The sequence below is a fragment of the Chenopodium album genome, chromosome 4, assembly GCF_948465745.1.
Source record: "Chenopodium album chromosome 4, dcCheAlbu1.1, whole genome shotgun sequence".
NCBI classification, from domain to species: Eukaryota; Viridiplantae; Streptophyta; class Magnoliopsida; order Caryophyllales; family Amaranthaceae; genus Chenopodium; species Chenopodium album.
This window is the reverse complement of record NC_137837.1, coordinates 74,030,340-74,102,428: the sequence shown is the minus strand read 5'-3', so window position 1 is coordinate 74,102,428 and position 72,089 is coordinate 74,030,340. Positions and strand designations below refer to the sequence as shown.

At 33.2% G+C, this 72,089-nt stretch overlaps 3 protein-coding genes and 1 pseudogene across 3 annotated transcripts; 3 read left to right on the top strand and 1 right to left on the bottom strand.

Moving 5' to 3' along the window:
* Positions 1 to 22,484: 22,484 nt before the first annotated feature.
* On the bottom strand, positions 22,485 to 23,246 carry LOC145628130 (DNA repair protein XRCC3 homolog). The gene has a single exon (XM_081680446.1). The coding sequence runs from the start codon at positions 23,244 to 23,246 to the stop codon at positions 22,485 to 22,487; it is 762 nt and encodes a 253-aa protein (XP_081536572.1).
* A 22,414-nt stretch (positions 23,247 to 45,660) lies between these two features.
* LOC145627270 ((-)-drimenol synthase-like) lies at positions 45,661 to 49,242 on the top strand. The gene is made up of 7 exons (XM_081679668.1): positions 45,661 to 45,991; positions 46,129 to 46,399; positions 46,589 to 46,961; positions 47,174 to 47,386; positions 47,911 to 48,052; positions 48,268 to 48,525; positions 48,678 to 49,242. The coding sequence occupies exons 1-7, from the start codon at positions 45,899 to 45,901 to the stop codon at positions 48,972 to 48,974; spliced, it is 1,647 nt and encodes a 548-aa protein (XP_081535794.1). The 5' UTR covers positions 45,661 to 45,898; the 3' UTR covers positions 48,975 to 49,242.
* A 2,779-nt stretch (positions 49,243 to 52,021) lies between these two features.
* LOC145627269 ((-)-drimenol synthase-like) lies at positions 52,022 to 55,361 on the top strand. Its single transcript, XM_081679667.1, has 7 exons — positions 52,022 to 52,275; positions 52,432 to 52,702; positions 52,892 to 53,264; positions 53,407 to 53,619; positions 53,757 to 53,898; positions 54,353 to 54,610; positions 54,860 to 55,361. Exons 1-7 carry the CDS (start codon positions 52,183 to 52,185, stop codon positions 55,154 to 55,156), a joined length of 1,647 nt encoding a protein of 548 aa, XP_081535793.1. The 5' UTR covers positions 52,022 to 52,182; the 3' UTR covers positions 55,157 to 55,361.
* Positions 55,362 to 60,244: 4,883 nt separating this feature from the next.
* Positions 60,245 to 60,936, top strand: LOC145627267 (calcium-binding protein KRP1 pseudogene; annotated as a pseudogene).
* Positions 60,937 to 72,089: the final 11,153 nt, after the last annotated feature.

Genomic DNA, 72,089 nt, shown 5'->3' with positions numbered 1-72,089 from the left:
TTTGCGGTTTAATTGACTTATTGGGTATGCTTGCAGAATATACCTATTTTCAATTGAAGTAGTGAAATGGGTCTTCTCTTCCTATCGATTTCAAATGGATTTGGATTTTTTGTTAAAATACTATAATTGTTAAAGGCACACAAGTAACCGAGGGAATATTAATTAATAAAGAATTAGGAGATTTGAAGGCCGACAACATCAATGGTTGAAAATGGTCTTAGGTCGTCGACAATGGCAGAAAACCCCCAAAATATTCGAACAATGTTATTAGAAATTTTTTTAGTGACTCAGGAAACTATATTTGGTACGCACAAATTTGAAAACGACACAACAATTCATATTATGATTTTTAGTAACATAGGAACGTATATTTGGTAAGCACATATCGATTCCAAGTTACGAGTTCTAAACTATGTTCTAAACCAACTTATTTAGTAATGCAAATAAAAAAAAAAAGTTATAAACACACGGGAGTATATAGCAATAAGTGATAAAAATTTGTGTGTAACCTTAGCTTTTGTGATTTCATGTTAACTCTCAATTATTTGATTAAAAACCTTTAAAAAATGAATAAAACCCTCCAGTGTATGAATTAATTCGTACAATTTGTAGCTAACACCTATTTAATTTTAGGAAAATTTGTCAGGAACTACACGCATAATAGGGGTATTTGGAAACAACTATTCACTAAAAAATTTTATAAAAAAAACTACCCCCTAAAATTTAAAAAGTTAGAGTAGCACTACCCATTTGCATTTTCCGGCGAAAATGTTCGGTGCGTGGGCCCACTTTTTCAATTTTTCTATGAAAAGACACGATGCAATGACAAATTGGACCTTAATTCGTAACCTTAGGATAACCAATTTGAATTAAAAGCAGCAAATTCAACCAATTTCAAATTATTCCTAATTTCTAAGAACCCTAATTTTTCTAATCATTACACCCTAACATCAAAATTCATAATTAATGGATTTAAAGAGAAGAATTACCTATGAATTACATACCCTACTTGTTTTGACTTATTCAATTAGGGATTTTAAGAAGAAAAATTGAAAAAGTAGGCCCCACACGCTGGACTTTCTCGTCGGAAAATGCAAATGGGTAGTGCTACTCTAACTTTTTAAATTTAGGGGGTAGTTTTTTTTTATAAAACTTTTTAGGGGGTAGTTGTTTCCAAATACCCCTATTAAGCGTGTAGTTTCTGACAATTTTTCCTTAATTTTATATAGTTCCTGATATGTAATATAATCTATACTTTTTTAGTATATATGATTGAAATTTTTGTAGTAACAATAATGACAAATTACTAACACTTGTTTTAAAAAATTAACAAACATATTAAGATTAAAATTGTCCAACTTCATAATTTTTTTGAAAATATATCGATATGGATGTCTATAAAAAAAATTTAAAAAAATAATTTCATTGGTTTTTTTATAATAATTTTTTGATTTGTAGTTTGTAAAATATCGTTAAATGAAGTATTATTCGATTCTTATAATAAATCTCTCTCTTCATTAATGACGTTGACTAGGATGTTATTTTCTAAGTAACAAAATTGTATATTTTAGTAACCTGGAGTATTTTTTTAGTAACAAAAAAGATTCTTTGACGCCAATGAAATTTGTCCCACCTTCTTATGGTAAATGACGTCAAAACCCAAAAAAATTTCCATCTCAATTTTCTTAGCTAATGATGAGTTGTCAATTTTTAATTGGTAATGTATGTGGGACCACATACATTCAATGTATGTATATCATTGTCCTAATTAAACCCAAAATTTAAACATGGGTTTATATATCAGTCACAAGTCTCACAACAGCATCTAGGCGCATATCACCTATATGTTTAGCATGCATATAGGAGGGCAATATGGGGTTTTTATTATATTTTTTCATTTGATATTTTTCTACAGTGGTACATTTTTGTGTATTATAATGTACCATTAAGGTATAAATTGTATTAATAGTACTTTTTCTGTACTATTATACATGTGGTGGTACTTTTTGTTATCTTATGTCGTTGATTATTTTCTCCTAAAATACCTACCACCTATCACTTATTAGGCTGTAGTGGTACATTTTGTCATCCTATATATTTCTAAAACATATAGGTGCTATGCGCCAATACTTAACCCCTTTAGTGCATCGCCTCGCTTGCCCCGAGAACATGCACAGAAATAAAAACGATGAGAAGAAATACAATGGACAATGATCAAAGGGAGAATACGTACTACTCCGTAAGAAGTTCAATGGACAATCATCAAAGGGATAGAATACTAGAAGATGTACGTGGCACCAAGTCATTATGTTATTTAACACATTTTTCTCACATTTTGCAATTTCCCAATTGCATGTCCCACTACTCCACTAGCTAAAGTCTAGTACTACGTACTTCATCTAAATTAAAAGTTGAAAGATTGTCAAAAATTATACTACTCCACTAGCTAAAGTCTAGTACTACGTACTTCATCTAAATTAAAAGTTAAAAGATTGTCAAAAATTATATACAAACTTTTACCCATCCGCTAAAAATAAGTTGAACTTTCGATTTTTTCTAAAACAAGTCGAAATTTTGTATCCTCAGGCAACATGGTTTCTTTGTGCCTTGTGGTAAGCATTTTACTAAGCTAGGTGCCTTGATGTTATCACGATATAACAATGCCTAGCTAGAAAATTACATATAATTAACAAACAATTTTAAAAGTAATATGGATGTTTATGTCATAGAAAGTAATTTTTTGAGTATATATTATTATTGGAAAGTTAATTTTATATTTAACAAAAGTGAGTAATTATTATAATTTTATCACAATGATACAGATGTATTTAACAAGTTTAAAGATGAAAATGTGATAGAGTATATAAATTCAATTGGAATAATTTACTTCACCCTTTAATGTATCTAAGAATAATCATTACTCCCTCCATTTTTAAATACTTGCTTCATTTATTTTGGACACGCATGTCGATGCTAATCTTTTATCACTAACATCTTTAAATATCAATAATTATAAATTCTAACAATTGAAAATTAATAATCTATTCATTAAAATTGTTCCAACAAGTACCCACAAGACTATATTTAAACTTAGGGTAATGCTATACATAGCCCTTAGGGCTATATATAAGCATTAAAAACACTCTTGAAAATTGTATAAAATTAGGAATTCATGACAAAAACACGCGTAGATCAGTGTAATTAGTGTGAATTTGTCTTGTTTTTCTAAATTTAAACAGTTTTCAAGAGTATTGTTAATGCTTATATGTAGCCCTAAGGGCTATGTATAGCATTTTCCTTAAACTTATGTATAAATCACAAACATTAGTCAAAGTAGGACAAATGTATAGTGCAAAAAATAGAAATGGAGCAAGTATTTAAAAACGGAGAGAATATTATTAAGAGGGTGAAGTAAATTAAAATTCAGGCCATGGAGCAAAAGTAGCATGGAAGAACTGCCGGAGCACGTAAAGTGGTCGTATTATGCCATGGTCGAAGCTTGTGAAGAAGCTGAGGAAGATCTTGCTAAAGAAGGAAGATCATCTTTTGTCAATTATAATACAAGAGATCTGGTCAGCCATGCATTCTTCAAAGATCAAATTATCCTTTAAGTTTATTTTTAGTTCACCTTATTTCAGTACGTACCAAAAGAATTTCATATCATACCTTATATCTTAGTTGCGACTTATTTATCACTATATATTTTTAATTTTGTGATTAAAAATGGGCATCCCCCAGTTTCTCTTATTGAGAAACATATTCTGTTTCTCTAGTGGCATTTGCGTAATATTCGTGCTGTGGGAATTGTGAACTATTATTATTTATTGCTGATTGTACTAAACACTCAAGATGTTGATGTGGTTCTTGGGTAGACTGAAGATGCTGATGTGGGGTCTTGGGTAGACGGAGTTTACTGGACCTAAAACTTCCGTTAAATTCAATTTTTTAACGTCCATCTGTATTTTAACGGTTGTACTGTAGTAAAAAATTGTATATCTCAGTAAAAAGTGTTATTCGTAGATTTGAGTTCGTAGAGCTAGAGCTGAAAAGAAAGTGACAGGTCCAGATTATCCAAAAGGAAAAAAAAAAAAAAAATTAATGAAATTTTCTGGAATTTGAGGACAGATCGATCTAAATTTGAGGGATGAATAACCAAACTTCGTACAGTATTTGAAGAAAGAGGGGAGCTGTAGGATCTTGGCGTCATGGAAGGTTAGGGTTTGCGATTTAATTTTTGATTTGATTATGTAATAATCAAATTATGCGTACTTTGTGTTCGAATAGGACTTTAAAAATGAAATTAGTTGTGTGTTGTTTTGGTTGTTTTTATGTGACCTGAAGTGGTCCTAATTAGCTGTGTGGGAGTCGTGTTTGTTGTTGCATTAATGTTTTATGTGCCCTGATGTGGTCCTAATTTCGAGCTGTGTGGGAGTTGTGTTTGATATTGCTTTTGTAATGTTATGGCTTGTGAAGAAATTTGATTATCTGATTCTTCTATCAGGCAATAAAAATTGAGTCTTTATATGTTTTATGGTTGTGAAGAATGCCTCCTCATCAAGCCAATTGGCGGCTGATGTGCAATTGCGCCTTTTTTTCCTGCCCTACAACATAAGATAATCAAATTAAGAAAAACAACCTTACATATATACTACTGGACTTAAGTAAAAAACAGAAACAGAGCAAGCTTGAGACAGCACAAGCAAAAAGACAAAAGAGTAGAAAAAAATTATTCTGATGTAATTTGCAAATAAGCAGGTTTAGTTGTGAAATTAGGAACAAATTTCTTCAGCTTTTATCATTTAGTTGTGCTTTTATCATTGCACTGTGAATTATTTTTGTGTTTTGATTGGATTTTTGTAATTGGATTTTTGTAATATGATAACTAAATTGATTATTTTGGACCTTATGATTTCAGACATTGTCATGGAAATTGACAATCTTTCAGAAGAAATAATGGAGGATAGCTTCGAAAATGTAGAAGGAGGTTGCATAGGTGGCCTAGATGAAATTGTGATTGAGGATCGCTTAGGAGGACAAAATGGTGATAATACTGGTGATGGTTTGGAGATTGAAAGTGAGGAAGATTTGAATGGTTTTGATGACATAGTCGAGACAGAAACTGAGGGTCCAGTGGGTAATCCATACTTAACTCCCATCAAGACAGTTGAGACCACACAAACTGTTGTTGCTAGCAACCAGGTCAATGTTGTTAAAGTTGTGGACCCTCCTAGAGAGGGTATGGTGTTCAAATCTTGGCAAGATGTGGAAACATATTACAAGGACTATGCTGAGCAACAGGGCTTTGGAGTGACAAGGGTGCAGGGAGTTAATTCCAAGATTGATAAGAAGAAGAGAATTGCCACAACTTGGAGGTGCGAGTGTTGGGGTAGACCCGACATGAGGGCAGCAAGGGAGGCGAAGAAGAGGTCAAAAGCTATGGAAATATCCGGACCAGCAGCATCTGTTGGTGGGGAAGTGTGTGATGATGAATCGCGTAAAGGGAAGAGGACTTCGAAGAAATGTCTATGCAAAGCCAAAGTATATGCTAGTTTGAATGGAGATGGTGATTGGGAATTGAAGACCGTGGAGTTAAAGCATTCTGGCCATGATCCTACTCCGCGCAAGTCAAAGCTTGTTAAGGAGTATCGTATGAAGGAATTGACTTCCAATGTGAAGAGGAAGTTGTTCAGTTTCTTTGAAGAAGGTGTTTCTATTTCTCATATTCATGGATGTATGGATGCGGAACGAAATGGGGAATTGAAGCTGACAGTGAAAGATTTAGAACATGAAGTTTACAAAGCCCGGCGCCTGAAAATGGTTGGTGGTGATGCGGTATCTATGATGGATTATTTTCAAAAGATGCAAGCTGGGAATTCTAATTTTTATTATGCTCAACGGTTGGATATATTAGGCCGGTTGAAGGATGTCTTATGGGTCGATGCCCGTAGTAGGGCTGCCTATGATGATTTTGGAGATGTAGTTTGCTTTGACGCGACTTATCTGACAAATGAATATGAACTCCCATTCGTGAATTTTGTGGGGGTAAACCATCATGGCCAGTCGTTGTTGCTTGGCTGTGCACTAGTCTCGCATGAAGACTGTGATACTTTTTCCTGGATTTTCAGGCAGTGGTTACATTGTATGAACAATCGCGCTCCCGAGGCCATTCTAACAGACCAAGCAGCTGCTATGCGGAGGCCTCTAGCTGAAATTATGCCACATACAAGGCATCGATGGTGCATATGGCACATTTTGAGCAAGATTCCCGATAAACTTGGCAAGCGAGCACGGTGAGAGTGCTGCTATCTTTTGTTTATTGTTTATTCAATGTACATTTATATTACTTTTTTGTTATTGTATTTGCTATTTCTATGTGCTTGTTATTGTATCTGTGTCTTGGCTGTTGTTCCATGCTTAATTATCAATTGGATTTCCCCTCGCTTTCATGATTTTGCTAAGTTCCTGTGCTGCTGTTTGATGCTTTAGATAACTTTCTGTGCTGCTGTTTGATGCTTTAGATAAGTTCCTGTTCTGCTGCTGTCCTATTTAGTTAGTGGATGTAATGAATTTTATCAAACTTAGATAATTTTCTGCTGTCAGATTTATGGTGAAATTTAATATTTATGAACAGATATTACCTCTTGTTATCAAATTGTGAAAGCTCTTTATTTTTAGGATGATAACTGCACATTATTTTACTAATGGGAACTTAGCAAAGGCATGAAAGCGAGGGGAAATCTAATTGTTAATAGAAACTTTATTTTGAGGATATTTTTAGGATGACAACTGCACATAATTTTACTAATGGGAACTTGCTGACAACCTAAGTTTACATATAATTATTTATAGAATTAATAATTAGAGCATGATTTGTATCATCATAATACATTATTCTGATAATAAACCTGGTATATTCTGCATAATTTGCACTTTAAAAATTAGATCAGCCTGTCCACTGCATAGCTACATAATCTGGTCAACTTCTACTAGTTCGCTCAAACTCTTGTAATCTTGCATATTTTTTATGAAATAGCCGAGTCTAACACCTAAAGATGTAATCTTGTTGGCCATTACTACTGGAATTTAATGATATTTATGAACAGAGATATGGCTTTTTGAACAACAAAATTTAATAGTGTATATGGTTATGGGGTATGTCAGATATGGTTTTTCATAATGCGCCACGCCTTTATATGTTCAAACATGGTGAAATTTAATACTTTTGACTGCTATGTGACACCCGGGTTGTTTTTATTTGTGTAATAACAAGCAGGTACCATGAATTCAAAAATGTTATTAAGAGGGTTGTGTACGAGAGTTTTACGCCGGCTGAGTTCCACTCTCGATGGGCTGAAATGCTATATGAGTACGAACTTGAAGATGATGAGTGGCTCCTAAGCTTACACAAGGAAAGTCACATGTGGGTTCCGGCCTACATGAAGGAATTCTTCTGGGCTGGAATGAAAACGACTCAAAGGGTTGAAAGCATCAACCGTTTTTTTGATGGGTTTGTAAACAGGCATACGAAGTTGCATGAGTTCCCTGTTAAGTACTCAAGGGCGATGAAGAAGCGGGTTCGTGATGAGGTGAATGCTGATGCGAGAGGTGCTAAGTATTTGAGAAGGTTGGTGAGTGGTTTCAGAGTTGAGAAGTTGTTCCAGAAGATATACACGGACAACAAATTTCAAGAAGTGCAGACTGAATGTGCACGGATGGGGTATTGTTATGTACTTGAGACCAAGAAAATTTCTGAGATGTTGATGGAATATGTTCTTGAGGATAGGGTTTGGATCGTACCTGAAGGAACAAGTAAAGAAGTAATCACAGATTACAGGAGACTATACTCTGTGAAGTTTTCTACTGATGTGAAGGAGGTCAGCTGTGATTGCCGAAAGTTTGAAACTCACGGCATTTTATGCAAGCACTGCATTCGCATATTAGATCAGAACAAGGTGTTTGAGATCCCTGAAAAATACATACTAACCCGGTGGCGCAAGGACATACCCCGCAAACACACACGAGTTAAGGTGCCTTATTATGACCCATGTGATGATGCGGCTGTGCAACGGTTTAACAAGATGATGAACACGTTTGAGCCTATATGTGATGCGGCTGCAATGATTAATGACGACACAGTTGATATGGTCATAAGCACCCTATCACAACTCAGCTCCGAAGTAAATGAGCGAAGCCGGAAGAAGCGGGCAGAACCGTTGCCCTTTTTTGACGGCCAAGTCATCGCTGCTGCAACTCCGTCATCAGTGAATATGCATTCTTCGGCACCACAAGGAGACACTCCTGACACTCCCGAGGATGGACAGAGACCACAACTAGAAGAAATGCCAACTGTTGGAGACATTCCAGTGTGCCATGACAGTGCAGAACCTGTGGCTATTAAGGATCCCCCCATTAGGAAGAAGGCTCGGGGCAGGCCGAAAGGTTCAAGGCACAAGACGTTGGCTGAAATGGGCTATAAACTGCCCAAATCAAAGAAGGTATGGAAACCATACACACATGTATACAATCTTGGTGCATTAGGTTTTAATAGATTTTGTGGTTTTTATAACAGGCTGCCTCTGTTCATCAACCTGATGAAGATGATCTATCTCTCGGAGCTGACCATGACCAAAGCAAGTCAAAGGGGGCAAAGGTATTACCTTATTATTGGCTCTTATTTTTTGCTATAGCTAAAGTAATTGGCTCTTATTTTGAAGGTTTCAAAGAAGAAGAACCCAGGGAGGAAGCCTAAGACTCCTAAGGCCAACCCCTCAAAGACAGCAAAGGCCCCCAAGAAGAAGGCAAATACCAGCACGAAAGTTAGTTCCTTCTCATACACTGCACTTAATCTTGTATTCAAACAACACTATGTTGATAATATTGTTATCGGTACAGGCTGCTTCCAAGTCAGAACAGGTGTTGACAAACAACACGACGTACTCAAACTACCCTCGTTCCACACGTGTATGTTTTTTGATCCCCATTTGGTTGTGTTTGTGCACATGATTTGTTTTAAACAAATGGCGCTATATTTATTGGTTGCATTGTTTTTCCTGTGCCAGGTTAAACGGAGGCGGGTAGCCATTGATGCTGAAGAGTCGTGCTCTGATGTCTCCTTTGAATTTTAGTGGTCCTGTCAACATAATTTTTTGCGATCTCATTGAACTTTGTCCCCAGATCGCCAGATCTGGTGATTTTGTAGCATAAACGAGGCTGTACTTGACTAAGGGCAATTTTTTGGGTGTATGAAGTATGGGAAAACCCAAGTTCCTCTTGGTGAGAAACCCATGAAGTATTTAGTAGCTACTCATTTTGTCTAATTAGGCTGAATACTTGACTTATGTTTCATAGTAGCTACTCATTTTGTCTGAATACTGGACTTATGTTTCATAGTAGCTACTCATTTTGTCTAATTAGGCTGAATACTTGACTTATGTTCCATATTAGCTACTGTTGTTAGTATTAATTTCCTTTTGGTTTGTGCATTCGACCAAACACTATGTGTTTATACAGAATACTCTTAGTACTTAGTAGTCAAAAGGGAGCCCATCTTATATCTATTTAGAAATGGCAGCCATTTGTATTCAGAAAGCGCAGCCATTTGTCCAAATTTGTTGGCCAATCTTTATACAGACCACTTCTAATCAGCCCATATATATACTCTTAGTTATCACAGTGAGCCTATCAGCCCATCAATGTTGGGGGTTTCTTCGAAAAGGAAAGCCTTAAAAAGGGTAAAATAAAATAATATACTGATTTCTTAATGTATTAGTAAAACGATCACTAATATAACATCCACCTGCAACGGGGTTCGACCCTTGGCAACCCACACCCCCCAATGTTTTTGTAAAATATATAATTCGTTGTCCTATTTCTAAAATACCTTTTTTTTTTAGATTCTGATATTTAATTTACATTTTTGAGCTGATATTTTTTTTTAACTGATTAAAAGTGTATACGCCCTATTACTTATTAGGATGTATTGATTTTAGTGATCGTTTTACTAATACATTAAGAAATTAGTTACTTATCGTTTTTAGAAATTAATAGTATTAGGGTCTATTGAGTTTACTTATCGCTTTTTTCACCATATACTAAATTAAGAACTTAATTTATTTAGGGTCTATTAATTTAACTCATCGGTTTTTTCCATAATAAACCTAGAAATAAATTTATTTAGGGTCTATTGAGTTGACTTATCGCCTTTTTTCCCCATAATAAACTTAGAACTTAATTTATTTATGGGTCTATCGAGTTTACTTACTTATCGCTTTTTTTTCCCATAATAAAATTAGAACTTAATTTGTTTATAGGTCTATCGAGTTTACTTACTTATCGCTTATTTTTTTCCCTAATAAACTTAGAACTACTTAGAACTTAATTTCTTTATGGGTCTATTGATTTTACTTATCGCTTTTTTTTCCCGTAATAAAATTAGAAATTAATTTATTTAGGGTCTATTGAGTTTACTTTTCCATAATAAACTTAGAACTTAATTTATTTAGGGTCTATTGATTTTACTTATCGCTTTTTTTTTCCGTAATAAAATTAGAAATTAATTTATTTAGGGTCTATTGAGTTTACTTGAAACAAGATACTACCAACACTCGATACCACAAATATAATTCAACACACCACAAAAATAATACATCAACAGTTGCCGTATACATGAACACCGGCATCTTACACACACAAGGTCCTCTAGGACATTCTTAAAGATGAAACAACTAACAGCAAAAGCCTTCACCAAAAGGGGCCATATAAACACCTAGGCCACCAACATTACAACTACTAACATATAAACAGCTAAATTGGAGAACATTACAAAAGACTCTTGTCACTGAATTTGAAACTTAAGCTAATTAACCACTTCTATAGTGGCATAACTATGACAAGAGGACAACAGTGCATAGACCCAATACTTTGTGTGATTAACGGTTGGTAAAACAAAACACCTCCTGATCATTCTTCAACCCAACACCACGGATAGTATGGTATGGAGACAAAAGCTTATCTTCATGGATCAGGACAATGTCCCTAGGATCCATGTCAACTTCCTCAGCCCATTTCTGAAACACATTCTTGAAAGACCCCTCAACACGGACTTTGAACATCATCTTCATGGGGCGTGTGCGGACTTGACGGACACATAATTGCTTCACCCTTGCATCCATGTTAAAGTCAGCATTCTGAAATTAGATTAACCAGAATGTTAGTTAAGTAAAAACTAAATACAAAAAAAGATAGTGAACCGTGTGTTAAGTAAAAACTTAAAAAAAATCATATTAGTAAAAATAAAGAACTCTATTTTACCTCGCCACGAACATATAGCATATCACCGTCCCTAACACCAGCACGGTTAGGGGTATCATTTTGACAAATAGGTCCATCAGCATTCATGATGGTAAAATCATCCGTCAGTCGATCCACCATCTCAGCATAGTTATAGTAGACCCTTTTGAAGGTTTGATTGATCCTCAGCCTGTACTCCACCCCAGGATCATTTACGGTTAGGCTTTTCACCGTAAATGTGATGGTAGGGACAGGAGCAACAGCCGGAAGACCCACAATAGCAACCACATCAGGGTCGTGGTTGCCATTGTCTTCACCCAAATCCATATTCGTCGGATTAGGGTAAATTGGATCAGGTGCTGCGTTTCCTCCTTCCTCAGTAGCTTGCCCTCCATGGCCTCCATGGATAACTACGACAGCATCGAGGATTTCATCAACCACCGTCTCAGCTACCTCCTCGGCAGGAGGTTCGACCTCTTTCTCAGCTGGAGGTTCGACCTCCTTCTGAGGTGAAGGTTCGACCTCTTTTTCAGTAGTAGGCTTGACTTGCCCTCCAAAGCCCTCGCCAACGTTGTTATCGTTGGCCGTAGGGTAGGAAGGTCCATCAATCACGCAGCCGTGAGTGATGTGGGAAAAGGTATTGCCAGCTATGGCCATTGCGAGAAGCTTATTTTGCACCTTATGGTGCTTGTTGCGGTGCCTTGGAATGGCTCCGTCTCGACGTCTACGGGGTGGGACTGGTGGGAAATTTGGATCATTGGGAGGTGGAACTTGGTTTGGAGGTGAACTCATGTTTGGGTAATTAGGCTAACTTGGATGTAAGGATAGTGCGGGAAACACAAGGGTGAGAGACCTTTCATTTATATAGTGAGCTGCGGTGGGTATAATTGGCAATGTGGGTTGTAATATATGTGTTGTGTGTGATATTTCTTTACTTTTAAGTAGTACTTACCATAATTTTTTTTAAAAATGGTGTCCTTTATTATACAAAATATCTATTTAAATGGTGATTTTTTATAATCCCCAAACAACATTGATATATGAAATTAGTAGTGATTAAATAATATTCAATGCCAGAGATTTATGTGTTAACATAATATATAGTATATGAGACGAACTATTTTGAAATTTTCAATAGGGGATTCGAATTATTACGGATTCATTTTGGTTGATTGAACCGTTCCTACGCTAATCGCAAATCCTATCCCACACCAATTGCAAAATTAACCAATTGACCAACCTTATACCATAAGTGTTTTTATTTTATAAAAGTGTTTTGAAAATACCACCTGATAGCTTAACGGTGCTTGAGTCTGTTGGGTGTAGGTAGGTTACTTAGGGTTATAAATTAAATTAGGATATAAGTGTCATTTTGAAAATAATTAATTAATAAGGTAAAGTTAATGAATAAGTGAGGATTTAGCCCAAACCCAATCCGATCCGAACTAACTTGAGGTTTTTAGTTTTCAAATCCAATCCAATCCGAATTACTCAAATCCGATCCGATCCAATCCGAATTATAATTCGATTATTTGGATCCAATCCGAAAATCCGAATTAAAAATTTTTTGGGTCTAATGCAATTACAAAAATAAAATTGCAATAATCAAATTCATTTCTTGTAAAATTATAATAATCACGAACATAGTGTAACATGATTAATATTAACAATATTTTTTTTTGTAAAATAACGCTTTCATAATTCGCTTATTTCGGTTTTTGGGATCCGAACAAGGTCAATCCGATCTGATCCGAAAATCCAAATTCTCAAAAAAATTCAATCCGATCCGATCCGATTTAAAGTTTGGATCCGATCCGAATTGTTAATTCGGTTTGGATTAGATTGGATTTCGGTTTTTATCCGAATAATGGACACCCCTAAGGATAATCTTTGAGCTTCAATGGATAACTACAGATCTAAGGATCATATTCACACACACATATATATATATATATATATATATATATATATATATATATATATATATATATATATATATATAAACTTTCTAGCAACATAAGTAACCTAGGTCATCCCCGGACGTTTTTTGGCTTTAACATCAACTCTAGCATCCAAAATAGCATCCAAAAAGACCTCTTATTATAATTGTGACAGGTGGTTATCAAAAAAAGACCTAGTTGGACAATTACAACAATTGTACTCGAATTTTTGTTATCCCGGAGGGAGCATTCATGATTTTCAATTTTCATATTAAAGACTTTTTTTACCTTATTGTGTAAAATTAGAATGTCCTTAAGATTCTTATTTTCGTACTCCCCCAACCAATAGGATATTAATGTTGGAATACTAATTGAATTTTCCATTCAGGTAGTTAAAAAAGAATGAATCGCTCATGTAATCGGTTAAGAACACGTGATTGGAAAACAAACTGGTGGATTTGGTGGATGTTGGAATATAACTTAGATATTCTAAAAAGTTGATTGTGACAAGTCACTGCCCCCTTTTTCAATCTGCACCTTTCATCATGAGATTTTTGTACACTGCATCACGCAACACTGACACACGCCACCTTCCACAAGATTTACGTCCTCTAATTTCATTTTTCGCAGCTTTGGAAAATGGAGTTACGGTGGTAACTGAAATTATCTTCGTACGAAATTACCACCGAATTAAATGCTATGCACTGTATACTTCACATGCTGCATACCTTGGTAAACGCAATACACAATATGAGCCGTTTATCACATACGTACTTTGATTTATGCAATACACATCCATCCTAATAGCATATAGCATATGTCGACATCTTTTACCCTATACACGCATATTTATGTACTACACTCTTCATGAAATAGCATTGTGTCGACATCTAGTTCAATCTACATGCCCGTTTATGCAATACACTCCTGATGAAATAGCATTATGTCGACATCTATCAGATGACCTAAGATCTGTTATAGGTCTTTAATTTTTATATAAATCCAAATCAGTAAACATCCATAAATTTAAAAGTATATCTACAATCATTATCATTATTTACATATATTAATCGCATGCATTATTAATTTACATATATTAATCGCATGCATTATCCTGCAATGAAACTAAAAAATAAAAAAAAATAAAAAAAAATGATTAATAAGATAAAAGGAATAACTATGTTTGGTGAGTTTGTGATTGACCTTAATAGCATAGTGTTTAAATTATCTAGTTTTATTTGTTCATTTTTATCTTATTTCTTTTCCAATATGGAGCTTATCCATTTTCAATTTATTCCCTTTAGAAGAAGTTAATATAATGTCAAGCAATACGTAATGTGATTCGCTCCTTCATACGATAATAATTTTTTTTTTTTTAATTTTTCCTTTCCTTTAGGACATACAAAGGTTTTGATATCAAATATTTTGAAATTCTTTTCCTGCTAACCAAACCAATACAGGAACTCACAAAAGGTTAATACAAACCCTCTATTACACTTACTAATAATGATATTTCTAGCTAGTAGTTTTAAACATACAAGACATTAAACATTGTAATGGCAGTAGGTCCAGAAATACTGCATTACCAAATAACCAAATTACAAAAGCCGATAATTTTAATAACTTGTGACGGCAACAAAACAACAATTGTGCACACGTACAATCTTCCTTTCAAAATAGCCTTCGTCTTAATGGTAGATGAACCTGAAAAATAACATGAAATTCAACCATTGTAGTACTAATTTAATATAATGTCATTTATATTATATTTGTATGTTGCTAAAATGTAAATATACCTGGATATTTAACTCCAAGCTACCAAGTGGAGCATACAGACGTACTACACCTATCACACCCCCAAGCCAAAGAACCAAAACACCCCCGCACAACCCCACACCCGGACAATGTATGAACTGATATTCACCTGGCAACCCAGATAGTATCTCAATAACATTGTCTGTAGTTTGTCTTGTTTCTGTTAAGACTAAAATCTCAGGGTGAAATCGTTGAAATATCTCGGTAAAATACAGACGAGCCGATTCCCGTGCCAGGTCTCGGACATTCCAAATTACGATTTTGCATTCGATAGGCACTGGGACAATAGTGCTTTGAGGAAGCAAGAACAACGAATCTAGGTCGACTGAGTGGTGGCCTGGTCTACTGGGGGTCTCATGAGCGTAGGAAACACTAAGATTAAGTGCGCTAGGGAATGAAGGGGATGAAATTAGCTGAAATGCATCAGCATATGAAGCCATATGAATGCGGACATGTAGCATATCAAGATAAAAGGGTTCTGATTCTAACATCAGCTCAGGCCTAGGGTCTACGACGGCCATTGCTGGTAATAGGCAATGTGGCTGTGCAGGGTTAGTAAAGGGATATGCACCAAAGCACCACCTTAAGAAATACTTGAATTCGATTCTGAAAGGATAAGTATCTGATATAATGGGGAAATGAGCAGGGACTAAGCCACCTTCACCACCAATTAACCGCATTTTCAAATTATGATTTTGCAAATTCAAGGTAGATGGGTCAACTATGATAGAGCCAATCATCTCGTAAGATAGTTTGGTCAGCTCTCCCTCATCCCTACTCTAAAAAAAGAACTCGTATGCCAAGATGTCCAACTCTGGGACATGGCCAGTGGGTTGGCCAACAAAAAACAATACTGGGCTCCCATCAACCCTCCTTGCACGTCTCGCCATTTTTTGAATCTTAGACTGAAAATAATAATATGTATCTTTTGTTTTTGGGAAGTAGGGTGTATTTGTTTTTGGATAGTAGGGTTTATTTGTTTATCCTATTTTGGGATGGCAAAGTAGGTATTCCTTTTTTTTCTTTTTTTTTTTTGTTGGTGCTTAAACTAAGAGCTTGTTTACTGGGAAATTGGGAATCCATAAGGGAATTTGCCACTTAAATACACATACGGATATCAGTAGGGTTCATAATAGACGTATAATACTACATATTGATATAATACTATACGACTCACCAGTACATACACTTTAATTTATTTTCACTATCATTTCCATTTATAAGTCCGCATTTAATAAGGAAGTAAATGAAGGTAATTCCATATGTAATGAAAATTAATTCAAGGCCCCCAGTTATTAATCATATATTGATAAAGTGTCTTACTCTAATAATCTTATTAGGTAATTCCATGTTGTAACTCAAGTATTGTTATTTATTTATCAAGTACTATATTAATCATATATTGGGTAATTACCTTTACTCCATTAGGGCCAAGACACCCGAGTTGTAGAACCACTCTGTGAAAGCGGCGTAAACTTCATCGTCGGAGTCAGAATCACCATGGCAATATCTTACAGCAGGAATAGCTCGAGATGAGAGTAACACGTCTTCCGATGACTGCTGCCAGTTTATAATAACCCAAAAAAAAAAACATAAAAAAAGTAAACAGAATACGAAACACCAGTATAAACATTTATTTACTAGACTTTATTACAAGATGTTTTTAATTTTTTTTTTATTATTAATTTTACTCAAAACACCATACCGTTTTTAAATTCAAATTAAAATAACTAAATCTATTCAACTTTTAATTCAATACAAATTTACATACTCCAACCAAAAATATAACATAATTTTGAAATCTAATTAATTAAAGAGAAAAACTAAACCTTTGATGACACCTTAACGAATTAGCAACACATGTAATACAATTCCTGATTAATTATTTTTTACACACAGCCACAATTATTATGTACAAATAAAAATACATTTAACCATAAAGAAATAAATTCAACCATAAATAAATCTTAAAGGTGTAATGTTACCTTTATATGCACCGATACTACATGGCCGTATAGTGTATCCTGTCGTCTAGTGAAATAGGGTACAACGCGCTTATCCCAAGCGATGAGGACACCGCCCAGGTCGGAGCTGGGTCCTACTGATTCAAGCCTGTACTCACCGACCATCTGACTCCTAACATGAGGAAGCATAGGCCTACTACACCTTGCTTCAGTCATCATCACAACCATGGGCTTGTATTTGTTGTGAATAAGCTCAAATTGCTCACGAAATGAAGGCCTATGGGCGTTCCGTGTATTCCAAACAACCACTATGTTCCCTCTTTTAAATTTTAACTTATCTGAAGATGATTCCGAACTAATACCCACACTATAATATCTGGTGCTACTAAACAAAGTGACAGATGCTTGCACGGTAAAAAAAAATAGACGACATTGAGTCCTTTACCTCCATAACATGTACTCCAACCTTGTTAGCACCTAACACAACTTCCCGGAAAGACAAAGGGAGGGCGAATGTTGGAATGTGGTCCAAATCGACAATGATCTTCAAGTCGAAGATTGATTCAATTTCGACGGGAATATATAATGGGATGTCAGGACATTCTCTAGTACAAAACCATTTTAAAAAAACTGGTAAAGACTTGTGGCCATACGCTTCCGCATCTGCAATTAGGGGCATATATGTCGGTCGCACAGTTGTATCATCTTGTGTGCGCATTACACGAAAAGGCATGCCGTAGCTCGAACCAAATTCAGGGGCTGAACACAACTCCTCATGAAGTTTTTCAACTGACAAGCGATTAAAGTCACTGAGGTCTTGGTCATTGTAATAATACTCGACATTATTGAATTTCATCTCCGGGCCTTCGGCGGTGGGAATCGCCTTGAAGTACATGGTTGGTAATTTAGGATGGAAATTTATACTTTTTTTGGAACCACTAATTTGTAGATTAGCAAGCTGAGATACGATCGATTTATGATTTTTTTTCATTGCTTCCCAAAGTAGATTAAAGGTTGTGGCGGTGGTGGAGAGAGGTGGCGTTTGGAGTTTGGATTTTATTTAGATGATTATGAAACAAGTGCTACATAAAAAAGATATGATATGGGTATGTAACATAATTAGTTAGACCAATTCAATTAATTTACATTAAAAGGGTCTTCCATTTCTAAAATTTAAATAATTTATTAACAAAAAGATAATCGCTTAAAAAGAACAAACTAAATAAAAAAATGTATATTAAAAACACACACTATATATATATATATATATATATATATATATATATATATATATATATATATATATATATATATATCTATATATATATATATATATATATATATATATATATATATATCTATATATATATATATATACATATATATATATATATACATATATACATACCGATAAATTATATAGATAATATAATAGTTAAAAAGAGTAGAATATGTGATAGTGATGACAATTACATATATTGAGTACGTAGTTACGATAGTACCAATATTGAAAAGTATTAAATATAAGCTTTTGTATTAGTTGCAACAATATAAGACTATTAATAGTTAATTGACAACTCCTAACATGTCCCTAAGGAAATCACAAACATATTAATTGAAGAACAAATATAAGGAGATAGTTACATTGAAGGTGTTATTTAAATGGACATAGGTATTGAGTTATAAACAGACAGTTGTTAATGGATACGTTAATAAGTCACAGAGCAATGATTATATGGAAATATTTATTAATACCAAATAGGTATAATAACGAATAGTAAGAAAAGAAATTGTATTACAAAAAAGTTGTGGTGTAACTATTGGGAGACTTTCAAATGGAAGAGGTAGAAATTAATAAAATAAGCAATAACGACAATAATTTGCTCTTAAGGCGCCAATAACTTGTGGTCCGGACACTTAGAGCATTAAAACACAAATGACTTACATCAATGAGCCCTAATATGGATTGGTGTGTTATTAGATTCCAATTCCCAACAATTCGCAAATAGATGCTCATGATCAAAACTTTTTGTGAAATTAAAACACAAATGACTATGATTGCATGTTAGGGAAGCTACTAGTTGATAGTTGATCGAAATTAACTATTTTTATTGTTTTAGGGACCATCTGTCCTGTGGAATATTTATTGATTGAATTGTGGGAAAGGGATTGTTCTATTACATTGATTGATATTAGTTAGCGGGGATACTTAATCTTAGATGTTTTAAATTCTTGATTAATTCCATAATATTACTATTCATTGCTTATTAGTCAATATTGCTCTAGTAGACATTCCTCATTTTTGTTTGGTTACTTGCTTAGTAGTTACTTGAGTCTAATTAATTAATTGAACTATAGTCTATTGGGATCCAACCCTTACTTGGCCGTCGACATAGTAACGGTCTTGTTAGGTTATTTTTGTTAGGTACGCGACACACCTATCAACAACTAGTAATTCTCAATGTTTACATATGAAGAAAGATATAGGTGTCTGGTAACAAGCTTATTGGGGTAAATCAGCTAATTTGGCTAAATTTAGCTGATAGTGAAACATTTATATTATCATTTAAATTAAAATCCTATGTGGACTGCCACAATTTTCTTACTGGTCACTTCACATACTCAATCAAAGACCTTTAATCTTTCAACTATTTATCAAACACGTTTATAAAAACAATTATTATAATAAGTAAGTTAAATCATTTAATATACTAAGGGTTTGTTCACATTCACGTTTAGAAAAACAATGAATTGAACCGCACTGGACTAATTGAGGTGAACTGAACTGAATGAAGCTGAAATAAATATTTTATGAGACAGAGAATTTAAGAGTTCAACTAACTCAACTTAACCGAACTGAACTGATTGGAGCTGCACGAGCCAAACTAAAATGAAATTAAATAAATGTAAAAAGGCCTTAAACTCGTAAAAATAAAATCAGCTTTTAGCATTACAGGAGATACGAGTTGGTTAAACATAATTGTTGTTGGGTTTTATGATTTAGGGTATATATTCACCCGTCCCAAAAAAAGATAAAATTTAGGGTTTTATAAATTAGGGTTTCTGCAACCACACGTTTGGAAGTGGTGGGTTTATATGACAATATACAAATATTATTTATTGTTATGTGTGGTCCCACCACACATCCTTAAATTTTTTTTTTTTCAGAAGACCCACCTAATACCTTTTATAAATATGGCCATTTCGTTCAAGGACAATCCACAACAATCCCTTTCACTCATATTCACTGTCACTCATATTCTGCAAGAAAAACAAAAAAAAAAAAAAAAAAAAAACCCAAAAAAAAAGCCATATGGCAGACCAAATTCCCTACCCACCAGGTTTTTACGGTGAAACACCAACAGGTGCCATCCATTGTTTTACCCACACCAAGAATTCCGTCCCTGAGATGGACTGTAACGATTACGTGTACTTTATCAGTGAAAATGGCCAGCTAAACAAAAAAGTGATTGACAGCGATATCCTCCGGGCTATTGTTGCAAAACCTGTTGAAAGGCAAGGCCTGCTGAACAAAATGATGATGATGAGCAAGGATGGGGTTGTTTCTCCAGCCCACTTGCCAAACATCGCTGATGTTGTTGCACTTGGTGAGGTGCAACAAGTAATTCGTGAATTAGGAAGCGAAGAACCCGAGTTTGAAGGGATTACCCCAATTATCCCAAAAAAGCTAGCCTCTTTGATTGATCCAAAGCCTATCCTTCCTCGCAGTGGACCAATTTACACAATTGGCAAGTACTTCCATTGTGAATTCGGCTCTTACAGTGATGATGTTGTGTACGCACAGGTAATGGTTTAAAATATTTTAATTCGTTTCGAAATTCCGGTTTTTTTTTTTTACTCTATAACTATTTAAGGTTAATCATCTCATTTATAATTGAGTTATTTGTTACTTTAATAGGTACGGTCGCCAGTTACAAATCTGTCTTTCACTGTTTTCCGGGACCAATTCATGGAGGAGGATCTGTCAAGCCGGTACTGTGGCATACGGATCCGTAGTGAAACGGAGGATGGAAAACCAAATCTGGCACTCGGGTCTAGTGTGGTCCTTTGGAATGGCCGGAGAATCAGCAGGCCATCTTTCGGTCCCCATTTCCGCGAAGTTGTCGCTACCCATAACCCGATTCTAATTATTGTGACCGAGGTTGGGTCACAAGCCACCAATCTGACAAGGACTCTTCAGTCCTTGGGTACTACCCTCACCTGGAAGTTTGATGAAGGGAAGGGCATCCATGGGGGGAGTGTTATCATGTGGGATGCAGCAAGGGTTGGTGCTAGGGTGTATGTGGCTGATTGCAGTTCTTCCCCCCTCCGTGTTGTGGGTTCTGTGCATGTTGGAGTTCAGGAGTGATGGTAAGTAATACAACATTATATTTTAATTTTTTCACTTTAATTTCAGTTTCCACTATATATATATTTTTTTTATTAATGATATGTACTTTTAACTTCGTTTTATTTTTTTAATCTAAACACTTTGAATGCTTTTTTTTTCCTTATTATTTTTAAATGTGTTTGGATGGGGATTATGGTAAAAAAAATCCGTTCAATTATTATTTATCGTAAAACACTTTCACCTTTAATTGATTGTTTTATTTATGTTTGGGGTATTTATTGTTTAAAAAATCGCTGTTTTTTTTAATTTTTATTTTCACTTTTAACTGAAAATTAACTTTTATTGATATTAATATTTATGTTTCAAAAATTAAGATTAAAACTAATTAATACTTTAACCTTACAAACATGAACAGGGGTCTTGCAAAGGTGCGGGTCAGGGTGGGCATGGAGGCTTAAGCTACTAAGATGATGGCGATGATGTTAGCAGTTTAATAATATTATCATGTTGTTTATCTACTACTGTAGTCGAACTTTTTAATTAAGTTGGTTTGTGCTGTATTTAAGTTTTAACTTGATGTAGTAATGTTTGTCATGTAGTGTTTATGTACATGCAGTGAACTGTCCTATCGGTTGATGATGTGTCTTGTCCTTGGCACTGTTTCTCTAATGTTTAAATAATATGTGTGTGGCGTGTTTAGTAAGTTTGTTTTTTTTTTTTTTTTAAATCAAATTTATTTAATTAATGTGGCTTTGCTGTCACGTTTAAATTTGATTTAATTATTTGAGTTTTATTGAACATAAAATTTAACATTCAAATAGAATTTTTATTGTTGCTTTTGCCAGTTTATTTCCTATTAATTTTAAAACAAACAATGAATAGATTAAACAAAGAGTTATTTCTTTCATTTGGGCCAGAAATCAATAGAGTCATTTTTGGCCCAAATGAAATAAATAACTCTTTGTAGTTGTTAACAACGCTAAATGGCCCAAACAACAAAATTTGAGGACAAAACTTATGAATGCAGACTAATTTAACAATGAAATTATTTTCATGGGAACAACTACAAAGTATGCTAATAATATGTTTATTTCTACAATAAAAAGTAATAAAATAGCTAATTAATTAACCAGTAACACCATTCCTGGTGATGCGGAATGCACATCGACGGCCTTCTAGGTTTGAGTTTGAGCTTTTCACAACCCTCCATTCACGATACCATGAATCATTAGATAAATTGTATTGATTAGAGATAAACATCCTATTAGGAATCATACTTTCCCACTTGGGTCCTAAAGATGCCATAACCTCACGACCAGATGTAAAGGTACCAGACACATTTGGATGGAAGACATCCGCGACTTCGTTGACCACTACAAATGCAATGTTGTACTTCTTTGCAATGCCTTTCATTTTATTGACTACAGACAGAAGCATACGATTACGATCGCTAAACCCTTTGGCCGTGTTGTTGTGTTCATGCCTAAATAAATAGGCTATTGAGTCGAGTACAACAACCCTTGTATGCCTACATCCTTCAAGAGAATGGAAGACCATCAACTCCACTTGGCTTAACACTAAAATTAATTGGTCAGCAGAATCTATTTTCTTTACATTGACCAAACTTAGCGGATTCTCACCGACAAGTTTATTATGTAATAAATTTGTACTTACTTGGTTTAGTCTCTCGGCAGGAAACACCGGACATGCTTGTATGTATATTGATGACCCGCACAACCCTCCATCTTGCGGCTCCAACAAGCATGTTAACAAAAGCTGCAAGCATATTTGGGTCTTACCTACCCCACTCTCTCCATAAATTTCAGTTATTTCTCCTATTTGTATGCCTCCCTCCAAAATTAAGTCGATTGGATTGCAAATGGTCATAATCTTTTGATGCATTACAAATATTACAAATATAAAACATATACTTTACTTCAAAATTGCCTTAACACTAACACACACATAAAACACACACACACTCAAACGTATTTTATATATATAATGGATAAGATAGGATTACAATCCCATATAAAACCAAGTATTGGCCCACGACTCACTCACGCATAGGGTTAGCAGCACTACCTATACCTATTTTGGCCTGACACGTGTACTATTTTGGCGGGAAATGAGGCATGTATTTTGGCGGGGGAGTTGAGTTAAATGGCGGGAACAACTACAATAAAAAAAATTCCAATACCTACCTTTTCCATATGTACACTTTTCCATATGTATACTTTCCACAAACCAACACAACCAATATTCAAAAAACAGCCCACCATCAATCATGGATTTAGACGAATTAGCCATCCCGGTAAGGAGTATTAAGAGTGTAGATTCAAAAACATCAATAACGAAAAACGCAAATAGCAAATTTTTTGTTTGTAACACAAACCAGCCAGTACCATTGATCATTAAACCAACTCAAACACTCGACATTCAACATAGGTTTCCCCAGCCAATTGGCGGAAACAGCTACAATGGAAGCGGTTTCTTGGGGGAGATCAAGTCACTACTAATCGGGGATGGTGACACAGTTCAAACACAGCTTGTAAGAGCTCGGGATGTGGCGCTTAAAATAGCCAGAGGTGGTCACTTCACGGGTGACCTCATTGTAATACGCAAGGGGGGCAAAGTTTCCCCTGCACATGTTCCCGATCTGTCAGACCTAGCTATGCTTCCAAAGCCTCTCAAGATCGCAATTCAGAGGATCCTGCTGGATGAAGGTGGTACTATAGGAGACGGATACGAGCATGTCATTCCGAAGTCAATTAAAAACATCTTAGACCCATGCTCAGTGTTGCCACGGATAAGGGAAAGTTGTGTCCTCATGGAAGGCGACCATCTTATGCATACGAACAGTGACTCCAACGACATCAAGATAATAAGTGTGGGTGGTGTTTACCTCTGGAAAAAGTTATCGCTTGTTTCGAATTGGACAAGTAAGAACCCGTTAGATGGCCGGAAAATTGCTACAAAATTTGAAGTGACTGTAGCTCCAACAGCAACTGCAGTTTGCCGTATAGTCACATGGAATTGCCGTGACATGGCAAGGAAATCATTTACGGACAACTTAGGCCATGTAATATCAGTCCACGTTCCCGACATTTTGATACTTATAGAGACCAGGGTTTCAATTAACATGGCCAGAGTTATTTGTCAGCCAGTACATGCTCGGATTATCAAGGGCAGATCTAGATGTGGAGTGATAGGTGGTTATGTTGTTATGATCTTCAGCAAAAATGTTGGTTTTCAACTTGATGAGCAAACTGAGCTGGGCTCAAAGTGGGCTATACAACAAAAATAGCTGCTAGGTCCAATACTACTACTCAGTTTGTGGACTACGAAATTAATACAAGTTTTTGGAGTTGTATGGGCCATTTACATTTTGTGCTAGTTTGTAATATGGGCCAGGGCCAAATATGTCTAGTCTCTCCTAACTTTATATTTTGTACTAGTTTGTTTGTAATATGGGCTAGGCCCAGAAATGTCTAAATTTATATTTTATGCTAGTTTGTAATATGGACAAGTCAAATGTATACACTGTTTAACTGTTAAATTAGCTTTTGATCTCGTACCTATACTTGTGGTGTTAATATAATTTCAATATAATACATGAACTGTGATAAAAATAACAGCCAGTAATAACATACAACTAATGTACTCAAATGTACTCAATACAGGAATAACTAATAAACTAATAACTACCATAATGTTACAACTACAACTGAAAGACATACAAAAACTTTGTAAAACAAGTCCTTTATTGCAAACATTACAGACACTAGGAAAATTGGATCAAACATATGACACCTGACTTATTAGATTAAATGGAAAATTGGATCGAACAAAGAATGTGAAAGATTTATTACTCACATCCAAATCCAGTTTGAGGAAGGACGCCTGCTAACACAAATGAGACTCTCACATTTCTGACTTCGACCGCTTACACTCAGATCTACTTGAGGTACGGCCCCTCCTTTTCTTGGAGTTGAATCCAACACCAGCTGCTGGCACATCCTGGATCAGCACCACCCACCAAAAAAATAAAAATTGGTTGAATTTGAGTAGGTAATAATTCACACACATTAACACATAAAAAGGGAAATAGATACTCACAATGACAATCTGATGGTCAGAAGGGACTTCTGTATCCCTTGCTTCCCTGGGGTGTCTTTCACCATAAGCAACATCCAACGACTACACACAATAAACATAAATAAACACCAAATATATTTCATAAACACAACAACTTGGCAGTGGGGGTTTCAGAACAATTACCCCTAGTTTCCCATAGTCCCCTGAAGATAACTTGTCGGACTTCGATGCTATGCCAATTTGCCGCATATTCCATACCTTAATCCTGGGAAATGCATCCCAGTCAACAGGATCTCTATCCAACCGGTCCAGATAAAATATCTGCCATGTCAAATAAGGCAAACTTCATACTTATGGTATGCAATCCAAACAAATTTTACGAAACAATAAACTTAAATACAGAAAGAATAGAAAGCTTAAACACCTACAACAGCAAAAATTGCACAACCACCACATCCTCCAGCATACCCATTTGCATAAAATCGTCTGGCAAAACTACTAACACTATCCATGAATTTGGACAGGACCAAACCACACCAGTCATATTCAACAGCCTGCATAGCACAGCTTAATGCAGGTAAAAGATCAGCAGCAAGACGCGGAGATTGTGTGGGACATAACACCATCTCCAAGGCCACAATCAAGAACAGAGTTTTAAACTCCTCTTCCTGTGAGTCATCAAAGTAACCTTCCAACCGATCCAACATTTCAGGTGTAACAGGTATACCTACAGACGTGTACACCGTACCACCACGGGGTTTGCTCGACTTGGACTCCCATGATTTCCCATAACGGAGAAGTATTTTTTGAACTTTCACTCTACCCTCTTCGGTCATCGATTTCGTAGAAGGGACAGCTCTAGCACCATTTGGGATACCTAAAACCCACCTAACTTGGTTCTTTGAAAACTTAAACTCTACACCGCTGGGAGTGACCATTTTTCCACTTAACGGATCAATCCGGGTCATTAACCAATATGCCAGTTGTCTGGGTAAATGCATTCCAGGGGACATGTGTAGGAGACCAAAAAAACCCATCTCGTTAACCCACCGTTTCCTTCTTTCATCAAATTTTTGACAAATTCGTTCAAAAGACTCTATTCGACAGTTCATGTTGGGAGGCTGCACATAAAGTGATGTACAAGAGATTAATTTCAGCAGATAACTCAAGGAAAGAACCATATCTGCCCTACAATTATTACTTACTCTGCTACATGTCTTTCTATGCAAAGCATTCACCTCTGATCTAGCTTTAACAGATCCACCAACACTTGAACTATTGTCCTTAAACAGATCAGGGTGTAAATTAATTGTCTTAGGCATCGACAGCTCTGCATCTTGCTCAATTTCCTGCTTATGCATTCAGGGGATATCCATTAATTATCAACACAGGACAACCAAAGATCAGATTGAACAAATTGCAAACATAAATTAAGGATTTATATGTGTAAAGTACCTTGTTCTTCACCAGACCATTTCCCTCACCATCACAAACCTACAACATATAGCACAAACCTAACAATGTCACTAATAAAAACTACACATATGTATTCATTCAACTCCAAAATAAAATAAACAAGAATAACTTTCACTTTCACTGACCTTACAATCAACAGACACATTACCATTACACATCTTCAGACCACTGCATATAAAGTATATAGGATTGTCAAATTAAGTGCCATTAAAATACATAGAATCAACAATCAACATCTAAATTCAGATGAGCCTTCAGCCATTCAGCGCATTGCAATATAGAAGTCAAAATCCTTTCATTCAAAACACTCATCAAATATAAAATAATCAATTCATAAAACAAAAACAAACAAACAAACAAGTCATTACTGATACATGTCAACATGTGCCCTTTAACTAATGCCAGTTAGGCAGTTACTACAAAGTAATTGCTATTTGAAATAAGATCAAGCTTCCAAAGTAATTGCTATTTCAAATAAGATCAAGCTTCAATTCGATTTCAATTGCAAAAAAAAATCCATAACTAATGCCAGTTACTACAAAGTAATTGCTATTTCAAATAAGATCAAGCTTCAATTCGATTTCAATTGCAAAAAAAATCCATAACTAATGCCAGTTAATACAAAATAATTCCAATTTCAAATAAAATCCAACTTCAATTCTATTTCAATTGCAAAAAAAATCCAGTTAATAAAGGATGATTGATGATTCCAGTTCCATCGGGAACACACCTTTCACACCAGACAGAAAGCTTGCTAGTTGTATGCTCCTCCATCCTCCCCCGCAGTGTTATAACCGCAGGATTCGCCGCCCCCAATTGTAAGTTTCGTCGTCGTATTACCGCTGCAATTCGCCGCCCCCAATTGTAAGATCGTCGTCGTATTACCGCTGCAATTCGCCGCCCCCAATTGTAAGATCGTCGTCGTATTACGCTGCAATTCGCCACCCCCAATTGTAAGGTCTTGTTAGGTCGTCGTCGTTTTCGCCGGCGTCCCAGGTAAAGGTAAAAAAAAGGTATTCACCTCCTCTTCAGGTAAAAATAAAAAAATTCTGAACAAACACTATACAGTGAAGTAACGTCTCAAAACATTAGGGTTCCTTCCGTCAACTATAAGAGTTAACGCCTCTCAAATCCCAGTTAACACTGTCATCTGCCAAGTGGACACAGTGACAAAATAGGTGGACATAGTCATAAGCTGTTATTGTGTAAATTCCCAATTCACCCCCAAGAGAAACAACATTTGTTTCTCAACAAGAGGAACTTGGGTTTTCCCATTAAAAATACTGTGCAAATTTCATATTAAAAATTTCACATTTTTTTTAAAGTAAGGAGAAAGATCCTGACCGTACCTCAATCCTCAAGGTTTTTTTTATCCGATATTTGCGGGTCAGACACTTTGAGAGTAAGGCAGAAAGGTAAGGGATCCTCACCCTCATAGTATCTCTAGTGGGGGATTAAACCCCTAACTTCAAGGTTAGAAGGTGACAATCTTACCACTAGACTAAGGGTCTGTTCTCATTGACTGAACTCAGCTGAACTGAAATGAACTGAAATGAATATTTTATAAGAGAAGGAAATTAGGAGTTGAACTGAACTGAACTGAATTGAAATGAACTGAACTGAGCTGAACTGAACTGAATTGAATTTCAACGTAAGAGAATATGCCCTAAGCTTATGTTAGTTAAAAAAAATAGAGAGAGAAATTTCACATTAGTTATACAAAATCAATAAGATATCATTTTATACCGTTGTTTCATTATGGATTAATGCACACACTGTCAAGGTATAATTTAGTCAGATTAGATAATCAAATTAATTAATTATACATTAATTTTCATATATTTTTTTAAAAAAATAAATAAATAAAGGGTAATGCTATATGCAACCCTATAATGATCTACGAGTATTATACACTACACAAAACCTTAATCTTTATAACTAAGCCAAAATCTCATTATTGGATTTTTTTATTTCTGTAATCGAGGTGAAAACTTTAAGCAAAGCCTATATTCAAGGGGTAAGATGGTGCCATCAGAAATATGTTCCAACATATGATGAGAATATGAAGAAGATTGCCTTGGTAACCTCTCCATACCCTCATGGAATATTTGCTTCATTCCTTGGCATGGGAGCTGATGGAGTATAAAACATATTCCTGGACCTCAATTATCAGCTTAATCTTTTGGTTAAGTTGGTCCTTTAACATGGTATCGAAGTCAGCGTGATACAAAGGTCACGGGTTTGAATCTCATCCGCCCCTCCTTCACCAATGAATTGAAGCCAAGTAGTTATTACTTATTAGTTGCCTGCTGTAGCTTTATTCTTTTAAATTATTCTATCTCGCTATTTTCTCTCTCCTCAATATTTTCTTTCTCCTCACTCACACTTTCTTAATTTCTGGTTTCTTTAGCCTCCATCTTCTCTCTCTACTATTTTTCTCTTTCTTAAATTAATTCATTAGTTTGTTTTTTATTTAATTTCTTCATCATCATTGACCATTGTTGATCACTATAGATTGAGATCCTTCATCTCCTCCTCTTACAATTCATGATTTCTGATTTCTGATTTCTCTCTCCTCTATTTTCTTAAATTCATTCATTATTTTGTTGTTGGTTTAATTCCTTCATCACCATTGTTGATCATCATCATCATCATATATTAATTTCAAAGTTCGTTTTCTTCAACCTTTAATTTGAAGCTTTATTAATGAAGTTTTAGCAATGAAGTGAAGTTAAAAATGGCAGATTTGACAAGGAGAAGGTGGTTAAGATGACAAAGATGATTATTTTCCGACGAGACTCCATTATCTAAATCACGACGACTAGGTTTGAGTTTCGAAATATGTAGCTTTTATATTATTTTGAGTTATTAGTGATATTTGTGTATTCTATGAACAATCCTGTTTTTGGTTATATTTTGATTTTTGAACATTTTAAGTTTAAAATATGAACGTATGATACATTTCCTATAAATATATTTTTTTACTGACATGTATTTTTGTATTAATGAACATCTTAATTATAATTTTGAACAACTTATACATTACTTATGAACTATTTTTAGATCTATGTATTTTATAATCATTTTTTTAAAAAAAAAAAAAATTGGCATTTTGTACTTTATAAGGAGAGTCTAAAAGCTGAGCAGCATTCTCAACAGTATCTTCAGGTGAAAAATTTTTAAAAGGTGTTCAATAGTTTGTGGTTGGGGTTCAGAAGTTTTTATAGGGAGATTAGAGGTATTTGTAGGTGTTCTATGGTTTGTGGTTGGGTTTCAAAAGTTTTTGTAAGGGATTCATAGGTATTTATAGAGTGTTCAGTGGTTTGTGGTTGGGGTTCAGAAGTTTTTGTAGGGGGGTTCAATGCTTTGTTGTTGGGGTTCAATTCAGAAGTTATTATAGGGGATCATAGGTTTTTGTAGGGTGTTCATTGGTTTGTGGTTGGGGTTCAGAAGTTTTGGTAGGGTGTTAAGTGGTTTGTGGTTGGGGTTGATCAAAAGTTTTTGTATGGGGTTCAAAGGTTTTTGTTGTGTGTTCAGTGGTTTGTAGTTGGAGTTCAAAATTATAAGTAAGGGGTTCAAAGGTTTTTGTAGGGTGTTTAGTGGTTTGTAGTTGGAGTTCAAAAGTTTTTGTAAGGGGTTTAGAGGTTTTTGTATGGTGTTCAAATGTTTTTGTAGGGTTTTCAGTGGTTTAATTTGTGGTTGGGATTTAGAGGTTTTTGAAGGTGGTTTAATTGTTTTTGAAGGGTGTTCAATGGTTTGTAATAGGGGTTTAGAAGTTTTTGTAGGAGGTTCAACGATTTTTGAGGTTTTTGTATTATCATAAGTTTCTAAGGCTTTTGTGTTGCTTCTGGTGTCTTATAAGAAGTTTTTAGGGGCTTTTCTATTGGCTCTTGTGTCTCATCAGAAGTTTCAGGTAGCTAATTTGAACAATAAATTACTTACACATTTTTTTTTTTTGATATCATATTTCCAAAAACTAGAAGTAGATAATTTCAATTTTCTGCCCAAAAAAAAATATTGAAAGAAAAAAAAATCAAAAAGACAATTATATCGTAGAATATAGTTTCAATTTTACAATCTGTTCATCTTTTGAGTGATGTTTTTGTGTGTTCGTCTTTCGCCATGGTATATTCTAGTTTTTAGAGAGAGAAAAATGGTGAGAGGAGAGAGAAATTACAAAAGAATTAATTGAGAAAGGGTTTTAATTTGTGAGAAGAGATAAATTTTTTTAAATGAAATTAAAAAATAGATATGACGGTTGGAGAGAGGAGGAACATTTAATTTTTTTTTGTAAAAAAAAAAAAAAAAAAGAAAAAAAAAACCTGAACTCCAAGTGGGCTTCTTTTGTCTTGGGCTTCCTCTATTGGGCACAGATTGGGCCTAAGTGCACCATGGTGCACATAATACTAATTGAAAGTGAAATTGTACACCAGGTATTGGTGGACCTGTGTTGCATCCACATTTCAAGCCCAAAGGATCTTTCATGTGAAGGGGAGTGATGGAGTATAAAACATATTTTTGGGCCTCAACCATCAGCTTAAGCTTTTGGTTGAGTTGGTTCTTTAACAGGAGAGATTGCATCAAATGATGTATTTGAATGGGCATGTCAAAATCCTATGCCTGATATCATAAAAGCTGCATCTACAATAATAAGACTTGTGAATAACATAGGTGGCCACAAGGTACGTACATACAATCCAATAACAATTACTACCTTCCATTATTTTTATTTACTATAAATAAATTTCTTATGTCTCATATAAAATACCCCTGTGCCGCAAATAAAAAGAAACAAAGGTAGAATTTGATTTAAACAACATATTAAGTATTAGAACAATTCCGTGTTTGAATTTGTATTTTGGAGTAGTTTGAGACTTTGAGCAACAGAGGAAGCATGTCGCTGTGCAATGCTTGATGGAGAAGCATGGTTTGTCAGAAGAAGAAGCAAATGAGAAGCTAAAAGAAGAAGTTGAGGATGCTTGGAAAGTTATTAATCAAGCAATGCTCCAACCTTATGTGATTCCAAAGCCAATACTTACTCGAATTCTCAACCTAGCTCTTTCTGCTAATGTCATCTACAAGGGTTATGATGATGGTTACACACATGTTAACCAAACTCTCAAGGACAAAGTTGCATTTGTTCTTGCTCATCCAATTCCCTTGTAATATTATTGAGTAAATGATACGCCGTAATGAAAAAAGTCTAAAATAAACTACAGTTAAAAAAAATAATAATAATAAACAAAATAAATACCTGTTAAACACGGGTCTGGGCCGCACCCGTCACAGGAGAGTGTAAGTCCACCACTTTACAAGACCAAGGAGGTTCCACCTCAAAACCATATGGCAATGAGGGGAGTAACCCCTTGGCCTTATATTGTGATGGTAACTCTTGAATTCTTTCAATGTGGTATTTCATTACCACTACACTCCCCTTTTAGTGTTTAGTGTTTTTTGTGTGGGACAAGAGAATGCTCACAAGTGGGTTTTTCATGGGCTCAACACTCCCCCTCACATGTGAGTTGTCCATAGTATTTGACCCAGTATACCTTAGCCATTAAGGCCCCAATCGTGAGATCGTGGGCCTGGCTCTGATATCATGTCATGAAACGATTTTCCGTACTTTTCATTAGAGTAGTTTTCATTATTATTTCACTTATCTCTTAGATTGAGTAAATGATAATGAAAAAGGTCTAAAATAAATGCCATTATTATTTCCTTCCTTCATCTATCTCAATCTCTCCTACTAACAAAACTGTACCAATTACTTCAATAATTGTTCGCCTTTATTTTAGATCTTTTATCAAGGAATAGACGATGTCTGAGGTGGAATGGGCCTTTATCATTGACCCAACCAGTGGTTGGATGATAACGAAAGTAATGTCCATGGGCTAATGGTCTTGAATAGGGGTGCTAATTTGTATAATATAGGTTTTTTTTTTTTTAGGTAAGATGAATAACCCTACTGGTTACCGAATCAACATTTCTCACTGGTTACATCAGTCCATCTTCATAGGTTAAACTTGAGGGTAGAGGGGGGAGGGAATCTCCTACTCCTAAGCAAATGTAGTTGGTGAGGCTCGAATTTATTACCTCAAAGTCATAAGGTGAATTCCCTACCAACTCTACCGAGCTTTGCTTGGTTCAATGCTTGATCTATACACCTGAGTGCACCATTGCTTGGTTCAATTGCACATGGTGCACCAGGTTAAATTAAAAAAAGGCGGAAAGAACATCCTGTGCTTCACAAAGAAGATACATGTGTTTGACAAAAAACATGTTTGTAATTAACAAGAACATGCATTACCAAAGAACATAAAGATATAACAAAAAGAAAGTGATGATAACTTTTTAAAAATGTCTAGAAAAATTAAACATTAACATAAATAATCTAGAGGTGATAAAAATCGGGTTGGGTTGGGCCTTAATATAATTCTAGCTAAACCGTAAAAAGTAGCGGGCTTTTCGGGTTTTTTCTAGCCGAGTTCGAGTTTTAAAATAAAATGCGCTTTTAGGTTTTCCCAAACCCGCCCTATTTTCGGATCGGATTAGGCAGAGCTAGCAGGTCGGGCCAATGTCGATCACCTCTAAATAATCTTTACCAAAGATATCATTTTTCCAATAAATAATTTTCTCTCTCTCTCCAAGAATAGAATTTGTGCATCACTATCATAAAGAACATACGATCCAAATTCAAAGAACATACTTTGTAAAGGAAAAAAAAAATCAGCATATATTAATTAATATAAGTTATAATGTAAAGAACATATAGTTATACTTAAAAAATACACTTATCACACTCAAAGAACATATTAAAGGTATGTTCTCTGTCAAACACAGATATGTTCTTTCCGCCTTTTTTAATTTACCCGTGCACCATGCGGTGCACCATGCTCAGGGTGTATTATCTTATTTCCAGCTTGGTTTATTTGTACGGAGTATAATATAGTGGTATCTCAAAGTCACATTGTGGTATCTCATAAATTCAATATGCTCTAATTTGTATAATATGAAGTTTATGATATTTGAAGATAATCGATAGCATATACCTTTGTAACTTTTTAAGTTGTTCCACAACGTTCATTGATGAAGAAATAAAAAGCATATTTTGGTCTACTTCATGCACTATTTAAAACTTAAGAGATGGGACGATGGCACGATGTTTCCCTGAATAAGATTCTTAATTTCGTCGTGGAATAATAATAATAATAATAATAATACTGTAGGAACAAAATTTCTACTAGCCACTAACTATTTTGGATGGAAATTCAATCCGAATTCCCCCCTAGTCCGATCCGATCCGAAGAAAAAAAATCCGTACCGAATTCGAGAAAAAAATAATATATGAATCCGACTTCGTTTAAAAATTTTGACTCCGACTTGAAGGAGGGTCAGAGTTGGAATCTACTTAGCATCTAACTTATTCGATCCGACTCTTAAGCAACTGTAATCACACTAATAAGTACACACCAGGACATGATTTGATCTATACAAGTATACAAGCAAGATAATGTATATGAGCTAAGAAAAAGATAAAAGTTTCGATTTCTCTCTTTCTAGTCTTTAAAAGTTTTGATTTCTCTCTTTCTAGTCTTCTCTCTAGCTCCCATTGTTGGCCAACTAATTCAAATCTATAATAAGCTTGTTATGATTCTTTTGAACAAGAGTGAACTAATCGGTGGAACATTACCAAGAACTTAACAATGGATTTAATGGTGCATTCCATCATTGTAGATTCATTGTTGAGTAATTAGGTTTTGATGATTATAAACTAATGATGATTATCTATTTAACATGTTTGTTTAGTTGTGCATAGAAAGAACAAGTTATGCTGGAACAGGGTACAAGGAACCTGAGTAATGACAGGTATATATATAAGGAACTTGAGCAATATATGATAAGCAATAGAGGGAACAAGAGAGAAATGATGAGTGATGGTTGATGAACATGATGATGGCGAAGGAACCATGAATGTAACTATGTAAATAGGTGTTTACATATGTTAGCTTCACGAGGTAAGTATCCTATGCATATATAGGTCATGTATGTGTAGGAGTCTTTTAATTTAGTTTAGTTTTCTAGTTTGCTAGCTCTAGCTTAGTTTGGTTTTGTTTTAGTTTTCTTTATTGTTTTTATAAATAAAAATAACCTTCTGTTTCATTCTGTTATCCTCATAAGTTTGCTCAGTTTGTCATCATTAAAAATGGAGAAATTGTTGACTCTGATTAGGTCTTGATGATGATGTTAATGATTGATCAAACTTCTATCTAATAAGAGTCTTTTAGTATTTTGATGTTTGCAGGATAAGTAAAATATGGGAGTTGAAGTGAGGACTGAAACAGAGGAACCTTAGAAAACTAAGGATGACAAGTAAAGCAGAAGAAGAGTTCCAAAAATGGAACTTCAAGGTGTTCCCTGATAGGAACATATCAACAGGTTGTAATGACTTGGTTTCGGTGTAATGCCGTGGCAAAGGTGTTTCCTGATAGGAACATATTAAAGGGTTATAATGACCTGGTTCCGGTGTAATTCTAGGGCAAGACTTGAGATCCAGAATACATCAAGACTACATGATTCCAGAACAAGAGTCTCAGAGAAACAACATGAAGACAGAGAAATAGAAGTATATTGCTCTAGGATTCATGTAAGTATGTTGGACATAAAAGCCGGTCCGGAACAAGTTTATATAGAATCAAGGTGAACTCCAAACAGTCAATAAAATGAGAGTTACTGACTTGTCAGGAACTCGGAGACTGTTAGAGTTCCGAACCTAATAGGAATTAAAGTATGCATGTCTTTAAAAGTCGATTTTTAGGGATTTGGTTTTACTAAATAAAGATATTTATTTTCTAATAAATCCTTTTTGGAAAAAGATAAGTTTGTTTAAAAAGTATTTTTAAACAAAATGATAAGTCTTGAATAAAATCTGATTTTATATTAATTATATCTTATTATTATTGACATATTTTATTCTTAGCAAAAAGATATATTTTCTGAAAACTTATTTTTAGAAAAATATCTTTTAAACTTATCTTTTCACAAAACCTATCTTTTCAAGATGAAATGAATAATTCGAGTGTACTATAAATATGCTCATGTGTATTCTTTCAAAGTTGAGGCTGACGAAGTGTAGTAATCGTGCTTAATGGTTTTATCTTTCACCACGAAGCTAAGTCAGTCATCCTGGTCAAAGTTCCTATCAGGTTTTGGTTACAGTACGTCCAGTGAGTTCCAAACAGATCTCAAGTGTCCAACATATTAGTTTTATCTCTTTATTCATATATATGTATTTAGAGTAGTGTAGACACCCATTTGTGTCTCCCCAAAACCAAACTCAGTGATGAGTACCTTTCGCGTCGAATCATAATCGAATGAAGTGAAAGTGTGGGAAGTTTAGTGTTGCGGAAAGTTTTAATTTCTTTTCTCTTCTCTCTGTTTTTGAAAACTTATTTTAAGAAAACAGTCAATCCAGTTTGGTTGGTCCATGATATGGGTCCGATAGTAGTGTAGTTGGATAGGGCTAGAAAAGACCTTTCCAATGATATATTATAAGCCCAATTCCAATGAATATTGAGGAAGTTATGGCCAATTTACTGAACTGGGCCCAGTTTGAGCCTTATATGCGGCCCAATGATCTAGCGGAGGGCCTAATATAGATTTATCATTCCTAATGCAATTAGGAATGGTTTTAGTTTTCTAGATTCTTCTAGAAGGTTATTTTCATTCCTAATTCAATTAGCATTGATAAATTGACTTTTGTTAACTTTTAGAGTTTTAATTAGAATCAAAAAGCATTTTTGAGGAAAATACGATTTTATCCTCCTGTACGGCAATTTTTATTTGATTTTAAGAAAACGCGTAAATTTCTAAGTCAGCGCCAAACGCCAGCTGTAGCGCCTGGCGCTACGCTTGGCGCCTGGCGCTAGCATTAGCGCTTGGCGCTAATGTTGGCGTCTGGCGCCAATAGCCAGCGTTGACGCTAACATTATTTTATCTACGCCAAAACTCTGTTTTGATATTTTATCTTTTTGGCTGATTTTTCTATAAATAACGTATTAAAAACTCCGTTTTTGATAACCAGTTTTCACCTACAATACACAATCACCTACAATCACCGATTCTCTCTATTTTCACCAACTCTCATCAAGTTTCTTGATTATTCTCTCCCTCTTTTCTAAACTAGCCTTCTTTCAAATACAAAATTCCGCATTCATTAGATCTAGATACACCTAGCCATATTCGAAGTTGTCTTCGCCCTAGACGCGAAAGGTTTAATTTCTGAGGGTTTGGTCCCAAATCTCTCTTTCAATTATTTAATTTAATTGTTGTTTATTATTTTCCTTGAAGTTACTAACGCATGTATTTTGTTATTAGAAAGAGGTATGAGGCATCAAAGTAAGTATTTTAATGGTTTTTATTGATATTATGATATAGAGATCATGCTTAGATTGCTATTATGATTCCTAGTATCATGTCTAGGGTAACTTTAATATTAAGTATGATTAAAAGTATGATGCCTTTTATGTTCTTCCTAATATTTATGATTGTTAGTATCATGTTAGGGTTAAAGCTTTGATTTTTATTGTTTAGTGACATGCTAGGGTTTGTTATTAATCTTGTTAGTATCATGCCTAGGATCTTGCTATTATTATGTTTTAACATGATTCATGATTATTTTTATAATTGTTTTGATTATAATTTTATGGTTATTATAATTATTATTATATATAATTATTGATTATATATTATGTTGCTTGATTATATTTGTTATTGCTTGATCACGCCTTTTATGCATGTTTAAAGGGAATTTTCGTACTTGTAATCACGCTTAATAAGATAATTAATAATCTTGTTTAGGGTTAATTTGATTATAACTCAAGTGATCGCCAATAATAGATTTATTTGTGCATTAATATTCAACCAACATAGATTAAACAGGTTTAGGGTTAAACCAATTGATTGCATGTTAGTCAGAAAGCGCACATGAATACGATCAAAATAAAGTAGAGGTCTATTATTAGGGCAGGTTCAATCTCTTTTAGGTTGGATTTGTACCTTCATCCCCGAACTACCAGTCATGGTTCCAGATCTATTGGAGTTAACGATCTCTTGGATCGTTAAGGGGTGTAACCTTCACCTCGTGAACGGTTTACAAGTTCCTTAAAAAACTTGTTGGAGACTCTTTTGCTCTATCTTCTTTCCCTTTGGACACCACCGTACTTTAGTGTATGATCACAGTGGGGTTCAAGCTAGGGGATTAACGCTTGAAATATTCCCTACAAGTAATTATTTAATGAGAACTTGTAATGGGAAAAAGGGTTTGAGTATTTTGAGTAATTGGGGTGTGATGCGTTTGAATTCTCTAAACTTCATGTAGGAGTTTAAAGTCTCTAAAATTCAAGTAGTAGTTGTGAGTGCACAGTGAGTAAGCTTTACGTGTGAAGCAGAGTGTAGGCACTTATGTAGTGCTAAAGGAACCTGAGTGGGTCTCAAGTCAGGTAGGATAGGTTCCTATCAGGTAGCAAGTGTCTTTGGCGGAACTTGTGAGAAAGGTCTGTAATAATAGGTTGTACTAGGAGAGTTGCCTATTATAGTAGAGTTTGTTTTAAAGTCCCGTGAAGGGCCGAGTTTTTACTTCTAGTTAGGCCCTGGAAGGTTTTCTCATAAAATCTGCTTTACACTCATTAAGTTCCTAACTATAATTGTTTTATATTCTGTGAAAATTAGGCACTAGGAACTTAGTACAATTTGCCCTCCCTCTTGTAGTATATCATCTGAAATAACATTCACCATCTTTTTTCCCTTCATTTTGTATGCATTCGAAGCTTAAAGTTTTGCAAATTTCATTTATATGGTATACTAGTATTCTAGTCAGTACACCTGACTTAGGTTTTTGTTTGCGTATAATATTTCCCGTTTTCATGTTGTACTTTAATTATCATTTAAATCATTTTATACGTGGGCCTACCGTGTATAGTATAAAGAAGAGGTTTTGTGTAGAACGGACTCACGTGAGATCGGGCTCAGTAACAAAAAGGTGCAGGTTTGAGAAACCCAATGATAAAAATTATCTTATTCCTGACTAACATCTTTATTTTGTTTATGATACTCCTGATAAAAATAATCTTATTTTTGACTAAAATTTTCTAAATCCTGACAAATATTAAACCAATTAATATTAATATAATACCTGACAATACTAATCTAATACCAAACAATAACAATCAAATACCAAACAATAAACATCTAGTACCTGACATTATTTTCTCCTTCAATTCACCAACAACCTTCTTCTTCTTCCATGATTACAATATTTTCTCTATCTTCAACCTTGCACAAACTAAACTTTACCTAATAAAAAGGATTTCTAATTAAGATTCACGATATCCAACACCATTAATCACTAAAATGTCACTTAATAAACACATTTTTACTCGTAGAAGATAAATCGTGACTCTATCGTGGAATATAGACAGTCATTTATAATTTGTTTTGTCATGAACAAGTCATTGCATTAAGTGATTATTGGATAACAAGTTAAATTTTGTAGGGTAAGTGATGGTATAATGAGCATTTAATACATGTTTGTGGACATTTTATGTTAGTAGTCTGTCTTTAAAGGGTAATGCTAGGAGCATCCACAATGTATGGCTAGCTACAAGTACATGTAGTTTTGGGTTGCCACATCATTAATCCCCAAACTACAAGATTCAAGCTACAACATCTATAATGGTAAGCTAAATCATTTTGTAATAAATAAATTATATAAAAAAAATAAACAAATAAAGAAACAAATACAAAAAAAATATATGTAACAAATCAATACATGTGTGTTGGGTGGAGTGAAACTACATAGCTCTATGTAGTTTGGCTCGGCTACAAGAAATTGTAGCTCCATAGCATGTAGCTACCAATTATTTAACATTTGCTACCATGTCCTTATGCACAACCATTGTGGATGCTCTAAATGTAACCTTACGGGCTATATATAAGTATTAAATATACTCTTGAATTGTATAAAATTAGGAATTCATAACAAAAACACGCGTAAATCAGTGTAATTAGTGTACGGAGTATTTTTTTTATTTCCGAACTTTATACGATTTTCTAGTGTATATTTAATGCTTATATGTAACCCTAAGTGGTATACATACTATTTTCCTTAGATTATCATGATTTTGAAAATCGACAAAAAAAAAATGTGTAAATCTTCTTTGGTGTATTTTTCGTTTAAAAATAAAAGAACGAAAATGGATGGCCCAGAAGTCCAAAATCGATCGGAAGAATATTATCAAAAATAAATAGTCATACGACGTCTACAATAACAAAGATTTATAAACCACATATCTAGAGTAAATAACATAACTTTTACAATCAAAATGATAACTTTTTGCACATCATGCATAGCTCACACTCCACCGCTTTAAACTTGACGCGAGCAGTGATTTTCGATATTTTTGCATCTTTTCAAATAGAGACCTTAATAATCTGCGCTGATGTTTGATCATAGAATTGATGACAAATCCTAAACCCATATGAATCCAAATCACCTTCTCAATTATTATTAAAATCCTAAAATAAATTTCTCATCCATAGATGAAAATCGAAATTCCAAAAAATTGGAAAAAATCCAAAAAAAAAAAAAATTGGGACAGGCTCTCACAAACGGAGATAACAAAACAAATCAAATAACAAATAAGCGAATTAAATCAAAGAAAAATGGTTGAAAATAGTCTAATTTTCGAAAAAATTAAACTTTTTTCGGCCTAAACGGCGAAGAAAAATAAAAACCCTAAAGAGAGAGTATAAAGAAGAGAGAAAAGAGAAAGAGGGAAGCAGGGTGTTCAAAACCGATCGGACCTCTTCACATCCACATTAAAAAAAAAAAAAAAAAATCAAGCTAGCTGTAACGATATTAAACGTGCTTTATTCATGACCATGATCACACTGATTGGTTCAAGGACAAAGGCCCATTCCATATTTCCACCTCTGAGTCTGACATTGTCTCTCTTTCTACTCTGTAATAAAAGATCTTAAACTAGAGGCCAATAATTATTGAATTAATGCAAGTTTGCTAGTAGAAGTCTACTCAAACTAGAGAAAGGAAATAATAATGGCATTTAATTTAGACCTTTTTCATTAATCATTTCATGGCCTGTTAAAGATTTTAATATTCCCTCCTTTTTTTTTGTTAATGTATAATTTTGATTTTTGCACTATTTACATATCTCGCCGACTTAATTTTTTCAACTCTATAAAATAAATAAATGTTCTTATATAATATATCATTAGACGCATAATGTCTAGTTTTATAATATAACTTTGGTATAATTTTTATTAATTAAAAATTAAAGATATTAATGGTCAAATTTGCGTCTTGGCAAATGTGCCGGTCAAACTGATAAAAAAAAAACAAAAAAAAAAAAACAGAGGGAGTACTGTTCTTAGTACTTTGACATTATTTTAATCTAAGGAGATAATACTGTACTGTTCTTAGTACTTTGACAATATAAGCATTAAATACAGTCTTCAAACACTACAAAAATAAAAGCTTTTTAGCAACTAAGTTTGGCAACAGATTTTTAAAATGTTGCTAAATAGCAACGAATCTAAATTTTTTCATTGCCTAATAAAAGCGACATTTTATGCTTTAGCTTTTAATAAACAATGGCTACATAATTTTGATTTGTTGCTTTTTAAAACAAATTGTTTTACTAGTTGTTACTAGACGGCATCATATTTTTCTCTTGTTGCCAAATAGTAACAAACTATGACAACAAATATTTTATTTGTATTGATTTAGAAACAAACAAATTCAATGAATTTTTGAATTGTTTACATTAGAAACAAGTCTTCTAAATTATTATTGTTAATTGATAACGCATTATTTTGTTTGTTGCCATTGAAAACGAGTTGTGTTACATATTGTTGTTAATTTATACGTAAGCCACTTTTTGCTGTAATGTATAAAATTATTTGTTGCTAAAATGACATCAAATAGAGACGGATTTCAATTTCATCTCTAATTTAGAAACGAATTTTTGATTTTGTCCCTAATTTGGAGACAAATTTTTCAATTTCGTCTAATATTTTGTTCACTTATTATAAATTATATGCATAGAAGTAAACAAATAGTACTTGGTATAGTTGGTAAGAGATTCACCATTTGACTTTGAGGTCGCAAATTCGACTCCTACCGGACTGAGGATTCAAAGAGCCTTATACAACCAATGGTAATCTGTTGCCAAAGTTGGCAACGAATGCACCAAAAACAGCAACAATCATGGAAACTATATTTAAATTGATGCAATATTGCAACAAAATTGCTTTGCAACTGGTTTCTAAAATCCCATGGCAACAAGTCTTTTAGCAACAACAAATTTTTGTTTCCAATCCGTTGCTAAATAGAGTTGGCAACGGATTTTTGGTGAATAGCAACAAATTTTAGTTGATGCTATATTGATTTTTTTTTGTAGTGAAAAATGTTTAAAATTAGGAATTCATGATAAAAACACGCGCAACTCAGTGTAATTAGTGTTTATATTTTTATGATTTCCTAATTTTAAACTATTTTCAAGTGTCTATTTAATGCTTATATAGCCCTAAGGGTTATGTACAACATTTTTCTAAATCTAATAATACTAACTAATTTTTTTTCAATGAGGATTGTTGTTGAGAGTGGTTGTGAGGTTCTCATTGACATGGTGAATGGGAATCGAAGTGTTGGACCGTTCTTAATAATGCTTGCTAGGGAGTTTAACTCTTTACTGTTATTTTGAGAATATTGCTTTTGTTAATGTTTATAGGGAAGCTTCGCCAGTGGGTTAGTTTTTCGCTGTTACTCCCAAGCATAGATAAAGGAGGGGGGTTACGATAAGCTAGTAACAGCCAATATACACTAGTAGAAAATATCAAAAAGGCACACCCTAATTGCCACCGGTTCAATCCATACCGATGGCAAAAATAGCCTTAAAAATTGGTGGGAAGCTGAACCAGGATATAAGGCACCGGTTCACTTCAAACCGGTGGCAAAAACATAAAGGCCACCAGTTTGAACCGGTGCCTTTTAATTTTAAAAAAAAAAATGCGGCCCTTTATATAAACTCCTCAACCCTAAATTCACCTTAGCTCTTTCTCTCTCCTCTATCTCCTCCTCTTTCTCTCTCCTCTCCGTCCACGATCTCCATCTTCTCTTTCTCTTTGTGGATCTCCTCCTCCTTTCTTTCATTAGAAGACAACCAACAATTCGAAGACTTTTAACATGCAATTTCCTCTTTCTCTTTCTAGGTTTTTTTTTTTAATCGATTTTCATTTTTTTTTTCGATTTCTCGTTTTTTTTTTTACGATTTCATTTTTTTTCTGGGTTTTTTTATTTAAATTATTTTGATTTCTGGGTGTTTTTGATTTGTGGGTTTTTCTAGGTTAATTTTTTCAATAGCGATTTCGATTTTGATTTTTTTTTTCTATTTCTGGGTTTTTTTTTTCGATTTATATTTTTTTTATTTTGATTTTTTACGATTTTTAGGTTAATTTTCGGTTACAATAATTGAATATTTTGGGTTAATGCATGCGTTTTTGGGTTTTTTTTATGGGTTTGTTAAAAGTTAATTTTCGGTTACAATAATCGAAATTTTTCTGGGTTTGTTCGAAGTTGATTTTTCTGGGTTTATTCAAAAATTTTTATGGGTTTATTCGAAGTTTTTATGAGTTTCTTCGAAGTTTTTGGGTTTAATTGATTTTATTGGTGTCTTCGAAATTTTTTATGGGTTTCTTCGAAATTTTTTTGGTTTAATCCACTACAAACACATGCATTAGGAAGGTTAGGGTATAATTTCTTGATTTTAATTCGATTTTTTTTTTAATTTTCTGGGTTTTTAACTAATTTTTGAATTTTTTTTTTATTTTAATCGATTTATTTTTTATTTTAATCGATTTTAATTTGATTTTTTTAAAGTGATATTCGATTTTCTGTTTGGTTAATCGATTTTTAAACTTATTTTAATTCGATTTTTTTTAATTTTTAGGTTTTTAACTTATTTTAATCGTTTTATCCCATTTTAATCCCTTTTTTTTATTTTAATCGATTTAAATTCGATTTTTTTTTTATTTTATGGGTTTTTTTCCTTCTGATTTTCGATTTTGGTTTTTATTTTAATCGATTTTTTTTTCTGGTTTTTTTTTTATTTTTATTTTTTGATTTTCTTTTTAACTAATTTTCTGGGATCAATTCTTTTTAACTGATGTTTTGGGGTTTTTTTTTTGGGTTTTTAACTAATTTTTTTTTTTTTCGATTTTCTGGGTTTTTATTTTTATTTTTTTCGCAGATAAATCATTTTAATCGATTTATTTTGGTTGTTTTAATTGGTGCAGGTATATGGATTTAGATCTTAAATCGAAGAATCAAGATGCAAGTATATTGATTTAGATGTTGTAATTTTTTTTTTTGATTTATATTGTAATTTTTTTTGATTTATATGTTGTAATTTTTTTTATTTATATGTTGTAATTTTTTATTGATTTATACTGTAAATTTTTTTTGATTATATATATATATATATATATATATATATATATATATATATATATATATATATATATATATATATATATATATATATATATATATATATATATATATATATTGAACAGATTCGATTATATTGATTGTGATGTTCGATTTATATTTTGTGTTCTCATTTAGGGTATGTTCGGCAAAATATAGCTGTCAAGTAGTGATTTGACTTGGTCAAACCACTAAAAGCTACCTAAAAACTACTCAAAAGCTAGCGCCGAACACGCCCTTAATTTAGTTTATTTAATTTTTAAGTAAAAAAAGACAAAAAAATGATTTTTTGGCATTTTTGGCACCAGTTAACCGGTGCCAAAAACATTAAATTATTATTTTTTGGGATTTTTTTGGCATCGGCTAACCGGTGCCAATTCCGAGTTTTGACACCGGTTTGAATCGGTGGCATTTTAAACCACTTATTGCCACCCCCCACATTAAAAGGTTTTGAACCGGTGCCAATTTTGTTTTTTCATCTAGTGATACAACTTTGTCACATCGCTTGACATGAGCCACAATGATTGAGTAGCACTAGGATGAGTGACCTCTTGAAAAGTCCTCATGTTGGTTAATGTAGTCGACCCCACTAATGAAATTAATTAAGGCGTTCAAGTAGAAGAAAAAGAAGAAGAAGAGAAGATAGAGAAGCTAGTTGTGTAACCCACGCTATGGCTCATATTAGCCCGCTTGTGTAATTTACAAGAGTGTGAGTAGGATGTTGTCCAAGCGTGATGGAAAATTTGATTGCCTCTGATTTTTGCTTAAGTGCTTATAATGTGTAGTTGGGATTATATCAATTAACAAAAAATGATATGATTTTTTAAATGTCAATTATTATACAATAATATCAATTACTATGTAAATAAGGTCACAGAAAGATTGTATACATACTCATAAAACGTGATGAATGATAGAATAATATATATTAATCCGAGAACCATCAGCTTAAGACATTGTTAATAAGACAAATAGTTCTCATTATCACATATCTAAAGGACACGTTACAAATATTTATTTTCTAGCAATTTATCTTTGGAATGTCAAAATCAATACAGTATGAATTTGTAATGTCTAATGTCGACCGTCAGCTATGTGATAGGAATGGGTACAATAATAATGATGCAATATAGATGTCTATTTGGGTATTTGAGTTGGATAATTTTAAACCGAGTTATGCTAAATTAATTGTGTTCATATGAATGAAAAATCTAAATAAGATTTTTGTTTTTCAAATCAGGTCAGATCGGAGTGTTAGCTTAGTTTTTGACACCTTTAGTTAGGTGCATCCAAGTGACAACAAGTTAGTGGAGAATTCATTTAATGACTTGGATGCTCTTGAGCTATATAAAAAGATTCGGAAGTTGTAAGTGAAAGCTCGACTTTAGAAGGGAAAAAAAAAATGTTTGCTCAAATTTTTCGTCCTGTTGCTAACTTTCATCCATGCCATTGGGGTGATCACTTTCTTAATATCACAAATCCTCACCATGATGAGGTAAATTTTAAGACGACAAACAATTAAAAGTCTTAAATACCACTTCCCAAAATTATATGTATAATTTTTGTTGTATGCACTAATATTTTTTTGGCTCATTGATTTTTTTTGTTTGTTTGTTTAAATGTATGATGAAGGTAGTCAAAGTTAAAAAGGAGCAAGAAGTGAGTCAACTTAAAGATGAAGTGAAGAAGGAGCTGCTGGAAACTAAGAGTAACCCTCTTGAGCTGCTGAATTTCATCGACGTAATCGAACAACTTGGATTGGCATATCACTTTGAACATGAGATTGAGGATGCTTTGAAACAAGTTTATGGGAACTATGAAGAGCAATGTGCCAAAGATGATCTCTATCACGTTTCGACTCGATTTCGTATCCTCAGGCAACATGGTTTCTTTGTGCCTTGTGGTAAGCATTTTACTAGGTGCCTTGATGATGCTTTCACATAATAATTATGCCTTAATCACGTAAAAATTAAGTCGTTACTACACTACAAGATATCGTTAGAAAGAATTGTAGAAGAGTAATGATAATGTATATTGCATGGGATATAGTTAGTAATTGTTATATATTAATATGTTACGATATGTGGCACAGATGTGTTTAACAAGTTCAAGGATGAAAATGGAAGTTTCAAAGAGTCGATAACAAATGACGTTCCTGGATTGTTAAGCTTGTATGAGGCTTCCCATGTTCGAGTTCGTGATGACAAAATACTCGACGAAGCCCTTGCATTTACGAAAAATCATCTCAATGCCATGGTTAACAAATTAAGCTCACCTCTTGCTGATCAAGTTTCCCATGCCCTTCATCAACCTCTCCACAAGGGGATGCCGCGAGTAGAGACTAGGCATTACATCTCCGTGTATGAAATGGATTCTTCACATAACAAAACTCTCCTTAAGTTTGCTAAACTTGATTTCAATCTTCTTCAAGCCTTACACCAGAAGGAGCTCAAAGATTTTAAAAGGTAATCAATTTTTATTACAAAAGTAATTAGCTATCGACCTCTGTTTCTTTTTATTTGCAGCAAAGGAATATTCAATTTATGAGTTATGAATAATTCATTTGTTGCAATTTAAATTATGAAAAGTAATAGAAGTACGTAATATTTAATGTGCAACCATGGGTACAATCGAGTGTAAGCTAACTAAATCTCATGATCATGTATAACTTACGCAGTTGGTGGAAAGGATTGCATTTGAATGCATCATTCAGCAGAGACAGGTTGACGGAGGTGTATTTTTGGATTTTAGGAGTCTACTATGAACCCCAATTTTCATTTGCTCGAAAAGTTGGTCGAAAAATTATCAAGTCAACTTCATTATTAGACGATACATATGATGCATATGGAACACCCGAAGAACTCGAGCTTCTCACTGAAGCATTTCAAAGGTTTAACATTTCAAACTTGATAGCGTTGTCTCAATCTGTCTTACCAATCACCATGACATTAATTACGTACTAATAAGTTTCAAACAACAACTTACTATACCAACTTTATTGTCTTTATATGTCCTTCTTTATTTTGGACGTGGACATTTAATTTCATTTTATAATGTCGGTAGATAATACGCTGCTATATACTTCATTCGTTTTTTTATAGTTGCAACAGTATATATAACTTTTACACTATTTATGTGTTTCACTTTGACTAACTTTTACAATTTATACATAAATAAAAATATAGTCATGTGAGATCTTATTAGATTCGTCTTAATTTGTACAATTTTAATATCTAAAATTTATAATTTTTACATATTGGTAGTCAAATATATTAACGATTTAAAACATGCATCGACAAGCGTGAAAAAAGAATTGTTGCAACTATAAAAAAACAGAGAAAGTATATGATTAGGGATTTTTATTAATTGGAATAATGTATATTAATTAAGAGGTTTAAGTAAATTATAATCCAGGCCATGGAACAAAAGTTGTATGGAAGATCTTCCGGAGCACGTAAAGTGGTCGTATTATGCCATGGTTGAAGCTTGTGAAGAAGCTGAGGAAGATCTTGCCAAAGAAGGAAGACCATCTTTTGTCAATTATACAAGAGATCAGGTCAGCCATGCATTAATGCATTTTTTTTTTATTGGTGATAATTTGCATGACGCTTGTACTAAGCTCTATTTTTCAATTTATGTAACATTTGGTTTTATTGAGTTGATCTCTATGTATATTTTTAAATTAACAATAGTTATTACTAGTATAATCTTTCTTGTATATATAAATAAAATATTCATAGTATTTGAAGTGTAAAATGGTAAATGATGTAGGTGAAAGCTTTATGCAAAGCCTATATTCAAGAGGCAAAATGGTGCCAACAAAAATATGTTCCTACATATGAAGAGTATATGAAGAAGACGGCCCTAGTGACTTCTCCTTACCCTCATGGAATAGTTGCTTGTTTCCTTGGCATGGGAGAGGTTGCATCAAAGGATGTATTTGATTGGGCATGTGAAAATCCTATGCCTAAACTTATAGTAGCTGCATCTACAATTATACGACTCATGAATGACATAGGTGGTCACAAGGTACGTACATACCATCTATCGAAAAAATAATTTGATTCAAATAAACTAGCTATAATACGTTTTTAGACTATATGAAGTACTGTATAAACCATAGTGATTTGCAAACTTAACAATTTTAATTTGTTCATTTTTTGATTGGGGCCTCGGAGCAGTTTGAGCAAAGGAGGAATCATGTCGCGTCAGCTGTGCAATGCTTGATGGAGAAGCATGGAATGTCCGAGGAGGAAGCAAATAAGAAGCTAAAAGAAGAAGTTGAGGATGCTTGGAAAGTTATTAATGAAGCAATGCTTCAACCTTATGTGATTCCAAAGCCTCTACTTACTCGAGTTCTCAATTTAGCTCGTTCTGCTGATGTTTTATACAAGGGTGATGCTGATGGCTACACACATGTTAACCAAACTCTTAAGGACAAAGTTGCATCGGTCCTTGTTCATCCAATTCCCATGTAATCTTTCTTTGTTCTATATATTCTTTTGAAAGCGTGTAAGTGGTGTGTGTCATTTTTCTATTTTTACAATGTACTTTTTGAGTTTCAAGTGTTGGAATACTTTTGAGTTTAATTTCATGTTGGTGTCTTGAGGCATATAGCAAAAATGCCTTAGAGATAATGTTATATGTGAGAATGTGCCTAAGTTTTATTTCTTATAAGTAAAACGTTGCTTTTGTAAGATTGTTTTCTTTGATATATGTTTGGTTTGGTTTGCTTTCTTTCTTTGATATATCTTTTTGATTGGGCTTTATTTAGTACATATATAATACTAAACTAGTGTGTGGCGCGGACGATGCTCCGGGTTGCAAGTTTGTACTTGTTTAATTTGCTTATCAAATTCGATTGTTGAGATAGTAAGACTTGTTGGTTTTGAGTTTAACTCTTGCTATAAACATTTTTTAGTTGTCGAACTCAATCATTACATAATAGAAACAAATACTATAATAAGACACAAATTAACTTATCTAAGTTAACTATAATTTTATTGGATAAAAAAACACAATTAATAAATGGTTAAGATGGTAATAAGACTTATAAATTAGGACTTGTTGTAATGATTGGGTATGCTTTATACTACATCAGTTTTTTTTAGCTGACACGTTTTTTTAGTCACGTTTGTCAATGCACAAATTCAATCATTAATAAAAATCTTTAATTACCGATAAGCAAAAATTATAAAAAGTTGATATTTTGAAAATATACATTGTAACAAATCTAACAAGATCCCACTTGACTATATTTTTCTTCATATGTAAATCACAAAACATGGCCAAAGGGAGGTGTCTGAATATTGTTAAATTCAAAACGTGTCAACTAATAAAAAACGGAGTTACTAGGACATACCAAGAAATGAATGTATGTCAACTTGTCAAGCATAATGGATAAATAAAATGTTATTATTATTACTGTGTATTATTTATTTTTTTTAATTCCACTTTCATGGTTTCCGTTCTTTGTAGGTCCCGTTCACTTCTCCTTATTTTTGCTGAATTGAAATTATTTTTACTGAAACAAAATTATATTTGCCGAATTTAGAATATTTTATTAAAGTTAAATTAATTTTACTGAATTGAAATTATTTTTGCTGAACTGAAATTATTTTTTACTGATTTTCTATTATAATTCTTCTTTAAGAAAACTGAATTTTACTAAACTGAAATTATTTTTACTGAACATAAATTAATTTTACTGAACTGAACTTATTTTTGCTGAACTTAAATTATTTTTACCTAATAACTTTTTTGTAAGGTGAAGTGAACAGGACCTTAGTTGGCGAATTCGTAAATGGTTAGGGTTTTCTAGCTCAAGTAGTCATCTTGTTTGATGTGTGAACTCGATTTATGAAATTGTGATTCTTGGAATTTCTCAAATATCTAGCATTACACTGTAAATTGATTGGAGGAAAAGGGAGTATATGGACTTTCTAGTCCATCAAAAGCTAAAGAATTTACCAATGTATTTGATGGTGCTAGCACTGTCAAAACAGTTTAACCTTTCGATTTTGGTTTGGTTTGAAATGGGTTAATTTTAAATTGGTTCAACTTACCAACTGGTCGATTTTAGTTCGGCTAAAATTATTACCAAAGGTACATTTTAAAAAGCAACCTATAATATCTATTTAATGTCCAAAAGGTCAATATTGCTTTATGTATTGTAATTTTCAGCAATATTTTTTTTAAAAACAAATCAATCCATTAATCAAAAAGCATACGACATCTACAAATGAAATCTAAATCAACAAATACATAAAATTGAATCAATAAGGTTTTTTTTCATCAAAGCTACGATCGTTGGATAGATCTTGTACGGTGGTACATCTCTTGCACACATCACTAGATTATACTGCCTTTTCGGAGAGACGGTCTAACGATTTATTGTAGCAATAAGGGTTTCATCTGATTCACTTGAGGAAAACTTTTGTACACTCGGTTTACACTAATAGTAGTGTACATTGAGCAGTATAAGGGTAACTTTTAGCTAATTTTAGGGTAACTTTTTGCCCTTTTTTGGGTAACTTTAAACATAATACAATTTTTATATAAATAGACAACAAGAAAAGTTTTATAAAGGGAATTTAATTAAGTTCAATCACTAATAATTGATTTTTAGTCATTTAAAATATGATTCTTTACTAATAAAGCGTGATTCAATCACTAACAATTGGTTACTTTTATGCATTTGGGGTAACTTTTATTCATTTCAGGGGTAACATTTGCACATTTTAGGGTAACTTTATAACGGATGTATAATATTTTATTGTACATCCGAATTTTTTAAAAGTTTGTCTTCACTTGAACGCCTTTAAAGATTTGGACACCGTTGCGATCCCGGAAAATCTTTACCAAGAAACTAATAATAGGGCTAAAGATGATTACCTTTTTAATAAATCATCTCTCTCTCTCTCTCTCACACACACACACACAAACAAACAATCTAAACAAACGACTCTACCATTGGGAGACACTTTCCCACAGGGAGACGGACGAATATCTACACTACTCGTATAGATTTATTGAAATTTAAATTGCAAAATTAAAGAAAAATAAGGGGAAAAGGGTCGGAAATAGTTTAATTTTCGAAGAAATTAGACTATTAAAAACCCTGAAAGAGAGAAAGAGAAGAGTAGCGTTTTCAGCAATATTGTTCTTTTGCCCTTATAACATTAAATAATACTGCGTACTTTATTTAATTTCGGGGGTTGTAACTTGTAAGGTACACTCTTGGGTATATTTAGACTCCACCAAAACTGTAGTAATTACTTCAATAAACTTTGGCAGGTTCATGAACCATTATTCTCATGATTAAATATCTAGCTAGATGTCATTGTAATGAATTTATGGATATTTTCTAGCAATATATGTTCTCCACCAATTTCTCTTTGGAATATCCAAATCAAAAATAAATTTGTAGGTTGTCCTATGTGACAAAGGAATGGGTACAATAATAATGATGCAACTAACCAATTGATACCAGATCTTTTATGTTTTTTAAAAAATCTGCTATCATTTATTGATAACAGATTAATTACAATGGAGAAGTCACTTATTGATTCTAATGCTCTTGAGCTATATAATAAGTTAAATTTTCAATTATTTTTGTCCAAGAAGTAACATTATATTCAGAAATTGTTAGTTAAAAGTTAAAACTCAACTTTGAAAAGAAAAAAAATGTTTGCTCAAATATCTCGTCCGGTAGCTAACTTTCATCCATGTCATTGGGGTGATCACTTTCTTAATATCACAAATCCTCACCATGAGGAGGTAACTTTTAAGACCGATAAACAATCAAAAGTCTTGAGTACCACCTCTTAAAATATACGAGTACTAATTAAATAATCAAGCTTGAGAAATTTTATATGCATATTTTTGTTGTTATGTACTAAAATTATTTGGTACCCTTTTTGCATGGATGTGAAGGTAGTCAAAGTTGAAAAGGAGCAAGAAGTGAGTCAACTTAAAGATGAAGTGAAGAAGGAGCTGCTGGAAACTAAGAGCAACCCTCTTGAGCTGCTGAATTTCATCGACGTAATCGAACGCCTTGGATTGGCATATCACTTTGAACATGAGATTGAGGATGCTTTAAAGCAAGTTTACGAGAGCTATGAAGAGCAATGTGCCAAAGATGATCTCTACCATGTTTCGACTCGATTTCGTATCCTCAGGCAACATGGTTTCTTTGTGCCATGTGGTAAGCATTTCACTAGGTGCCTTGATGTTTAAAATTACATGATATTATAACTATGCACATAACCTGTTACGGAGGTAATATATAAATTTGTTTTTGTTAACATTCAATATTATTATAGATGTTTAAGATTTAATAAGTGATTTTTTGAGTATATATTAATGCTAATATAATTATGTCTCGATGATACAGATGTGTTTAACAAGTTCAAGGATGAAAATGGAAGCTTCAAGGAGTCAATTACAAATGACGTTCCAGGATTGTTAAGCTTGTATGAGGCATCCCATGTTCGAGTTCATGATGACAAGATACTCGATGAAGCCCTTGCATTTTCGACAAATCGTCTCAATGCCATGGTTAACCAATTAAGCTCACCTCTTGCTGATCAAGTTGCCCATGCCCTTCATCAACCTCTCCACAAGGGCATGCCGCGAGTAGAGACTAGGCATTACATCTCGGTGTATGAAATGGATCCTTCACATAACAAAACTCTCCTCAAGTTTGCAAAACTTGATTTTAATTTGCTTCAAGCCTTACACCAAAAGGAGCTCAAAGATCTAAAAAGGTAAATTCACCTTTTTAGTTAAATTAGAAAAGTGGTATATTGTTAATTAATTTGTGAATAAAAACCAACCATACAAAAATGTATGTGACGGAGTGAGTATTACATGTTAGCTATGTAACCTCTTGATATTTGAATAACACAGGTGGTGGAAAGGATTACATTTTAACGTATCATTCAGTAGAGACAGGTTGACAGAGGCGTATTTTTGGATTTTAGGAGCCTACTATGAACATGAATTTTCATTTGCTAGAAAAGTGTATCGAAAAATTTTCAAGTCAACATCGTTATTAGACGATACGTATGATGCATATGGAACTATTGAAGAGCTTGAACTTCTCACTGAAGCATTTCAAAGGTTTGAAAATTCAAAACCCACATATAGTATACTCAATTTAATTTGCATGTCTCACCATGATTAACAACTTAATTAATTTTACTATTTAAGATTCATTTGCAATAATTATTAAGAGAAAAATGTATATTAAAATTCAGACCATGGAGCAAAAGTTGCATGGAAGAACTCCCGGAGCACGTAAAGTGGTCATATTATGCCATGGTCGAAGCTTGTGAAGAAGCTGAGGAAGATCTTTCCAAAGAAGGAAGATCATCTTTTGTCAATTTTACAAGAGATCAGGTCCACCATGCATTCTTCAAAGATCAAATTATTTTTTAATAATTTTATTTTTATCTCAACTTATCTTTGTACCAAAATAAATTCATAGCAAACCTAATCTCTTATTATTTGCGATTTTTTAATACTATATAAATTTTAAATTTTGTGGTGAAAAAAATTATTATAAAACTTACATATCTGAAAATTACACATTGAGTAATACAAAACTAATTAGACATCGTTTGACATGGGTTTTTTTAATTATAAATTTATGTACATAGTAGGTCAAAGTTTAGTCAAATCATACATTAATTTTCATCTACTTTTTTTTTTAAAATTAAATAAGTCAAAATAGCGATACATATTACAAATACAAATAAGGGAAGGATGATTTTAGCTATGATGATCTACTAGTAAATAAGCCAAGATCTCGTTATTAGATTTTTTTTTTATTTTTTTCTTTTCTCTAATCCAGGTGAGAACTTTATCCAAAGCCTATATTCAAGAGGTAAGATGGTGCCATGAAAAGTATGTTCCTACATATGATGAGTATATGGAGAAGGTTGCCCTGGTGACCTCTCCATACCCTCATGGAATAGTTGCCTCATTCCTTGGCATGGGAGATATTGCATCCAAGGAGGTATTTGAATGGGCTTGTCAAAATCCTATGCCTGATATCATAAAAGCGGCATCTACAATAATAAGACTCATGAATGACATAGGTGGCCACAAGGTACGTACATGCCATCTAATAACAATTACTACCTCAACAGCATCTTTTATTTGCTATAAATGACATGTCTCACATGAAATACCAATGTACGTGTTGCAAATAAAAAGAAACTGAGGTAGAATTTGATTTAAACTACATACTCCATATAAGTACAATTTTTAAAAATACTATGAGGTAAACTATAGTGATTTGCAACCGTAACAATATAGTAATTGTGTGTTCGTTTATTGAATTGGGGTTTCGGAGCAGTTTGAGCAACAAAGGAAGCATCTCGCGTCAGCTGTGCAATGCTTGATGGAGAAGCATGGGTTGTCAGAGGAGGAAGCAAATGAGAAGCTAAAAGAAGAAGTTGAGGATGCTTGGAAAGTTATTAATCAAGCGATGCTCCAACCTTATGTGATTCCAAAGCCAATACTTACTCGGATTCTCAACTTAGCTCGTTCTGCTAATGTAATGTACATGGGTTATGATGATGGTTACACACATGTTAACCAAACTCTTAAGGACAAAGTTGCATGTGTTCTTGCTCATCCAATTCCCATGTAAACTTTCTTTGCGGAAGATGTCCTCTTAATTCTTTTGTAAGCATGTATGTGGTGTGTATCCTTTTTCCTTTTTTACAATGTACTTTTGAGTTTTTAAGTGTTGTTGTCTCGAGGCATAGGTAAAATGCCTTAGAATTAATGTTATATGTGAGATTGTGCCCAACTTTATTGTATTTCTTCATAAATAAACGTTGTTCTTACAACAATTCTTTCTTACACCTTACTTTTGCTTTCGTTCTTTTATATATCTTTATTGGGCTTTAATATATATAACAAAATTAAGTATATACTGATATTATGTTAAAGAATCATATCAACCAAAAGTTTTAACTGATCGTTGAAGCCTTAAATTAGTTTATATACTCTATATTGCCCCCTCGTGAAATGTGGATGCAACATGAGCTGTGGATGAGATTTGATCTCGTGACCTTTGTATCGCGTTGACTCTAATAACATGTTAAAGGATCATCTCAATCAAAGATTAAACTGATGGTTAAAGTCCACGATTGATTTATATACTCCATCGTATTAAATGTAATTACTAGCAAAAGCATGTCATGCAAGATTCCATCAAAAAACCACTTAATAGATTAAAAAGTCTTTCTAATTCATACATTCCTATCCTCGCCCTCAAATGTTTTGATATAAATAGGGGGGATTGTGCGCGCAACGCATGCTTAGTTGTTATGTGCAAGTGGTAATAGCTTGCTCTACCAGCCGAATCATGTTGGGTCGATGTTTTACGACACTTGCCAAGAAAATGAATGTCAATCATAATGGATGAAGTGTATGGAGTTAACTGTTGAAGGACCAATTTAACCAAAAGCTTAAGCTTATAGTTGAGGCTCACCCATATCTGGTGCGAATAAAGTCCACTTTGAAGGAGGGGCGGACAAAATTCGAACCCGTGACCTTTGTGTCATGCTGGCTCCGATACCATGTTAAAAGACCAGTTCAACCAAAAGCTTAAACTTATAGTTGAGGCCCAGGAATATGTTTTATATTATATCATTAACAATAATAGTAATAGTAATAGTGATAATTAACATCATATCAATATATAGGGGCATATAGAAGAAGAAGGAAAAAAAAAACTAAGATTTCTAACTTATCAAAATGCATCTACATATGCATACAACGAACTACGATGAAGTAGTAATGGAGTAACGTTATGTATTTGTTGGTACATAACATGACAATTCGTAAATAATTTAACAATTAACATTGGTAGCATTGAGATGTGAAATGTATCATAGTTAGTACAATAGTACTGTAAATAGTTCAAATTACACTAAAAGATTGTTACAATGATATACTTTTGAAGCTAATATATGTACTATTAGGTTGTGAAATCATGCCACTTAAGTGTAATAATATAATATTTGCCTCCGTTTTTTATTAGTTTACACGTATTCCTTTTTAGGAAGTTTTTTTTTAGTTGACACGTTTTCTTTTGGGGTAACTTTTCTACCTTGCATTTACAAGCTACCCACTTGCTTTTTCATTCTCTCTCACTCTCTCTCATCTTTTTAATATATGTGCCTAAATCAAACGCGTTAACTAAATAGAAAATGATGAAATAGTAGTTGTAATGGTACTTTTTTTTAACAGGAGTTGTAAACTATAGTGGTTAAGTGGTACAATTAAAACCTGAAAATTAAAGTGATAATATTTACACCTTTTTATTATACTAAGTTACCATTATACCTTTTTATGTACCAATATAACATAAAATTACTCCCTTGAGTGAAACGATAAGATTGACTCATTGCAATAAGTGATTATGAATTGTCCTTAAAAAGGAAAATCATGAACGCATGTTTGGCCCAGTTTCTTAACGTTAACCAAGAACAAAGTCCAATGCTCCAAGCCCAACCTTCCCCCTCTAGAAACGGCCCAATAAACATTCATTTGTCTAATTAAAATAAGGCCATTGATAGAAATTAAGTTTAATTCTATAAAAATAATCCAAAAGCCTTGGTGTTGAGCATGTAGACTTGTTTCATCTGGGATTTATATCAATTTCACAATTTGGTCTACACAAATGAAAAATAGTTGAATAATGAATAATTTACAAGTTGACTTTTTTTAAAGTTTGCTAAATAAAAATAGCTACTAGTTCGTGTCAGTTTGGTCTGTCTTTTGATGAGAGCACGAATCTAAAAGCCTATGAAGTAGAAAATCAATGATTTGAATCAAACTTTGTGAGTTTGACGAAAAACAAATACACCATTTTACCAAATTGTCGCTAGGGGTCTTTTTTATTTACCAATGTGGTCAACTGGCCTAACAAGGTAATATATACTCGTACTTCTTGTCTTCTTTGCTATGACCTTATGGTATGTAGAGGTTAAACAAAGAAGCCTAAGAAAGGGCTTGCCAAAAGCCCCATACCTAAGGCTGTTGATGCTACAAATAATCGTCTCGTAATTCACATGTGTCCCCACAACTTAAGTACGAGTACATTCTATAATTACAATTACGTAGTGCAGTATTAACTTTGTCCGAAAGTTCCACTCAATTATAAAATTTTGTCCAAAAGTACAACTCATTAACTACATCAATTGTCTGCATGCCTAATATTTTTAACTTGTCTTTTAGAAGTGGGTAATTAATCAAATGATACATTAGACATATAGCTATGTTTATTACTAGTACTAGTATGATGAAAACAACAAGAGGGTTACCAACAAGAGGGGTGAATTAGTTGGGGTTACATTAGAAAATGACCTTAATTATTAATAGCCCTTCTATTTTATTTAAGTTTGACTTATTTTAGATGAATTAAATTTAATTAAGAGTCTGTTCTCTACAGCTTATTTTCAGTTCAGTTCAGTTCAGCTTTAATAAGTCCAGTTCAGTTCAGTTCTCAATTTCTTTCTCTCATAAAATATTCAATTCAGTTCAGCTCATTTCAATTAATCAGAACAGATTCTTAGTTCATATATTATGCATTTAATAAAATACTTTCTCTTTCATGATGTTTTTAAGAGTAATGTGTCTTTAGCTGGAGTAGTCGTCGGTACCCACATTCATTCAACATCACCTAATTTGAGGCAAATGTAAGGTGGTTTCCACTAAACTCGCTCCACTAATTTAACATCCCTAAATCTGTACATTTTTTTATTAAAGTATTCAACGTTTTTGTTTCGAAGTACGTTACTACTATCATCGATCACAATGTATTATTTTGCATTTCGATGGTGTTGTAGAACTTTCTTTGTTGTTAAGGAAGGTGAATAGGAAGGTTCCTAGTTAATTAGTCTATGAGCCAGTGAAAGCATATTATAACTCCAAAATCAGTTGGTAGTAAATTAGTACTCATATTCATCAACTATTTTTTCCTATGTCACTCAACTCTCTCGCTAATAATAAATCAACTTCACAATGTGCCGTAAAATAGAAACTACGATGAAGCTTCCAAGCTAAAAAAGATTACATCATTTGATTTCAATGGAGTGGTTCAAATTTCTTAAAGGTGTAGTAGCCGCAATTAAGTTAAAGCATTATTTGGCTCTAGCGATGGTGAAAGCACAATTCTAACACAAATTCTAATACGCGGTTCACACATTGTATATTAGTTGATGGCATGAAATTCTCTCTCTCTCTTTTTTTAATGGTACGGAGGACTTTAATCCGATCTCAACTCTCACAATTTTTTGATCCATTATTATTGAGATAAGAATGTGTATATTGATATGATATTATGAGAATAATATCATATGAGATTAAAGATATTATTGTGATATTATATTGTGATATTATCCTAGAGAATATGTGAAAAGATATATGTGTGAGATATTGCGATAGTTTTAGGAAGTTAAGATATATAGGAATATTAGGGTTAGGTATTCCGATTGTCTATATATATTGTAATGTGGCCGAATATTTTGAATGGAAAAATACAGAATTATTTTCCTCATGCCATAATTTAACAAGTATTTAATTTACGAGCCAGGTATTTGGGAGTAGAGGGCCGGGAGGGTAAAGGAATCCCTACCATCAAGCACCCTACAATATAAATACACAAGGTTACTATTCTTACTAATATAATGAGGTTACTAACCGGACATAAATGAGGTTATTGATTCAAATGAGATTAGTGATAATGCATTAATGCATATATGAGGTTACATCCTAGCCATGCATGTATGAGGTGCGATTGAGAGTGAGGGATAGCTCAAGTGGTTACAGCTCACCCCACCCTTGTGGCTCTCTAAACACCAAAAAAAAAATGTATGAGGTGCAATTTCTGCAAGTTTATCATCAATTGACGTAGATTCACCATAAAGCTAGAAATAATGGAGAGTTGTTAGGCCTCATCTAATAATTGAAAATTGAATAATCGAAGTTGAGTTTGATTTACTTAAACAAGACGAGGAAGACACAATCTAACATACACGGTATGCGACATTGTGGTAGTGATTAAAATATGCGTGCCTTGAATTAGTTACTCTTACGATGTTTGTTAAATTACGTGGGATATAGATTTTTCTTTCTGGGGCCTATCTCGATTTCTGTTATGAGAGTACGTTATAAACTTTTTAAGGTTTAATTAGCCACTATTTAGTAACCTGTACTTTCCGCAAGATCAATAAAATGTCGCTAACTTGTTGTTAGTGAACCATGAAATTTTGTGCTCTTGTTCGTTGAATTTTTAAACCATTCTTACATCTGTTGTAATAGTAGTGTATGTTGTAAGTAGAGGAGTATAAAGTGTTTTTCATTGCAATATACGTACACTTAGACCAAACAATTAAACGTGCATCACATTCCAAAAAGTTATAAAACCCTCCTATAAATGTAAAACTAAGAAACTCCAAAACACACTATAATTAATGTCAACAAAAGGTGATACAAAAAGCTTCAAAGAGAAATTTAACACAGTACAATAATATATACAAACGTTAATACATTTATTTACAATTTTACAAAAAATTAGATGTGCATGTATTTAGTTTTTGTCTACATGCAAAATCAAAAGACCTACAAGGCTACATGACATATTGTCCGTTGCCCATGATAGAGACATTGTTATACTTACCATCTTCTAATGCAACTTCCAGGAAGGAGAGATTTCCTCCTGATAACCTCATAAATATAGCTAAATGATCAATAATAAAAAAGGAATCTCATCATCAAAATCAAGTATATTATTCACTTGTCATTTTGTAGTAGTCATCACTACTTTATTTCTAGTACATTCAAAGATTACATACAATAGCTTCCTCTTTTATTCACTCTATCCATCTCTATTATTTCTCTAAATACCTCTAGTACTACCTTTACTAAATAACTTCAATTCAACACACACACAAAAATGGCCCTAATCGACTTATTGCTCGATTTTGAGGATTATTTCCCATCAATGGTTGCTAGGTTAGGGGCGGAAGCATTTGTTGGAGAGCTATGCAATGGGTTTATTTTGTTGATGGATGTCGAAAAGGGGGTTATCACGTTCGAAAGCTTGAAGAGGAACTCCTTTTTGTTGGGGTTGAATGATATGGGAGATGATGAATTTTTGTGCATGCTTAGAGAAGGAGACCTTGATGGAGATGGAGCTCTTAGTCAAATGGAATTTTGTATTCTCATGTTTAGGTTAAGCCCTGGTCTTATGGATGAATCAAGGCTTTGTATGATGGATTATGGTGGCCTTCCTATCTTAGCTTGATTAAGCCTAAGCTAGTTAAGCTACTGCCCTGCTTTCCAATTGAATCATGGTTTGTTAATATAATCTTTCTTATATTTCTAAAGATATAATACTAATTATATCATTGTTAATTTGTTATTAGCCTCCTCTATTTAGCTTAATATATAATAATGTTCTCCCTTTGAATAATCTATTCATTCATAAACAAATCTAATGTTATGTTGTTGATGGATTAATTTGTTTGTTGTGCTAGTTAGTTACTCATTTTACATGTTGAGCATTGACATGCAAATTTCATTATGTTTATTTGTAATGATTAGTATATGTATCATGTATGCTTATTGAGTTGTGCTTTTGATTTTTGCATTGAATTTTGATTGATAGAAAGCTACTCGTACACTTTGCTCACCTATAAATGGTTGATATCTCACCTAACAAGTAATAATAAGTATACTTTTAAATTAGTTTATGAGTTACTGCAAATTCTTTGTGGTGGGGTTATTATTACTATGTACGAAGTATTTTGGGCTCAACTTACCCTATCCATTTACTGTATAGTGGAGTAGAAGGAGGGGAAGGGAAGGGAATCCGTACTATATACTACCTCTGGTCCAAATTATTCGCAACTTTGGGGTATTATTTGTGAGATATAAAATATTCCAAAGTTGCGAGTATTTTGGACCGGGGGTAGTATTTAGAGTTTATTTATTTAAAGTAAATTATTGAGAATAAATTGTTGAAATTAAATTGGGAGAAATAGTATTTTATTATCATTTCTTATCCGACAGTTATCTGTAATGAAAAATGTAGATTTATTTTCTTTCCATTGTAGTAACAAATAAGGAAAAGCAACCATAAGAAGGTAGGTGGTTGTTCAAGGAAAGCATAATGATAGAAATGCACATTGATCTCTATGAAGTTCTTTCAATTTTTATTTTTATTAATAGAACGACTAATGTTTATCCTTCATTAATAAGATTAAAAGATTTTTAGTTAAGTGTCATCCAAACTGTTAAATGATCATATCAGCCAAAAGTTTAAGCTGATGGTTGAGGCCTAGGAATATATTTTATACTCTATCACTTTTTCTCACATAAAAGGCCCTTTGAACTTAAAATATGGATGCATCACAGGCCCTCCCATACCCGGCGCGAATTAATTCCATTTTGTTAAAAGACCATCTCAACCAAAAGCTTAAGCTGATGGTAGGTTGAGGCACATGAATATGTTTTATACTCTATCACAAACTCTATTAAGATGATGTTTTACTTAAGACACTAAATTGTTAATTGTAACGTAAAATTGAGTTAAAACAACAAACCATAGATTATCAACATGAAATTTCATTGGTAAGGAGCTTTGCACATACTAAGTATGTAATTTCATACAATTCTAAGCATGCCGTTATGGACCTCCTATGGTCTTGGAATTCTTAACAAGAATTTTGGAGCTAGCCTTCCATTTCTCTTCTCAATATCCTTGTCTTTCTCCTAGTCGATCAGCGACCCGACATTGGACCTTGTCTTAAGCCTTGTTGGTGGCTCTTGGCAGCCTTGAGAGTGGCTACTCGATCGATCGATCAGCAGTGAATGGCCTTCATGGTCCCCTTACTACTCTTGTAGTGGCATTATCCTTGGACTTGTCACGATCATTGGATTTTGGATGATGCTTGAATTGGGCCATTGCCTTAACCTTTTAATGGAGACAATATATTGCCTATCTTTGGCAACATGCAAACATTGCTTCCTCTCTTCATCATATTATATAGCTAATTCCTATATCATAGCTCGACTAAATTTATAGTATTATATACTACCTCTGTTAACTTTTATGTGCAACTTTAGGGTATTATTTATGAAATATAAAATATTTTAAAGTTGCACATAAAAATTAACAGAGGTAGTATATTATATATATTCTACATTTCAAAATACTTGTAATTTTTGTAACTAGGTTTGACAAATTATTTATGAGAGAATGAGTTGAATTGTATATATTGATGATCTTGGCTAATATTTATAGCCTACAAAAAATAACCTACACAATATAAACTCTATCATATAAACTTCCATAAATCTATCTTAGAATATCACTAAGATATATTATTATCCTAAATATAATATCATAAGATTTATATGGAAAATATATCACAATAATATATTTTCCTATATTCCTAATACCCTCCCGCAATCGTAACGGCAGTAATACAAATGTTACGCGCACTTTGTTGAAGTCGATCGAGTTGCACTACTCTGTTGATGTCGCCTTCAATTTTTATTTTTATTTTTTTTATTTTTTTTTTTTAAAAAAAAACTTTTGCAGCCATGTTTCTTTCTTGGTATCCGTGGTTTTCTGTCACGGCCCTTTGCTGGTGTCCGTAGTCTTTTCTCACGGCCCTTTGCTGGTGTCCGGATCTTCTGTCACGGCCCTTTGCTGGTGTCCGCAGTCTTTTGTCACGGCCCTTTGCTGGTGTCAGTAGTCTTCTGCCACGGCCCTTTGCTGGTGTCCGTGATCTTTTGCTACGGCCCTTTGCTGGTGTCCGTGATCTTCTGCCACGACCCTTTGCTGGTGTCCGTAGTCTTCTGCCACGGCCCTTTGCTGGTGTCCGTAGTCTTCTGCCACGGCCCTTTGCGAGTGTCCGTGATCTTTTGCTACGGCCCTTTGCTGGTGTGCGTGATCTTCTGCCACGGCCCTTTGCTGGTGTCCGTGATCTTTTGCTACGGCCCTTCGCTGGTGTCCGTAATCTTCTCCCACGCCCCTTTGCTAGAATCCATGGTTTTTGTTTTTTTTAAAAAAAAAAAAATAAAAATAAAAAGTACGCCAAACGTGGCTTTTCTATGGAGATGTATTACGGAGAAAACTAACTCACATAGTCCACTAACCAAAAAAAAAAAAAAATTCAAATTAAAGAACAGAAATTTCAAAGACTATTAATATAGCGGAAGCAAATTATATGAATCCCACCGGTGGGTTTAACTTTCTAACTCACCGGCAGGGGGGAAATTTTTGTGAATGGTCGCAAGATTTAACCTGCTCCTGATACCATGACAAATTATCTATGAGAGAATGAGTTGAATTGTATTGATGATCTTGGCTAATATTTATAGCCTACAAAAGATAACCTACACAATATAAACTCTATCATATAAACTTCCATAAATCTATCTTAGAATATCATTAAGATATATTATTATCCTAAATATAATATCATAAGATCTATATGGAAAATATATCACAATAATATATTTTCCTATATTCCTAATAAGGTACGTACGAGTCTACGACAATTCATACGCCGATAAAAACTGAAGTAGAAGAAATAAACAAAGCAAATTAAACTAAGGGGTGGGAATTCCGGTCATTCCAATTCCGGTCAAATCCAAGCAGGTTAATTAACTCTCTTATTGCTAATTGGTTTTAAGACAAATCCTCGCTTTGGGCTCCGATAGTATGCTTATGGGTTTCTCTCCCTTGTAAATCCCCCATTTGTTTAGATACTTTTGCATCATTCATATACTTGGAAAAAAAATGGAATTTGAATTGCCCATAGATGCGTAAAGTAACACAAGGACTCGTAGCGGGAGTTAGTTTGTTTTCTCGTCTTCTTGATGTAGCATGCATTTTATTAATTTAAGCTACTATATATGTTAAATACATTGAACTTATAAATTATAACTTATAAGTCCTTTTCAGGTATCGTTACCAAACATATTTTTATCACTACGACTCACATTAAATAGAGAGTGATGAATAGCTCAAGTGATTAGTTCTCATCTCAGTTTCAGGTGATGTTGGGATCAATACTCATCACTCGCCCTTGTGACTCTCTAAACACCATACATATAATAGGTGATGATGTAATATGTGTTTAAGAAAATGGCTCTTTTCGGCTAAATAGAGTATTTGGACCTTATATTTTTTTGGTGGATATTTGGGCCTTACATTGATTTAGGCTCAAGGGTTTAAAACGATTGGGCCCTTGAGCCATGTTCGAGGGGGTTTTGAATCTAAATAGCACACACTCATTGTAATTTTTGTGGAAGACTTATCTAGGCTTTTAAGTTGGGGCTAGGCTCATTTTGTTGATAAAAATTAAAAACCATGAATCATGTTGCTTTGATCTTAAAAAAAAAAAAAAAAAAAAAAAAAAAAAAAAAAAAAAAAAGGTTCAAGTAAAGTGTGACTCTCCAATTTGCTCCGTCCATTTTTTATCTTCTTAATTTGTGACAATTGAGTTTAAGGAAATGAAAGTACGTGTTAGGTGGATTTTGATGTAATTCAATTGATTGTAGACGAAAATCTAACAGTTTGCCACAATATTATTGTATATTTTTTCAGAAATCAATGTAACACAAATCCTAAACCCTAGGAAAGGAATAATGAATGTTGGTTACAATAGATCTCCATTAGTAGGTGAAAGGTTACTTACACCTACTAATGAAGATTTATGCTAACCAACAAATAAATAGTTAGTTGAAATTAAGAAATATATTAAGCTTACCACCACCTAGAAGGCCTATAGTAACCCAGAATGAACAAGAAAAAACTAGGGTGACAAAGAATAGACGCATGAGACAAACATGACTATTTGAGTATTATTAAAAAGTTAAACTTTACTTCATATAATGGGATTGGGAAATAAAACATGACTCAATAAAGCTTAAGCTGATGTTTGAGGCTAAGAAATATGTTTTATATTCTATCAATGACTATTGAGTATTATTAAAAAGTAAGAATTTACATCATGTAATAGGATTGGGAAAAATAAAACAAATTTGGGATAGCTTGTAGAAAATGTTGTGAACTTATCGGATTCGAATTTCCTATTAGGAGGGTTATAGAATTTTTACAATTTAAGCTGTAAAACTCTCAAAAGTCCATCCTTATTATTGAAACAGACAATGCAAGTAGAAACTCTTGTGAAGCTATACAAGACATTTAACTTAACGCCTTATAATATTTCACATTCTAAGCATAGTGGATTAGTGGATGATTTCAAATTCAAGAAGATTGTGTTCCTTTTAGCTTTAAAAATTAAAATAGGCTGTTTCAAAAAAAAAAAAAAATTAAATAGGCAATTAAAAGAGCAATACTCCCTCCGTCCCTAAATTACATTCCTCTTTTCTATTTTTGATATTCCAAAATTACATTCCTCCTTACTATTTTTGGTAAGTTTTTTTTAGTAAATCAATTCTCTTTTTCTGTTTTATATTTAATGCTTTCTCACTCATCCTTACCTAATCTCACTCATAATCCTTGTGCCAAATTACAATGAATATGATTGGTTAAAAAATTTCAATTAGGAGCATGTGATTGGTCCTTTTTTTTTTGCAAAGGATTGATGACATGTCATGAGTAATAACGACTAATCTATCTTTGTACTTCCCATTGTATTATCTAATTATTGTTATTTGTCTTATTCTTTTTTCCTTGATTCCCGTGTAAATTTCCAAAGAGGAATGTAATTTAGGGAAGGAGGGAGTAACTTTTAATTACTTGACTTAAATAAGATTTGGAAAATTTGTCCAGGACAACCTTTTAAAAGACAGTTTTTGTCTAGGACAACCTTTTAAATTTTTTTTGGCAAAGGCAGACCCTATTATAATTTTTTTTGTTAACAACAACCAACCCCCACTTTCAGGCGTTGACCCACCGGAATCCGGCGTTGACCCTCACGTGACTTGCACGTGACCCTTATTTCTCCTAATTGCACCCCACCATCGTACCACCATCATCATTAGCCACCACCATCATCACCGACCACCATAAGAACCACCGCACCAGACCACCAACACCATGAACACCTTCAGCACCAGACCACCAACACCAAGGCCACCATAAACACCTTCGACATCGCACCATTACAACCACCAATCTTCTTTACCGCCGCCGCCGCCACCACCACCACCACCCGCATTATTCTTTGTCTCAATTAAGGATCTCTAATTGACACGAAAGAGAGAGAATTGGGTGTGCAATCTTAGAAAAAACAACGGATTTCGATCAGATCTAAAGCTAGGGTTGGTATTTTTGTGGTGGATTTCGATTTGATGCGGTCTACGGGGGAGGGTGAGTGAGGCCGGTAGGTTGAATTCCTGCCGTGGGGTGGCTTTTATTTGCTGCGAGGAGGGTGATTGTAGGGTGGGGTTTCGGGATTTGCTGGTGCTTGGTGGTGGGGTTTTGGATCCAAATTTCGCTGGTGGTGGGGTTGCGGATTTCGCTAATGGTGGTTCAAGGTGGTGGTGGAGTTTATAGTTGTGGTGGTGGTGGTGGCCTGGTGGGGGGTGGTGGTTCGAGTGGAGTACAAACAGTGGTGAAGGGGTGTTAACACCGGATTCTGGTGGGTCAACGCCTGAAAGTGGAGGTTGGTCGTCGTTAACAAAAAAAAATTATAATAGGGTCTGCCTTTGCCAAAAAAATTTTAAAAGGTTATCCTAGACAAAAACTGTTTTTTAAAAGGTTGTCCTAGACAAATTTTCCATAAGATTTTAATTAGTAAGAATATGTTTCACGGAATATTATGGAGTATTTTTTATTAGTTGTGTAAAATTGATTTTAATCAATGACTTTAAAACACAATATAAGCGAACATATGTAAAAAAAAAAAAAAAAAAAAAAAAAAAATTATTATTAAAAAACGCGGTTGCATTAGCAGAAAGAAAAAAAAAAATAGTTTAAGCATATAAATATCAAGCAAAAACTCAATTGATCGAAGAGAATTAATGTACCCTTAACTAAACCAATAGCCCTTCCCTCTTAATTGATCAATAGTGTCTCACTTATTAGGATTAAGACTTATAGCTATCTATCTTTGTAATTTTTAGTGTAAGAAGAGTTTATAATAAAGAGGAAATTATATAACAGTGAGTAAATCATATATTCCAAATAATTAATCGAATTTGCATGATCTTAATCACTTAAGCTAGAAATCATCCACAATTGTTGCCATCACTTTGTGTACTACAACTTTGTGTATCTCCAAGTACATGTACCCGTGCGGACCACACCCTAGCATGAGCAACGCCATTGAATACATCGTAGAAGACAATCGTCGCGGTAGCGCAATTAGACCCACATACTCCAACGCCATCCATGACGACCCTAGTTTTTAAGAGTCATCAATCATCATATTAATGTTGGTACATACATAGTATATTGTTATTATTATAAAAATTCATTACAAATTTAAGTCTTGATGCATAGAACATATCTTATCTTATTATATTATATCCCTCATCCACATTTAGATTATCTCACCTTACAAATTATTTTGAGTCAATCTATTATAATTTGGTACACGTGGGCCAAAGATCTATTTACCAATAATCTTATGCCATGTAGGATTTTGTCACATGGGTTTTGTGCCATATCATCAGACAATTCTAGAAGAATCATATGGGAAGGGATGAATTCGTGGCTGTAGTTTTGCCATGTCAGCAACAACCCTCTCTGTAGGCCCCAGCTTTATCTGATCTTTGTTCCATTGGATATGCTAAAACTACACCTATTAAAAGGTTGGATAAATTATTTAAGTGTCAACAAATTTAGGTCTTTCTTTTGACAATTCGATTTATATAATAAAATAAAGGCTTAGATTTACAACCAAACAAATCTTCTCATTACAATGTATTCAATAATAATTTAACTTTTAAGGTCTGGTTTAAAAACTTTAACCTTTAAAGATACTTTATTAATTATGTAATTTAAATTTAAAATTGACCTATTGTATTGAATGATTAGTCTATATAAGTAATTTTTTTTTTAACCTCTAAATGTCAAATTGGTTTTAAGTAAACACTTAACACTGGATATTATTGTTAGATTTGTTGTACGTAATATATTTCACAATATATAGTTTCTGTATTACGTAATAATGTAATAGATAATTATAGTTAAATACTTAAATGTGTCTTAGAAACCAACGAAAAGGCTAATGAAGTGAGTATAGTACTACAAGCTAATATAAACATGTCAAATGAAGTATCAAAAAAATATATAGAGAGTAAAACTATACAAAGTAATTAATATGAGCCGGATATAGAGTAATATATATACATACTAATCCACAAGTAGATACAAACATGATCAAAGTGCACAACTAAAGAGAGAAGCACTCCCTCGTCTTTTTTTCTTTTCTTTCTTTTTTTTTTTTTTTTTTTTAATTATCTTACTTCACTTTTGGCAATCTTCAATGCATGCATTTAAACATAAATATTTTTGAATATGTATAAACAAAAAAATGAAAAAAAAAAAAAAAAACTATTATAATAAGTTGGTATTGTGAAGTTACACACCGAGATGAATCAAACGAGATATATATATATATATATATATATATATATATATATATATATATATATATATATATATATATATATATATATATATATATATATATATATATATATATATATATATATATATATATATATATATATATATATATATATATAACAATAGAACTAAATCAATTAACAACATTTCATTTGTAATATTTACTTTCTTTGAAAAAAAAAAAAAAAAAAAAAAAAAACCTAACAAAAAAGTGATCAAACTTGGAATGTATAGTGCAAAACTGAAGGTGTTACAATTATTTTAAAACAGATTAATAAATCACCAATAAAAATTTATTTCAAGTTGATGAAATTTTGATCGGACATTCTAAAAATAATATGGAAGTTTTTGACCATTTATAAACAATTAAAATGTTAAAAACATGAGACAACTCGCAAAAGTATTGTAAACGAACTTTATTTGAAAGTCAAATAAGAATTGCATATTTGAATGGTGTGAAAACATCGTGATTGTGTAACAAAGACTAATCAATATGTGGACATAATTAATTTCAAATCTTAAGTACCATCTTTTATGATTTCATCAATTAAGCTAGTTGATACTCATTATTTACTAAACGCGTTTGATTATTCAATAATATGATATAAAGTAACTTGAGCCATGCATGATTTTATACTCTCAAAATAATAGTAACTTGAGCCATGCTTGTATCTATTATTAAGAGTTACTTTCAAGAAAATTGGATAACTACTACTTAGTGTAGCTATAATGTTTTGTAAAAACAGTAAGATTCACATAATCACATGTATAAGGAATGAAAAAATGCATATATGTCTAAATATCTTGTACTTCATATTCGGAAATTCGAACTTATAATCCTCATGATAAACAATAAGGATTCCTTTCTTCATTGATTGGACTTGATCGAACAATAGAAAAATGAGATAGATGATTTATGATCAATAATAAATATGCTAAAAATATTTCCACCACAGAAAAAGATAAATATGCTAGTAACATGAGACACCTTACAAAAGTATAGTAAAGTTTTTTAGGAAGCCAAATAAGGACCACATATTTGAGTGGTGAAAGATGTATTGTAATGGATGGTCAAATTTTGAGTACCGACTTCTTATAATTTCATCAATTAAGCCAATTATTACTTCATTCTTATTATTTATTTAAGCACACGATTTTTTATGTTATAGAATCTTATACACCTGTCTTAATTCATCAATTAATTACTCCGTACCTTTTGTTTATATTGTTGATGACTTCTTTTCATGTCTTCTCAAATTAAAATTTTTACTATGGATAAAAACAAAGTAGAAAAATAGTAGATAGGCAAATGAAACAAAAACGATTCTAAATCACATTAAAATTTAACCTAATTCCTCACATTGTGGCAATGAAAACAATAAGGTTCCTTATCATCTTTGATTGAATTTTATTGGAAATTTCAAGAATAAAATTGAAAATTTGTGACCAATTCTAAGTATGCTTGAAACATGAGACACCTCACAAAAGTATAGCTCACTTTATTTGTAAGTTGAAAGCCGAAAAAGGAATATATACTTGAGTGGAGCAAAATTATTATGATGGTCCAGTGTAGATAGATTGATGATGTAAACAAAATTTGATTCTAAAACTTTAATATGCCTCCAGTCTCACATTACTTTTTTACTTAATTAATTTAGACTCGTGATTACTAAAACACTCAAAGATAATAGTATGATATGATATGGTGTAACTTGAGCCACCCATTCTAAACACTTGTTTTTGCATCATAACTCGATTGCTTTATTAATTGTCTAGTCTATTTTTTTTTTGTCTCTTTTCTAAATCTAACAATTTAATAAAAGTTTCTCTAGTTGAAATAAAAATGGGAAAATAGCTAGTTTACTACTGTAACAATGGAGAGATAACATATACAGTACATATAAATAAAGGGTAAGATTCACATGTAGGAGGAATAAAAAAAAAAGGTACAAATTTGAAAAAATATCATGCACCCTAATTTCAGAAATTCGAACTAAAAACATCACTAGGAATCCTTTTTTCTTTTTCTTTTTTTTTTTTTTGTAAATGGGGAATGAACAAACTTTCTAAGTATGAGAATGAAATAGAAGATTTATGACCACACGAAATAATGTATGCTAAAAAAAAGGAGGAACCTCACAGAAGTATAGTAAACTTTATTTGGAAGCAAAATATAATAATTTTATACAACTAATATAAGTACTCTATTTTAGTGGTGTAAAGCAATATTATTATTGAAATGGCTCAATGAGGATTGAGGACATCAAGTATCTTTATCGAGCCCATACTGAAACCACGAGATTTCTCTAATTTGTGTGGACACTAACAATTCTAGGCAAATACCACCATTATGGTTGGGCCCCATATCTAATACAGCTTATAACCACCTCGATCGTAATTCATACTACTCCTTTCATCCCTTAATCTTTGCCTATTGCTATTTTACAGGTTAAACTTTGAAAAGTTTGATCAGAAATTACCGGTAATCTATAATAATAGATAATATAACTAGTCACATGTGATCTTATTAGAGTTGTTTCATTGTATATTTTAATAATATATCACGTTTTTATACCTTTATGTGTATGAGAATGCAGGTATTTACGTTTTAAACGCGTCTTAAAAACCGTGAATAAATAAAATTGCAAAAATATAGGGACAGGAAGAGAAAAATACTACCTCCGTTAATTGTTATGTGCAACTTTGGGGTATTATTTGTGAGATATAAAATATTCCAAAGTTGCACATAACATTTAACAGAGGTAGTATTAATGTTTAAGGGCCTGTTCACTTCAGCTTAATTTCAGTTCAGTTCAGTTCCTAATTTTCTTCTCTTATAAAATATTCATTTCAACTCAATTCAGTAAATGTGAACAGACCCTAAATACGTACACAACTGAGAAAAACTACCCGAACGGCCAAACCTATACAAATATTCAATTCGAGTAAT

What these genes read in the sequence shown, in the direction of transcription:
- LOC145628130 (XM_081680446.1), bottom strand. Translation starts at nt 23,246, where the DNA reads ATGACCATTTGCAATCCAATCGACTTAATTTTGGAGGGAGGCATACAA.
- LOC145627270 (XM_081679668.1), top strand. Translation starts at nt 45,899, where the DNA reads ATGTTTGCTCAAATTTTTCGTCCTGTTGCTAACTTTCATCCATGCCAT. An exon ending in CAAATCCTCACCATGATGAG is followed by an intron (nt 45,992 to 46,128) that starts GTAAATTTTAAG and finishes TGTATGATGAAG; the next exon opens with GTAGTCAAAGTTAAAAAGGA. An exon ending in ATGACATAGGTGGTCACAAG is followed by an intron (nt 48,526 to 48,677) that starts GTACGTACATAC and finishes GCCTCGGAGCAG; the next exon opens with TTTGAGCAAAGGAGGAATCA.
- LOC145627269 (XM_081679667.1), top strand. Translation starts at nt 52,183, where the DNA reads ATGTTTGCTCAAATATCTCGTCCGGTAGCTAACTTTCATCCATGTCAT. An exon ending in GAGCTCAAAGATCTAAAAAG is followed by an intron (nt 53,265 to 53,406) that starts GTAAATTCACCT and finishes TGAATAACACAG; the next exon opens with GTGGTGGAAAGGATTACATT. An exon ending in ATGACATAGGTGGCCACAAG is followed by an intron (nt 54,611 to 54,859) that starts GTACGTACATGC and finishes GTTTCGGAGCAG; the next exon opens with TTTGAGCAACAAAGGAAGCA.